Raw genomic sequence first — 72,089 nt, 5'->3', positions numbered from 1 at the left:
TTGATGCATGCATTCATAATCATTATGTGGCTGATCCTTGACGATGGTGGATCAGTGGTAGCTAATTCCCATTGTGTGGAATTAGTGAGTGGGTGTTACCGTATCCTTGACGATGGTGGGTCGGTGAGTTGGGTTATCCCAGATTTTGGTACCACATGCATGTAGTTGCATTGCATTAGGTTGTTTTGCTATTATAACATGAATGGAAGATTGTCCAATGTTATAATATGTGTTAATTTGGTTGTTTGCTTACTGATTGTATGGTTTGAATCTGATCATAACTGTGATTGGGTGAATGGCATGTGAAATGATATTTTATTATCTATATCTTATAACATTAGTTAAATGTGAATGAGACTCACCCTTACTGTTGTTATTTTTCAGATTGAGGAGTAGCTCTCGTACTTGGTGAGGATTAGCTCGTCAAGTAGTTCGTTAGAGTCAGTTGGGTCCGTGTCATGCTCTGGTCGTGTAACACTGGGGGCGTCGTTTAGAGTTACTTGTTAAACTCTTTTTATTTAGGGTGGATTTCCTATGTTGGTGTTTTAAGTCTGTGACTTGGCTGTTTGTTATTCAGATGTTAAAGATAATTCCGCTGTGTTAAACATGATGATCTGAATAAATTTGGTTGACGTTCTCTTTTATGGCATGACATGAGTATTATTGTTTAATTATTTGGAAGTTGTAATGCCCTTTTCATGTTTACTCTGATTATTGTTTATTATTTATGCGGGGTATTAGAAGGGTGTTACACTTGAGAGGTGTAATGATGAGACATACACTAGGCCATGTGCATGTTGAAGAATCTTAGAACGAGTCGTCCATTAGGCTATATTAAAGATTACCATTCATTATACTGTATTAGAATGAGCAATCCATTAGGTTGTATTAGAGCGAGCCATCCATTAGGCTATAACAAAGTGAGCCATCCATCAGGCTATGTTAGAGAGTGAGCCATCCATTAGACTATAACAAAGTGAGTCATACATTAGGCTATATCTTAAGGGACCATACATTAGGCGAGCCATACATTAGGCTATATTAGACGAGGCCGTACATTAGGCGAGTCGTACATTAGACTATATTGGGAGAGGCCATACATTAGACGAGCCATTCATTAGGCTATATTAGAAGACACCATACATTAGGCGAGCCATACATTAGGCTATATTAGAATAGGCCGTACATTAGGCGAGCCATACATTAGACCATATATGAAGGAGCGAGTCGTACATTAGACCCTATGAATGTCAGGACGGGTCATACATTAGACTGTGTCTACACCGTTCGTGATGATAGAATTAGATCTTTGAATGTTGATCGTGTCAGCACCGTTCGAGGTGGAAGAGTTAGATCTTTGAATTTTGATCGTGTCAGCACTGTTCGTAGTAACTGAATTAGACCTTGGAAGGATGATCGTGTCTACACCGTTCATGATGATAGAATTAGATCTTTGAATGTTGATCGTGTCAGCACCGTTTGTAGTAACTGAATTAGACCTTGGAAAGATTATCGTGTCTACACCGTTCGTGATGATAGAATTAGATCTTTAAATGTTGATCGTGTCAGCACCGTTCATAGTAACTGAATTAGATCTTGGAAAGATGACCGTGTCTACATCGTTCGTAGTAACTGAATTAGATCTTTGAAGGATGATCGTGTATACACCGTTCGTGATGATAGAATTATATCTTGGAATATTGACCGTGTCAGCACCGTTTGTAGTAACTGAATTAGATCTTGGAAAGATGACCGTGTCTACACCGTTCGTGATGATAGAATTAGATCTTTGAAGGATGGTCGTCTCTACACCGTTCGTGATGATAGAATTAGATCTTGGAAAGATGATCGTGTCTACCCCATTCGTGATGATAGAATTAGATCTTTGAATGTCTCTTGATTATCTCTTAATCATCTCTGGAGAATACCCGGAACTGAGTATCAGAACTAAATCATTTTCTTGATTATCTCTGAACCATCTCTGGAGAATACCCGGAACTAAGTATCAGAACTAATTCATTGTCTTGATTATGTCTAAACTATCTTTGGAGAATACCAAGAACTAAGTATCAGAACTAAATCATTGTCTTGATTATATCTAAACTATCTCTGGAGAATACCCGGAACTAAGTATCACGACTAAATCATTGTCTTGATTATCTCTGAACTATCTCTGGAGAATACCCGGAACTAAGTATCAGAACTAAATCATTGTCTTGATTATCACTGAACTATCTCTAGTGAATACCCGGAACTAAGTATCAGAACTAAATCATTGTCTTGATTATCTCTAAAATATCTCTGGAAGATATCCAAAATTAAGTATCAGAACTAAATCTCTGTCTTGATTATCTCTGAACTATCTCTGGAAGATATCCAAAATTAAGTCTCAGAACTAAATCTCTGTCTTGATTATTTCTGAACCATCTCTGGAAGACATCCCAAATTAAGTATTAGAACTAAATCTCCATCTAGAATGAATGTCAGAATTAAATCGTTGACTTGATTATCTCTGCCCTATATCTAGAAGATAATGTTCATTTGATTGTAGAAATAGACTAAAAAAGAAACATTAGTTTTATGCAATGGTGTGGTGCATGTATTGTAATATTTTTTTTTTAAATGAATGAGAGTGTTATGCATATGCCATGGGGTACATGATGTATGAATGCATGAAAATGATTTGTCCTTCCTGGAGTATATTAGTATTTTCTTCTTGATTGAGAAAATAAATCTCTGTGACATTGTGACTCTGATGTCTGGTCTTGTCTTGAAGATATACAGCTGGGAATTTATGATTTCTGCTTGGGGATGAAATCAATTTGAATGATTGATCCTTGATGCACCCTGACTGGGGATAAGAGAGATGAATAGACCCTATTAGAGGAGGGATTGAAGATAGCTATTTGAGGAATACTCTATGGAGATAGGATCTTGTGAAACCGGCTCCGTGGGAAGACATGGGTGCCTTGAACATTGCCCCTAGTGTTTTTAGTGACTGCCATTCCTGGGCTTGTGTTGATTGGGATACACCAATAAGTATTGATCAAAGTGTCAAACAGACCTTGCCTAGCTTTGCCCCTGCCAGTAGGGACTCTAGAGAGATTCTCCTTGTGAGGACCTTCTGAGATATATACTATGGGTGACCTGCCCCTAGTAATCATAAACTGAGGATGATGCCCCTGACTGATCGAGAGGTAGCTTCAGACCCACTTGGGTGCATGCCCCTGATTGTTTGGCATTCTTGAGAGATTCTTGGAATCTTGACTTAATTGCCCCAGATTGATTGGACAAAGCATGTCATGCCCATTGTATACATTGCTTCTGGAGTGATCTTGTCTGTCGGGATAACTGTTAGTCATTAGTCGTACCCTGTGCAGATTCTTCTTGTTGCTAACATTTGAAATTATGTAGCAGAATATGTTTAATAATGAATTCATGAGATGTAATGCATATATCTGTCTTAGGTTTTTGAAAAACATTAAAACAGGAGATGTAAAAGCGTGATATTTGTAAAAACGTGATGTTTGTAAAAATGAAATATCAACTCAGCATTTTTGGTAAACCTTAAGGAGTCAGGATACCTTTTTGGTGACAATATGCTTTTGAACTAACCATGCTTCAGTTAGGACTTTCAAGGATTGTAACGTGGCTTGGTTCATGGTTTTAAGAAACAAAGGATAATGGCTCAAAGTTTATTTGCACCCATCCCAATCTTCGTGATATTCTTCGATCCTATGCTCAGTTAACTTTGCATTTAAGTTCTAGCAGGTCTTGAAGTCATACCACTGACATTTGATGATGGTTAAGGCGTTGTAAGTTTATTTGGACAGGGATTCATCCTTTTTTTGTAATATTTTTTTTGTCGAGGATTTATAACAACCTCTTTTGGTTTTTTGACTTTATTATCCCTAACTTTTGCCTGAACTGTTTATTTTGAGATTAAAGTCAGCGAGATGTTTTGATTTTTGATAAGTCTCCTTCATAGGTTTTGACTTAACATCTTTTTCTTTTTGGTGGATATTGACTGCCTGACTTAATGGTTACGGGGACCCATCATTATTTTTATAAACAACGGCTAGTATAATTGAGTTAACTGAGTAACTACCCTGCCCCAGGTTATGATTAAAGGGTTTCAATTTGCACGTGAAAGAAAACTCCTACACCTTAGGCTCAAAGGGGTTGACGAGGGATTAACATCCTTATATCTCCACTTTTTAGGAATTGAAACAATTCCTGTACATCGTCAGCATAGTCTGTTCGAAAGCATATTGTATGAGGTTGCGGTATCATTTTCGTCATCCTCTCTCAAAAGGCATACAACTTTGCAGGAGTTGAATATCACAAAACAAAGACAAAGTAAAGACACAGTTTAAATGAGTGACATCGAAATAATTTATTCAAGACAAACATATGCAATGCACTGATGATGATTATTAAAACAGATAATGTCTATCATGAGCCGAATGTTTAAACAAGCAGGAAAGAAAATTACAAATGAAAGCAAAGCTAATGGCCCAACAATCCATCCTTCTAGACATTAATCAGTCTTGTCATGATTAGGCATAAGAGCAATGATCACCATATGGATCTTAGGAGGGTTGAATTTAATTTCCCCATCATCGATCATGTCTTGAATCGTATTCTACAACGTCCAACAATTGTTAGCGTCATGTCCATGACTGTTGGAATGGTACGCGCACCTCGCATTGGGTTTATAGTGTAACACCCGTATAATTTTAATATTAATTTAATTGGAATATTGAATTAATAATTAGAATTATTGAGGATTTTGTGAAAAATAATGGTTTATGGCATTTGGACCATGTGAGGAAATAGTAAAAGAAGGGGGTGTAATATAGTAATCATTTTACTAATTTTATTATTATTTTTCATAAAACAATTGGATTTGGGAAACAAAGAAAGAACGTGAAAGAACAGAGGTTTGGGAACGAAGAACGTGAAGGAGAACTGAAGAGGGAGAGATCAAAGATCAAGAAATCTCGTCTAAGGTAAGGGGAGACTCTCCATTTAATCTTTATTATCGTATTATGGATGATAGTGTGGATTAGGAGTATTGTTTGGGTAATTGATTCTATATTCTGGATTTTTTGTTTGTGTTCATCATTTAGATTGAATCTATAACTGTTAAATCCCTAATAACTGAGTAGATTTAGGATATGATGAATGAAATTGATTACAGAATCATATACTGTGATTGTTGGATGAATTCGTATGCTGTTAGGATGTGAGATTTTTGGTTTTTAGACCCAAATCGCAGACTGTGCAGGTGAAATCGCGAGGAAGACAAATGGGTAAGTTGCAGATTTTGTGAACTGTTGCCCATTTGCGTATGATACGCGTACGGTACGCGTATGGAGGGGATGATACGCGTATGATACGCTCCCCAACTGTGCATCAAGTTGCACCTTCTGCTCATACGCGTATGGTACGCGTATGGTGTCTAGCAGATACGCGTATGGCATGTTGGTACGCGTATGCATGTGTTTTGCATGGATTTCTGATTCTGCCCATACGCGTATGATACGCGTATGGTGTGTATGTTTTGTCTGAAAATGTGGTTCTGCTCATACGCGTATGGTGCGTGTGTTGTGAATTTTTGGCTCTGCTAGTACGCGTATGGTACGCGTATGGCCAGCGTGACTTGCAGATTTTTGCTGTTTTGTGATTTTGAAGGTTAATGGCGTGTAACTTTCGAACTGATGAATCTGTATGATTTATTGTTATATGATTTTATTGAATGATGCAATTGTGTATATATATGAACATACTTGTTAATGATGATGATGATGAATGATGATGTATGAGTATAGATGATACTACTCATAGTGAGATGATGATGTTGGTATGTTATATATATATATATGTGTTTGCATGCATTCATAATCATTGTTGAGGGCTGTATCCTAAAGATGATAGGATTCAGTGAAGGGCAAGATTCCCATTGTGTGGAATCTGTGCTGGCAGGGCCGTATCTGGATGATGATAGATCAGTCGGTGGGTTTTCCCATTGATGATGTTGGTACCACATGCATTGTGTCAGTTGCATACATATGCATAATTTTTATAACATGATTTATGTATGTTATGTGATGATATGACGTTTGTGGATGTGTGATGACGATTTGTCTGAATATGAAACAATTGGGTGAATGGTACAACTATGATATGTTATTACTTATGATGCAATAATATTGGTTAACTGTGATGAGACTCACCCTTACTTGTTGTCATTTTCAGATTGAGGATAGCGGCGCGACTTGGTGAGGATTAGCTCATAAGTCGGTTTTTAGTTATTGTGTCGGTGTCATGCTCTGGTAGATGTAACACTAGGAACGCGATTGTTTTGAGTTTCGATTATAACTCTATTGTTGTGTTGTGTGAGTCTGATACACTAATGATGAATGTTGACTCGATGATTTAATTCCGCTGTGTAAACACGATTTTAATTGATGAGTTATAATTCCGGACGTTTTCAGTGAATGCATGACATGTGCCGAAATGTGGTTTTATTTTATTTTTGAATTGTGACGCCTCTTTACGTGTTACTCTGATTATTATTTGTTTTATTGCCGCGGGTTATTAGAGGGGTGTTACAATAGTGGTATCAGAGCATAGTCGGTCGTTGTGACCAGAGTCTTAGTGTCAGTCTTTCCTGTGTATGCGACTAATACGAGTTATTTGTCGATACTTTGTTCTGACTGGATTGTTTGTTTTAAGCAGAACAATGGCAGGAAGGGGAGGAAGAAACGATGATGCTATCTCTAAGGCTCTGGGCATGATTGCTGGTGTGCTTGGAGGGAATGCTGTAGGGGCGGGGATTGGTGCTGAAAGGCAATTGGGGAATTTTCAGAGGAACAATCCTCCATTGTTCGAAGGCACGCATTGTAACATCCCTATATTTATATCTTTAAGTGTGAGAGATATATTGTAATTGAAAGTATTTTAAGAGAAGTAATTGGATTTAGTTGGAAACTAATGAAATTGTTAAGAATGAACATAATGGCATTGTTGAGAATAAAGATTAGTTGAAGGGGCAAATTGGGCAATAAACATCACTTGCATGAGAACTTAAGGCATTGTTTGGTGTTGGACTTGCAAAATCAGAATTTGTGGAGAAAGAAAGAAAGAACAACTTAAGAGCAATAAGAGAAAGAAGTGCATATCTCCATTTTCGCAACTCTTGAACAGCCCTCACAAAACAGGTCATATCTCTCTGCTCGTAACTCCGTTTGTAACGATTCTGGTCTCGTCGGAAAGCTAACGAAATTCTCTTCGATTTGATCTACTAAATCGCATTCATAGCTTCTGTTTTGAAGGAGAAAACCGAGCTTGAAGTTGTGTCAGTTATGCTGAATGTGTGAATGGAGGGATACGGGTTTGATGAGTTTGGAGTTGGAGTTTTGGTCAAGTTAGGAGCTCAATTGCAGCATGTTCATCATCCAAAGCTCCATTGATGAAAGGTGAGTCCTTAGATAGTGACTTGGGGAATTTGCATGCAAGGGTTAGAATTGGGGTTTGAGTGATAATCTATAACTGCATGTGATCAACTTGTTAATTGATAATGTTATGGGATGTTGTATTGCTTTAATCCTTTGCATGCTGATGATTCTGTATATATGCATGTTGGAAATTCGTTTGGGATCAATTGTGATACTTAGAATTAATTGGATAGGTTTGGCACTGGTTTAGAACTCTTAAAATGCAGAATTTTTGGGTCTGTCAGCGATGTAACCGGTTACATGGTTGATGTAACCGGTTACATGTGTGAAAAAGGGTGAAAAACGCAGTTTTACAGTGATGTAACCGGTTACATGATTCATGTAACCCGTTACATTGCTGTTTGGGCAGATTTTCCAAAACTTCGAAAATTCATAACTTTGCGTCGTAAGTCCGTTTCGCGCAAACTTTATACCGTTAGAAAGCTAATAAAGTATACTATCTAGGAAAATTAGCCTTGTTGCTTAAATAATATTTTTTTGATGTATCTGACGTACCTTCAGTTAAAGTGCGACACTGATAACATGTGAATTGTGTATAGTTAGACTGAATTAACTTCATTATTTCTAACTGCTATGTTATGCTGAAATAAGAATGCTATATTGTGATGAAATATGAACATTCTATTAATGCCCGTTGTTTCGGTTAAACAATTGGGGTTGTGTGCTTGCGTGTTTTGGCGCTTGATATGTGTGTTTGCTGAATCGAAGTAGACCACGTACTAAGTTACGATTCGGACCGTGGGTCCTTGAGTTGTCCGTGGGACTGCTCTGATCATGGATCCTAGAGGCACATACCTAAACTACCGTTGCAGTGTGCTTGTGAGTGCCGTACGGGGCTTTTTACTCACTTGCTGTGTACACACTCGCGTGCTCGGTATGATGGCGTTATGCGGCTAAGTAAGCCTACGCATAACAGGTAAACCATCTCTAGTGATGCCATGTAGGCTACATCATTAGGTTCCTACCCGGATGGGCTCATGCGTCGAGACGGCGTGTTGCACTTGCCGTTAACACCATGTGCGTATAGATGGTTAATGGGACGGTGTCGCCTCTTAGGCAAGGTCATCTCGCAGCCATGTAGGCTTGTGCGAACCCATTTAACCACTCTTGCAGGGTGCTTGTGCAAGTCTCTTGACAAATAGGCATGGGTGAACCCACCGAGGGTGTGTTAGTAACTTAGTAGTGGTATTAACGTACTTCTGGATTCCCCGTATATGGATGCGGGTTTTGCATACTGGGTTGCTTATACAATTATATATCTTCATTAATCGTCCATGGTGGATGATTCCTTGTTTTCTCCGTACTTGTACCGGATGTGAGGATAAACCCGGATCAATGGTGGATTCGGCTTTGTTGATGCATGTACCCTATAGAACCGAGTGGACCCATAGGATAGGAGGACTCAGTGAGATTTAGTAATTTCACCCCAATCAACTTATATTTTTTCAGGTGAAGTTTAGTAGCGTTTGGTCAGTAGCAGGTTTGGACTGAAGACTTGGAAGTGATGACGGCTCAGAGACCTCGTCTGATCTCATCTTTCCGCTGTGCAGATCCATTGAAGACACATGTTTTGTAATTCTTAATAGGATTTCATGTTGTATTTTATATGGATCTTTCTATAACTATGGCTTTTGTATGTACTCAATATCAATTTTAACGTTTCATGCATAATATACTAGTCAGTTATGTATGGGGTGTTACAGTTGGTATCAGAGCAGGTCGATTCTCGGCCGAGCCATGAGACATCACTAGCAATTCTTTTTCCTCCTCTCAAGTGTGCGTTGCCAGCCTGATTTTACTGATATCTCATTCAGTTGTTGAACTTGATCAACTCATCGACTGAGTGTGAGACAGTAGGATTACGGCAGAGCCGCCACGAGGACTCGTAAACCTGTAGTGTCGTGAACCCAAGTAGAAAGGATCGGTTGGGTGGTGGATTGTATATGGAAGCTGGATTTATTGGACGACGTGAGTAGAAGGAATATTGGAGTTGTCAGGATTAAGAGGAGCGTTTGACGCAAAGAAGTAATACCCGAACTACCAAGGTGTGAATTGAGACAGATAGAACCCCCGGGATTTTGATTGGACGAAGTGAAATTTCTCTAAGTCTTGGTAATAGCAAGGAAAATCCAAATAGGATTTAGTAGGAGCCTTGTAAGTGAGATTCTCCGAAGGTGTTGAGCTGGGAATTAGTAGGATTCAGTACTGATGATGCTGCCGGTGTTAAGTATGACGGGTGAGCTGATAGGACAGAATGACCTCTGGAAATGCGGATAGAAGAGTTAGACCTTTCTGATTGCGCTGGTACGGACAGTAGTTGGATGGACGAAGTATTAGATCCTGATCCAACTTGAAGCACCCTAAGCGAGAGTAGTTTCCTAGTAAGGGTTGATGGAATGTACGAGCGTGGTAGCTTACGATTGGGTGAGGCTTGAATACCCGGTCGATAGAAAAGGATGTGTATTTCTGTTCTCATCATTTATATTTAAGTTCTAGAACTATGCTAGATGGAATATGAAATGATGTAGAAGCGTGAAATGCAGTGACCTAAGTTCTTGTTAGTTGTTGTTCGTCTGACCCCGAGTGAAGCCATAGAACTACGCTTGGCATTGGGCGTTCAGGCGAGTAAGAACTAAGATCTATCTGGAACGTCAGTAGGATGATCGCAGTTGAGTTGGTTGTTAGGAACCATAGTATTCCTATCTGGACTGAATTATCCTTGGAATCTCATGCATGCGTGGGACGAGTGGGTACGCGCACTGCATGGTAATCCGAAGTTGAACTTCAAATCTTCGTGCTTGGCATTTTGGCTTTCCGAGTAAGTAACCTTGATGTGTAGCACTCTTAGGTTTTAGCATCCTGAGGAGTGTGATTCGAAAGACTTGAGGAACGATGAAGCTATTGGAGGTCTGTTCAGACACTTGTCGGTTGTGACTTTAGGATACGCGTGGATATCGTTATACGCCACAGAGGTAGGTTACCTGAATACATGGTCTCAGAGTTGGACCACCATGTTGGTACTACCAGACGGGTATAATGCCACAGTATCGCTATCGTGCACAAGATGCGTGAGTCATCCTTTTTCCGACGTGTGTGGGACAAGGGTGATCCGAAGCTCAAGGTAGAATTCTGATGTGATACTCATGAGACGCAGATCCAGACTCTCATAAGGTATGTGGGATGAGGATCCATATGTCGCGCTCGATAGTAGAGGAATAACTAGGCAGACGATGGTGAAATGGATCAAGATCTAATACTATACTTATGGAGACTCTGAGTGATCGTGATCGCGTGAGTTAGTATCAGATTATACCTTGGGGACGTTCTCGTTTCGTGAAGTGTTAAGTTGGCAATTTTGCATGAGTGTCTAGAGTGGGACTCATGTGTGGTCATGATATCCTGGTCAGCATGGTGAGTGGCTATCATGTACCGTTGGCGACCGGTGATGGAATATTTAAATTGTATCTTGGATCGGCTCGATGTGTGATGTGTCTGGTAAGGTATTGCTAGATACTCTGAGTGGAGAAGTGTTAATCTTGGTAAAGCATGGACATTTTGGTTTGAGAACTGCTAAGGAGTTTATAAGAGAGATGTTCGAAGTGCAAAGTGCAATTTCTTGCATTATGGCTACACTCTGAATGTTAGAAGCACTGCAATGAAGGATGCAGCCGCCGAGGAAGTCAGTTTAGTTCAGAGGTGGAACAAACATTAGATGACTGTGTGAATGGAGTGTGGCTATGGGAGTATTGTTATATCAGTAAGTCGCACGAGTTATCAGAGGTGATACTACGCTAAGAGAATGAAGGTGTATGGTTGGGTAAAAGTTGTGTAGAACTGCTAGAGTTATCATGAGCTGCAGTACATCGTGAAGGGTTCGATATACCGGTTGAGCAACAAGATTTGTTGGAATGACAGACATAACGGTTATACACTATGAGAATCAGTAACGAAGGACGATTTCTAAGTCAATGAGAATTTGGTTTTCAATGTCCTGAAAAATAAACGTGTGCCTAAGTTGTGGTAGATGAACTATATGGAATGGCAGAGTAAGTAGAGACTTGATTTCGGGGAGTACTCAACCTCGAGTGGTAGTTGGCGACAAATGTGCCTGACGTCTTATCATGCGGTGTGTTGCATGAATCTTGAGGAATGACTATTGTTATTCGAGGATTGGATAAAGATTAGTGAAGTATTGAAACTAAGTGGATTATGGATATAACGTGACTCAAAGGATTTCAAGGTGTGTGAATTGTTGGAATCAGAGTAGCGCAACGGATCGAGGAAGAATCAGATAAGTCTGAGGTAGGAACGAACGGACTATTTGTAGGATTTTATGTTGGGATGAAAGTATCTTCCTAAGGGAAATTGTCGAAGCAGCGTTTCGTTCGTTCTAGTCTCTCAAGGATCACCATAACTTGAGAGGTGTTGTCAATGGACCAGCTTGGGAATACATTTTTGTGGATGGCATGCGGTCCGATGTTCGTAGGTCATCAGTTTAGCTTGCAAGTCACAAGGGTTGGACTGAGTATCAGACCGTCGAAATGCTGAAGGCTAGAGAGGACATTCAGTTGGCGCAAGTTCTTTGTGGTTATGCCTTGTGTACTATGATTGTACAGGAAGACTGGTACAATGGTTACAGGTCAGTTGTTGAATTTCGGGTCTTATCAGTAGAATCTTGTTCGAAGTTATCGAATGTCAAGGCTATAGTTGCAAGATGATTACACCTTCGCGGTTTACGGTGACAGTTGTTATGTCTAAACTGGAGTAAGGGTTAAAGTAAGGAGATTCAATTGTATAAGTAAAGGTAAATTTGGGACAATCATCCTAAGACTTTGGGAACCAGAGGTTAAGACCAAGGAATTTGGAGATCACCTAATGACATTGTATGGACTCGAGTGGAAAATAACTTGAAGTGTTATCGCAGAAGCGACGTTGTGGCGGTAATTCTCAAGTGGGAGGTAATTCAAGGAGCTAAGTGAATCAATAATGTTTGTTGAACGAGGGTGAACGCACCAGAGAGTGAAACGAAGGATATCGACATAAGTGGAAGAATCTTTTCCGGGGTATGTTAAGACGAAGTATCTGCAGAGATGGGTTGCGTGAGGATTAGAGTTTCTGATCATGTATAGTGGGACGCAAGTAATTTGACAGATTATGTTTCTTCGTACCGAATGATCCTCGGACAGAGTAGTGAGATTATCTAAGGACGAAGGTGAGTAACATTCTTTCCCTTGATTGGATAGATATGAAGGGTTGGTTTTCGTGGTGATCGAAAGGAAATCGAGGACGAATTCTATCTAAGGGGGGAGAGTGTAACATCCTATATTTATATCTTTAAGCGTGAGAGATATATTGTAATTGAAAATATTTTAAGAGAAGTAATTGGATTTAGTTGGAAACTAATGAAATTGTTAAGAATGAACATAATGACATTGTTGTGAATAAAGATTAGTTGAATGGGCAAATTGGGCAATAAACATCACTTGTATGAGAACTTAAGGCATTGTTTGGTGTTGGACTTGCAAAATCAGAATTTGTGGAGAAAGAAAGAAAGAAAGAACAACTTAAGAGCAATAAGAGAAAGAAGTGCATATCTCCATTTTCGCAACTCTTGAACAGCCCTCACAAAACAGGTCATATCTCTCTGCTCGTAACTCCGTTTGTAACGATTCTGGTCTCGTCGGAAAGCTAACAAAATTCTCTTCGATTTGATGTACTAAATCACATTCATAGCTTCTGTTTTGAAGGAGAAAACCGAGCTTGAAGTTGTGTCAGTTATGCTGAATGTGTGAATGGAGGGATACGGGTTTGATGAGTTTGGAGTTGGAGTTTTGGTCAAGTTAGGAGCTCAATTGCAGCATGTTCATCATCCAAAGCTCCATTGATGAAAGGTGAGTCCTTAGATAGTGACTTGGGGAATTTGCATGCAAGGGTTAGAATTGGGGTTTGAGTGATAATCTATAATTGCATGTGATCAACTTGTTAATTGATAATGTTATGGGATGTTGTATTGCTTTAATCCTTTGCATGCTGATGATTCAGTATATATGCATGTTGGAAATTCGTTTGGGATCAATTGTGATACTTAGAATTAATTGGATAGGTTTGGCACTGGTTTAGAACTCTTAAAATGCAAAATTTTTGGGTCTGTCAGCGATGTAACCGGTTACATGGTTGATGTAGCCGGTTACATGTGTGAAAAAGGATGAAAAACGCAGTTTTACAGTGATGTAACCGGTTACATGATTCATGTAACCCGTTACATTGCTATTTGGGCAGATTTTCCAAAACTTCGAAAATTCATAACTTTTGCGTCGTAAGTCCGTTTCGCGCAAACTTTATACCGTTAGAAAGCTAATAAAGTATACTATCTAGGAAAATTAGCCTTGTTGCATAAATAATATTTTTTTGATGTATCTGACGTACCTTCAGTTAAAGTGCGACACTGATAACATGTGAATTGTGTATAGTTAGACTGAATTAACTTCATTATTTCTAACTGCTATGTTATGCTGAAATAAGAATGCTATATTGTGATGAAATATAAACATTCTATTAATGCCCGTTGTTTCGGTTAAACAATTGGGGTTGTGTGCTTGCGTGTTTTGGCGCTTGATATGTGTGTGTGCTGAATCGAAGTAGACCAGGTACTAAGTTACGATTCGGACCGTGGGTCCTTGAGTTGTCCGTGGGACTGCTTCGATCATGGATCCTAGAGGCACATACCTGAACTACCGTTGCAGTGTGCTTGTGAGTGCCGTACGGGGCTTTTTACTCACTTGCTGTGTACACACTCGCGTGCTCGGTATGATGGCGTTATGCGGCTAAGTAAGCCTACGCATAACAGGTAAACCATCTCTAGTGATGTCATGTAGGCTACATCATTAGGTTCCTACCCGGATGGGCTCATGCGTCGAGACGGCGTGTTGCACTTGCCGTTAACACCATGTGCGTATAGATGGTTAATGGGACGGTGTCGCCTCTTAGGCAAGGTCATCTCGCAGCCATGTAGGCTTGTGCGAACCCATTTAACCACTCTTGCAGGGTGCTTGTGCAAGTCTCTTGACAAATAGGCATGGGTGAACCCACCGAGGGTGTGTTAGTAACTTAGTAGTGGTATTAACGTACTTCTGGATTCCCCGTATATGGATGCGGGTTTTGCATACTGGGTTGCTTATACAATTATATATCTTCATTAATCGTCCATGGTGGATGATTCCTTGTTTTCTCCGTACTTGTACCGGATGTGAGGATAAACCCGGATCAATGGTGGATTCGGCTTTGTTGATGCATGTACCCTATAGAACCGAGTGGACCCATAGGATAGGAGGACTCAGTGAGATTTAGTAATTTCACCCCAATCAACTTATATTTTTTTTAGGTGAAGTTTAGTAGCGTTTGGTCAGTAGCAGGTTTGGACTGAAGACTTGGAAGTGATGACGGCTCAGAGACCTCGTCTGATCTCATCTTTCCGCTGTGCAGATCCATTGAAGACACATGTTTTGTAATTCTTAATAGGATTTCATGTTGTATTTTATATGGATCTTTCTATAACTATGGCTTTTGTATGTACTCAATATCAATTTTAACGTTTCATGCATAATATACTAGTCAGTTATGTATGGGGTGTTACAGTTGGTATCAGAGCAGGTCGATTCTCGGCCGAGCCATGAGACATCACTAGCAATTCTTTTTCCTCCTCTCAAGTGTGCGTTGCCAGCCTGATTTTACTGATATCTCATTCAGTTGTTGAACTTGATCAACTCATCGACTGAGTGTGAGACAGTAGGATTACGGCAGAGCCGCCACGAGGACTCGTAAACCTGTAGTGTCGTGAACCCAAGTAGAAAGGATCGGTTGGGTGGTGGATTGTATATGGAAGCTGGATTTATTGGACGACGTGAGTAGAAGGAATATTGGAGTTGTCAGGATTAAGAGGAGCGTTTGACGCAAAGAAGTAATACCCGAACTACCAAGGTGTGAATTGAGACAGATAGAACCCCCGGGATTTTGATTGGACGAAGTGAAATTTCTCTAAGTCTTGGTAATAGCAAGGAAAATCCAAATAGGATTTAGTAGGAGCCTTGTAAGTGAGATTCTCCGAAGGTGTTGAGCTGGGAATTAGTAGGATTCAGTACTGATGATGCTGCCGGTGTTAAGTATGACGGGTGAGCTGATAGGACAGAATGACCTCTGGAAATGCGGATAGAAGAGTTAGACCTTTCTGATTGCGCTGGTACGGACAGTAGTTGGATGGACGAAGTATTAGATCCTGATCCAACTTGAAGCACCCTAAGCGAGAGTAGTTTCCTAGTAAGGGTTGATGGAATGTACGAGCGTGGTAGCTTACGATTGGGTGAGGCTTGAATACCCGGTCGATAGAAAAGGATGTGTATTTCTGTTCTCATCATTTATATTTAAGTTCTAGAACTACGCTAGATGGAATATGAAATGATGTAGAAGCGTGAAATGCAGTGACCTAAGTTCTTGTTAGTTGTTGTTCGTCTGACCCCGAGTGAAGCCATAGAACTACGCTTGGCATTGGGCGTTCAGGCGAGTAAGAACTAAGATCTATCTGGAACGTCAGTAGGATGATCGCAGTTGAGTTGGTTGTTAGGAACCATAGTATTCCTATCTGGACTGAATTATCCTTGGAATCTCATGCATGCGTGGGACGAGTGGGTACGCGCACTGCATGGTAATCCAAAGTTGAACTTCAAATCTTCGTGCTTGGCATTTTGGCTTTCCGAGTAAGTAACCTTGATGTGTAGCACTCTTAGGTTTTAGCATCCTGAGGAGTGTGATTCGAAAGACTTGAGGAACGATGAAGCTATTGGAGGTCTGTTCAGACACTTGTCGGTTGTGACTTTAGGATACGCGTGGATATCGTTATACGCCACAGAGGTAGGTTACCTGAATACATGGTCTCAGAGTTGGACCACCATGTTGGTACTACCAGACGGGTATAATGCCACAGTATCGCTATCGTGCACAAGATGCGTGAGTCATCCTTTTTCCGACGTGTGTGGGACAAGGGTGATCCGAAGCTCAAGGTAGAATTCTGATGTGATACTCATGAGACGCAGATCCAGACTCTCATAAGGTATGTGGGATGAGGATCCATATGTCGCGCTCGATAGTAGAGGAATAACTAGGCAGACGATGGTGAAATGGATCAAGATCTAATACTATACTTATGGAGACTCTGAGTGATCGTGATCGCGTGAGTTAGTATCAGATTATACCTTGGGGACGTTCTCGTTTCGTGAAGTGTTAAGTTGGCAATTTTGCATGAGTGTCTAGAGTGGGACTCATGTGCGGTCATGATATCCTGGTCAGCATGGTGAGTGGCTAGCATGTACCGTTGGCGACCGGTGATGGAATATTTGAATTGTATCTTGGATCGGCTCGATGTGTGATGTGTCTGGTAAGGTATTGCTAGATACTCTGAGTGGAGAAGTGTTAATCTTGGTAAAGCATGGACATTTTGGTTTGAGAACTGCTAAGGAGTTTATAAGAGAGATGTTCGAAGTGCAAAGTGCAATTTCTTGCATTATGGCTACACTCTGAATGTTAGAAGCACCGCAATGAAGGATGCAGCCGCCGAGGAAGTCAGTTTAGTTCAGAGGTGGAACAAACATTAGATGACTGTGTGAATGGAGTGTGGCTATGGGAGTATTGTTATATCAGTAAGTCGCACGAGTTATCAGAGGTGATACTACGCTAAGAGAATGAAGGTGTATGGTTGGGTAAAAGTTGTGTAGAACTGCTAGAGTTATCATGAGCTGCAGTACATCATGAAGGGTTCGATATACCGGTTGAGCAACAAGATTTATTGGAATGACAGACATAACGGTTATACACTATGAGAATCAGTAACGAAGGACTATTTCTAAGTCAATGAGAATTTGGTTTTCAATGTCTTGAAAAATAAACGTGTGCCTAAGTTGTGGTAGATGAACTATATGGAATGGCAGAGTAAGTAGAGACTTGATTTCGGGGAGTACTCAACCTCGAGTGGTAGTTGGCGACAAATGTGCCTGACGTCTTATCATGCGGTGTGTTGCATGAATCTTGAGGAATGACTATTGTTATTCGAGGATTGGATAAAGATTAGTGAAGTATTGAAACTAAGTGGATTATGGATATAACGTGACTCAGAGGATTTCAAGGTGTGTGAATTGTTGGAATCAGAGTAGCGCAACGGATCGAGGAAGAATCAGATAAGTCTGAGGTAGGAACGAACGGACTATTTGTAGGATTTTATGTTGGGATGAAAGTATCTTCCTAAGGGAAATTGTCGAAGCAGCGTTTCGTTCGTTCTAGTCTCTCAAGGATCACCATAACTTGAGAGGTGTTGTCAATGGACCAGCTTGGGAATACATTTTTGTGGATGGCATGCGGTCCGATGTTCGTAGGTCATCAGTTTAGCTTGCAAGTCACAAGGGTTGGACTGAGTATCAGACCGTCGAAATGCTGAAGGCTAGAGAGGACATTCAGTTGGCGCAAGTTCTTTGTGGTTATGCCTTGTGTACTATGATTGTACAGGAAGACTGGTACAATGGTTACAGGTCAGTTGTTGAATTTCGGGTCTTATCAGTAGAATCTTGTTCGAAGTTATCGAATGTCAAGGCTATAGTTGCAAGATGATTACACCTTCGCGGTTTACGGTGACAGTTGTTATGTCTAAACTGGAGTAAGGGTTAAAGTAAGGAGATTCAATTGTATAAGTAAAGGTAAATTTGGGACAATCATCCTAAGACTTTGGGAACCAGAGGTTAAGACCAAGGAATTTGGAGATCACCTAATGACATTGTATGGACTCGAGTGGAAAATAACTTGAAGTGTTATCGCAGAAGCGACGTTGTGGCGATAATTCTCAAGTGGGAGGTAATTCAAGGAGCTAAGTGAATCAATAATGTTTGTTGAACGAGGGTGAACGCACCAGAGAGTGAAACGAAGGATATCGACATAAGTGGAAGAATCTTTTCCGGGGTATGTTAAGACGAAGTATCTGCAGAGATGGGTTGCGTGAGGATTAGAGTTTCTGATCATGTATAGTGGGACGCAAGTAATTTGACAGATTATGTTTCTTCGTATCGAATGATCCTCGGATAGAGTAGTGAGATTATCTAAGGACGAAGGTGAGTAACATTCTTTCCCTTGATTGGATAGATATGAAGGGTTGGTTTTCGTGGTGATCGAAAGGAATTCGAGGACGAATTCTATCTAAGGGGGGAGAGTGTAACATCCCTATATTTATATCTTTAAGTGTGAGAGATATATTGTAATTGAAAATATTTTAAGAGAAGTAATTGGATTTAGTTGGAAACTAATGAAATTGTTAAGAATGAACATAATGACATTGTTGTGAATAAAGATTAGTTGAAGGGGCAAATTGGGCAATAAACATCACTTGCATGAGAACTTAAGGCATTGTTTGGTGTTGGACTTGCAAAATCAGAATTTGTGAAGAAAGAAAGAAATAAAGAACAACTTAAGAACAATAAGAGAAAGAAGTGCATATCTCCATTTTCGCAACTCTTGAACAGCCCTCACAAAACAGGTCATATCTCTCTGCTCGTAACTCCGTTTGTAACGATTCTGGTCTCGTCGGAAAGCTAACGAAATTCTCTTCGATTTGATGTAAAAAATTGCATTCATAGCTTCTGTTTTGAAGGAGAAAACCGAGCTTGAAGTTGTGTCAGTTATGCTGAATGTGTGAATGGAGGGATACGGGTTTGATGAGTTTGGAGTTGGAGTTTTGGTCAAGTTAGGAGCTCAATTGCAACATGTTCATCATCCAAAGCTCCATTGATGAAAGGTGAGTCCTTAGATAGTGAATTGGGGAATTTGCATGCAAGGGTTAGAATTGGGGTTTGAGTGATAATCTATAATTGCATGTGATCAACTTGTTAATTGATAATGTTATGGGATGTTGTATTGCTTTAATCCTTTGCATGCTGATGATTCTGTATATATGCATGTTGGAAATTCGTTTGGGATCAATTGTGATACTTAGAATTAATTGGATAGGTTTGGCACTGGTTTAGAACTCTTAAAATGCAGAATTTTTGGGTCTGTCAGCGATGTAACCGGTTACATGGTTGATGTAACCGGTTACATGTGTGAAAAAGGATGAAAAACGCAGTTTTACAGTGATGTAACCGGTTACATGATTCATGTAACCCGTTACATTGCTGCTTGGGCAGATTTTCCAAAACTTCGAAAATTCATAACTTTTGCGTCGTAAGTCCGTTTCGCGCAAACTTTATACCGTTAGAAAGCTAATAAAGTATACTATCTAGGAAAATTAGCCTTGTTGCTTAAATAATATTTTTTTGATGTATCTGACGTACCTTCAGTTAAAGTGCGACACTGATAACATGTGAATTGTGTATAGTTAGACTGAATTAACTTCATTATTTCTAACTGCTATGTTATGCTGAAATAAGAATGCTATATTGTGATGAAATATGAACATTCTATTAATGCCCGTTGTTTCGGTTAAACAATTGGGGTTGTGTGCTTGCGTGTTTTGGCGCTTGATATGTGTGTGTGCTGAATCGAAGTAGACCAGGTACTAAGTTACGATTCGGACCGTGGGTCCTTGAGTTGTCCGTGGGACTGCCCTGATCATGGATCCTAGAGGCACATACCTGAACTACCGTTGCAGTGTGCTTGTGAGTGCCGTACGGGGCTTTTTACTCACTTGCTGTGTACACACTCGCGTGCTCGTTATGATGGCGTTATGCGGCTAAGTAAGCCTACGCATAACAGGTAAACCATCTCTAGTGATGCCATGTAGGCTACATCATTAGGTTCCTACCCGGATGGGCTCATGCGTCGAGACGGCGTGTTGCACTTGCCGTTAACACCATGTGCGTATAGATGGTTAATGGGACGGTGTCGCCTCTTAGGCAAGGTCATCTCGCAGCCATGTAGGCTTGTGCGAACCCATTTAACCACTCTTGCAGGGTGCTTGTGCAAGTCTCTTGACAAATAGGCATGGGTGAACCCACCGAGGGTGTGTTAGTAACTTAGTAGTGGTATTAACGTACTTCTGGATTCCCCGTATATGGATGCGGGTTTTGCATACTTGGTTGCTTATACAATTATATATCTGCATTAATCGTCCATGGTGGATGATTCCTTGTTTTCTCCGTACTTGTACCGGATGTGAGGATAAACCCGGATCAATGGTGTATTCGGCTTTGTTGATGCATGTACCCTGTAGAACCGAGTGGACCCATAGGATAGGAGGACTCACTGAGATTTAGTAATCTCACCCCCAATCAACTTATATTTTTTCAGGTGCAGTTTAGTAGCGTTTGGTCAGTAGCAGGTTTGGACTGAAGACTTGGAAGTGATGACGGCTCGGAGACCTCGTCTGATCTCATCTTTCCGCTGCGCAGATCCATTGAAGACACATGTTTTGTAATTCTTAATAGGATTTCATGTTGTATTTTATATGGATCTTTCTATAACTATGGCTTTTGTATGTACTCAATATCAATTTTAACGTTTCATGCATAATATACTAGTCAGTTATGTATGGGGTGTTACACGCATGATCCTGAAGGCGCTCAGAAATGGCTTAAGGAGATCGAGAGGATTTTCAGAGTCATTGACTGTGCTGAGAATCTCAAGGTGAGGTATGGCACTCACATGTTATCTGAGGAGGCTGATGACTGGTGGATGTCAACCAGAGCTGAACTGAATGCTGATGGTATAGCAATTACTTGGGCTATATTTAAAAGGGAATTTCTGAGGAGGTATTTTCCTGAGGATGTTAGGGGCAGAAAGGAAGTTGAATTTCTGGAACTGGTTCAAGGTAGTATGACGGTACCAGTGTATGCTGCCATGTTTGTGGAACTGGCAAAGTACTATGTGCACTACAATAATGATGAAGCCAGTGAGTTCTCAAAATGTGTCAAGTTTGAGAATGGTCTTCGTGATGAGATCAAGCAGGGTATTAGGTACCAGAGGATTCAAAGGTTTGTTGACCTGGTGGATTGTAGCAGGATTTTCAAAGAAGATAACATCAAGCTGAAGTCATCTCACTCTCGCAAGTTGGTTGACAGAAAAGGGAAGAAACATATGGATAGAGGTAAGCCATATGGTAGACGTAAACCTGCTGATTGGAAGAAACCCGGTGGGGGAGATTCCAGTGCTCGTATCAGATGTTATAATTGTGGAGAGATGGGACATCGTAGGAACGAGTGCAAGCTTGAGCAGAAAAAGTGTTACAAATGTGACCAAGTGGGTCATATTGCTGCTGACTGCAAGAAGAGGGTTGTGACTTGTTACAACTGTGGTGAAGAGGGTCACATCAGTCCGAATTGTCCTAAGCCAAAGAAGAACCAATCAGGAGGAAAGGTTTTTGCTTTGACCGGGTCAGAGACTACTCCAGAGGACAGGTTGATTAAAGGTACGTGTTTCATTCATGGCACACCTTTAGTTGCAATTATTGATACTGGAGCAACTCACTCTTTTATTTCTTTGGATTGTGCTGAGAGGTTAAATCTTGAGATATCTGACATAAATGGAAGTATGGTTATTGACACTCCTGCGTCGGGTTCAGTAAATACTTCGTCCGCATGCTTGAATTATCCAGTTGACATTTTTGGTAGAGAATTCGGGATGGACTTAGTGTGCCTTCCGTTGAAACAACTCGATGTAATCCTGGGAATGAACTGGTTGGAATTCAACCGTGTTCATATCAACTGTTTTGCAAAGACGGTAATTTTTCCTGAAGAGGTTAGTACTGATGATCTGGAAATGACAGCTAGACAGGTGAATGAAGCTATCGGAGATGGTGCAACAGTGTTTATGTTGTTCGCATTGATGAATTTGAACGAAAAAGTGGCGAGTGGCGAGTTACCTGTGGTATGTGAATTTCCAGAAGTTTTTCCAGAAGATGTGAATGAATTACCACCGGAAAGAGAGGTGGAGTTTTCTATTGATTTGGTTCCGGGAACTAGTCCAGTGTCGATGGCACCGTATCGTATGTCTCCGTCTGAATTGGCTGAACTGAAGAAGCAGTTAGAAGAATTGCTTGAGAATAAATTTATTCGTCCTAGTGTTTCGCCGTGGGGTGCGCATGTGTTGCTGGTAAAGAAGAAAGAGGGTTCAATGAGGCTGTGTGTAGATTACAGACAATAGAACAAGGTTACTATCAAGAATCGGTATCCATTGCCGAGGATTGATGATTTGATGGATAAGTTGGTTGGAGCGCGTGTGTTTAGTAATATTAATCTGAGGTCTAGGTATCATCAGATACGTGTGAAAGATGACGATATTCAAAAGACTGCTTTTAGAACGAGGTATGGACATTACGAGTATTCTGTAATGCCATTTGAAGTTACTAATGCACCTGGTGTTTTTATGGAATATATGAATAGGATCTTTCATCCTTATCTCGATAAGTTCGTGGTGGTATTTATAGATGATATCCTGATATATTCTAAGAATGAGAAGGAACATGCGGAACATCTTAGAACTGTGTTAGAGCTGTTGAAAGAGAAACAACTTTTCGCCAAACTGTCGAAGTGTGAATTCTGGTTGGAAGAAGTCAGTTTTCTTTTACACGTGATCTCTAAGAATAGTATTGTTGTTGACCTTACAAAGATAGAAGCTGTATCCCAGTGGGAAGCTCCGAAGTCAGTGTCAGAGATTCGTAGTTTTCTTGGTCTTGCAGGTTACTACAGAAAGTTCATTGAAGGATTTTCAAAGTTAGCATTGTCGTTAACTAAACTAACCAGGAAGGGACAAGCTTTTATTTAGGATGCAAAGTGTGAAGAAGGATTCCAAGAGCTGAAGAGGAGGTTGACTAGTGCTCCTATCTTGATTTTCCCGAATCCGACAGAATCGTTTGTGGTCTATTGTGATGCATCGTTGAAGGGTTTAGGTGGTGTATTGATGCAGAATCAACAAGTAGTCGCTTACGCGTCGAGACAACTCAAAGTGCATGAAAGGAATTATCCGACTCATGATTTGGAGTTGGCGGCTGTGGTTTTTTTTTTTAAAATTATGGCGACACTATTTGTATGGTTCGAGATTTGAAGTGTTCAGTGATCATAAGAGTCTGAAGTATCTCTTTGATCAGAAAGAGCTGAATATGAGGTGTCATACCCCAAAATTTGCCCATACTATTTCTCTTATTCAAATTCAAATCAATACACAAAGCTTCTAGACACACTCTCCTATGCAAGGCTCTGAAACTAGGGTTTGGTTTATTCAAAGGAAAATCAGTGAATCAATGGCTCCAAGGCATCTCATATGATTCAATATATCTCACATAATCTCAATGACAAATATCAAGTCTCATCTCAAAGAATTGGTTACTCAATTGTTCAGGAAGTCAACAGTCGACTAAGTTAACCTAAAAGTCAACTGTGGTCAAAGTAAGGTCAAAACTCCTGATTTTTTGTCAAGATCCTCATATTGAAGTATCATTCACCATTTGATCAAGAATTGATCATGGTTTATCAAGGAAAGATCAAAAATCAACAAAACAAAAGGTTTCTAAATTAGGGTTTTGTATAGGAAAAGTCAACTGAACTTTGACCAGCCATAACTCTCACATGGAACATCCAAAATTTTCCATCCAAAGCTCATTTTGAAGGAAATTTGATTCTCTACAAATTTGTCTCTCACATGCCAAGTCTAGAAATGCTTCATTTGAGAGACATGGACTAAAACATTATAGGTCCCTTTCAAAAGTCAACAAAAAGTCATTTTTTTCAAAAGGACGCACAAGGAGAATGGAAAATCATTTTGATATGAGACCAAAGACACTGGTTAGAGGACTCTCTAAGGTTTCTAAAAAGTACTAGAGCACCTCCATATCCCAAAAATTGAGAGAGATAGGCCTTGTCAAAGTTGGGTTATTTTGGAGGGAAAAATGTGAAAGAACTTGGATTTTTTGCAAATGGGCCCAAGATCTTTTGATTCAACCTTGATCCACAAGTCATCCAAAGCCTAGGAATCAATCTCCACGAATTTACTTGATTTATTTAATTTATTATGATTTTTTATTCAATTAAAAAGAATTAAAATCATATAAATTAAAAGAAAATCAAATATTTTATAAAAGATGTAATTTGGATCTATTTTAATCATCAAATATATTCCAAAATCAATCCAAATTCGTGCAAATAATATACTTGAAGAAATTGGATTAAAATTAAGCAAATATAGAAAGCTTTCATGAGAAATTTCAATCAAATCTCCATAACATACAAATCAAAGATTATAGAGGATTTGATTCAGTTTTGTTGCCCTAAACATTCCTCTATAAGTACATGACTGATTCAAAGTGCAAGGGTTCACGAATTTTGGTGCAAGAACCCTAAAACCGAGTTCATAATATTCAAGAAAATTGAAATTTGTTCTTGAAGTTTGAGATCGGTTAAAGCAGATTTGAAGGCTCAAGCGCATTCCTGGAAGACTCCTGAGCGATTCACGATCTCTACCAAGTCCAGAAACGGCCAGATACACGTTCAAATAAGCCACGGTTTGCTGGTTTTCTCTCTGCTTCAATGACGATTCCTCATGCATTATAAATCGACTTCGATTGCATATTTGTTTTTCCCATGATGTTTATGATCTTTTGGTGCAATTAATTTGATTTTGGTTGTGTTTTAAGAGTTATGCCATGATTAGGGTTCGTATGCTCTGAATTAGGGGCTCCGGTTACAGCCAAAATTCGATGAAACTAAGGGTACCTTTAGACTCAGGGATCGATTCCCAATCGGTCTGTACCTTAAGATTGAGTTTATTGCTGGTATTGTCGTGTTTTGATGATTGCAGGTCTAAGGCAACGTTTTGGGACTGTAGCCAAAAGCGTGGCCTTTTCCAGGATTGTCCCAACGAAGAAGACGACTCAAACGCGCGCTTCTGAAATTCAAATGTTTATTTTCCCTTATTTTGATTTCGCTTGCATTCATTCCCAACTAACATCTGCAGCGCGTTTGGCAAAGGTTGTTAGCCTATCACACTCCAAGCGTGGGTTCGATACCCTGTGCTTGCATTATTTTTAGGATTAATTCCTTGCAAGAGAATCTAGCGTGCTCACCTGCATCAGGATCACGGTACACCCTCGCGAGTCCACCGTCAGATCTTCAGTAAGCTCAGATCTAACGTACGCCATGAGAAAGGCTTACCATACACCTTCAGAGACACCACACCAGATTATTGCGCTAAGTCCTCTTTTCCTTCTTATTTTTTTATTTATTTTATTCCTCTAATTTATTTCTTATCTACTATTTTAATTTTCTTTTTCAATTATAAAACCTTTTATAAAACTTTTATTCTTCTTCATTGTTTTTTTTATATAGTAAAACTTTTTATTTTATTTTATTTTTAATAAAACTTTTTATTTTATTTATTTAATTATGTGTTTTAAAATTGTTTATTTAATTCATATAATTTCATAAAAGATCATATATAATTTCTTTAAATAATGAAATTATGAGAACATTTTTGTCTGATTAAATTTTCTTTTCCTCGATTTAATTAGTTAGGTTGCTAAATCGATAATTAATTAAATCTGATTTTCTCTCATTAATTTTATTTAACGCCCGAATCAGGGTTTACAAGAACACTGCCCTATCCTAAAATATTGTTTTTTCTTGTGTATCCTTTTCAGGGTTACTTCTCAAATGCCTTCCGACTACGCGCCTGGTCAAGATTCAAAGCTAAGTATTCTATTTAGTTTCTATTTTAAAGTCTATTTTATTTCCTTTTTAAATCAGGGTTTGTCTCTCTTACATTCAATCTTCTGCCTTTGCCTTGTCATTGTCAGGTTTAACCCTGAGGCTTCCTCCGACTGCCACCCATGTCAGATCAAATTCAAATGCAAAGCTAAGTGCCTTTTTATTTATTTATTATTAATTTCTTTATATTTATTTTTTATTAGGGTTAGCAATGTCCGCCTCTGAACCGATAATGCACTCACCCCGTTTTTTGTTTGCCATTTTTTCCACCTTTTCAGGGTTTGTCAATTGCCAAAGCGTCGAGTATCGGTAACCCTAAACCCTAATCTCAATTATATTATTACTTGTTTCAAACCTATTTGTTTTATTTTATCCCGCTGGTTTCAATTCCCCTCTCCTCCGCTGGTTGCAATTTCCCTTCCCCCATTATCACTGTTAATATTAATTGTTGTGGTTAGTAATTCTAGGGAGTGCAACTTGTTAACTGAATTAGCATCACTTAAATTTACAAGATAATATAACTGAACATAATCACGTGATTGGTGCACACACGCACACTTTTGGGTATCCTCTGGTTGCCTACGAAAAGGCTATTCTGGTTCTTCCCTTAGACTACCTGCCTCCCTATGGCATGGGATAGTCTTATGGCGAACGAACTCTCGACGACCCTTCAACCTCCAAATGAAAGGCTTCCTGCCCTCTTATGGCATGGATAGACCCTTTCACCCTGAAAGGCTAAAGGAATCTTTTTTATCAACTATCAAGGTAATTTGCCCTTAATTGCATGCGAAGGGTGCCTTACACCTTCCCTTTGCATAATTACCCCCCGAACCCTATTTTATTTAAAAGGTTTTTCCTGTTCTTTTAGCCTTTCCGATATTTGGATAAAATAAAAGTCGGTGGCGACTCTTGCTTAACTGCGACATTTTCGATTATAAAAGTCAGTTCACCGTATTACATGAGGCAGAGAAGGTGGTTAGAATTTCTGAAGGATTATGATTTTAGTTTGAATTACTATTCGGGTAAAGCAAACGTGGTTGCTGATGCATTGAATAGGAAGACTTTGCATATGTCTATGCTAATGGTGAAGGAATTGGATTTGATTGAACAATTCAGAGACTTGAGTTTAGTGTGTGAAGGTACTCCTACTAGTGTTAAATTGGGTATGCTGAAGCTGACTAGTGGTATTCTTGAAGAGATCAGAGAGGGTCAAAAAGCTGATGTCGAATTGATTGATAAGTTAACTTTGATTAATCAAGGCAAGAATGGTGAATTCAGAGTTGACGAGAATGGTATACTGAGGTTTGGTGACCGAGTTTGTGTTCCTGATATTGATGAACTCCGAAAGCGTATTTTGGAAGAAGGACACCGTAGTGGGTTGAGTATTCATCCTGGTGCTACCAAGATGTATCATGATTTGAAAAAGTTGTTTTGGTGGCCGGGAATGAAGAAAGAAATTGCTGAGTTTGTATATTCTTTTTTGACTTGCCAGAAGTCAAAGATTGAGCATCAGAAATCATCTGGGTTTATGCAACCGATGTTTATTCTTGAGTGGAAGTGGGATAGCATATCAATGGATTTTGTCTCGGGTTTGCCGAGAACTGTCAGAAATTGTGAAGCTATCTGGGTCGTGGTGGACAGGTTGACGAAGTCTGCACATTTTATACCGGTGAGAATGGATTATCCGATGGAGAAGCTAGCTCAATTGTATATTGAGAAGATAGTTAGTCTGCATGGTATTCCTTCAAGTATCGTGTCAGACAGAGATCCGAGGTTTACGTCTAAGTTCTGGGAAGGTTTGCAGAAAGCTTTAGGTACTAAGCTGAGATTGAGTTCTGCTTATCATCCGCAGACTGATGGACAGACTAAGAGGACGATTCAGTCGTTAGAGGATTTGTTGCGGGCTTGTGTGTTGGAAAAAGGAGGTACTTGGGATAGTTATCTGCCTTTGATTGAGTTTACCTACAACAATAGTTTTCATTCGAGTATCGGTATGGCTCTGTTTGAGGCGTTGTAGGGTAGGAGGTGTAGGACGCCGTTGTGTTGGTACGAATCTGGTGAGAGTGCTGTGATTGGTCCGGAAATTGTACAACAGACTACAGAGAAGATTAAGATGATTCAAGAGAAGATGAAAGCTTCTCAGAGTCGTCAAAAGAGTTATCATGGCAAGAGGAGGAAAACACTTGAGTTTCAAGAGGGGGATCATGTGTTTATGAGAGTTACTCCTATGACAGGAATTGGTCGAGCATTGAAGTCAAAGAAGTTGACTCCATGTTTTATTGGACCATTCCAAATTTCTGAAAGAGTGGGAGAAGTGGCTTATCGTATCGCTTTACCACCGATGCTTGCGAATTTGCATGATGTATTTCATGTGTCTCAGTTGAGGAAATACATTTCAGATCCGTCCCATGTGATCCAAGTAGATGATGTGCAGGTGAAAGACAACTTAACAGTTGAGAATTTACCTGTGAGGATTGAAGATTGAAGGCTGAAGCAATTGCGTGGCAAGGAAATAGCTTTAGTCAGAGTAGCTTGGGGAGGACCTGCTGAGAGAAATGTTACTTGGGAGCTAGAGAGTCAGATGAAGGACTCTTATCCAAAACTTTTCACTTGAGGTATGTTTTCGAGGACGAAAACTCTTTTAGTGGGGGAGAGTTGTAACACCCGTATAATTTTAATATTAATTTAATTGGAATATTAAATTAATAATTAGAATTATTGAGGATTTTGTGAAAAATAATGGTTTATGGCATTTGGGCCATGTGAGGAAATAGTAAAAGAAGGGAGTGTAATATAGTAATCATTTTACGAATTTTATTATTATTTTTCATAAAACAATTGGATTTGAGAAACAAAGAAAGAACGTGAAAGAACAAAGGTTTGGGAACGAAGAACGTGAAGGAGAACTGAAGAGGGAGAGATCAAAGATCAAGAAATCTCGTCTAAGGTAAGGGGAGACTCTCCATTTAATCTTTATTATCGTATTATGGATGATAGTGTGGATTAGGAGTATTGTTTGGGTAATTGATTCTATATTCTGGATTTTTCTGTTTGTGTTCATCATTTAGATTGAATCTATAACTGTTAAATCCCTAATAACTGTGTAGATTTAGGATATGATGAATGAAATTGATTATAGAATCATATACTGTGATTGTTGGATGAATTCGTATGCTGTTAGGATGTGAATTTTCTGGTTTTTAGACCCAAATCGCAGACTGTGCAGGTGAAATCGCGAGGAAGACGAATGGGTAAGTTGCAGATTCTGTGAACTGCTGCCCATTTGCGTATGATACGCGTACGGTACGCGTATGGAGGGGATGATACACGTATGATACGCTCCCCAAGTGTGCATCAGGTTTCACCTTCTGCTCATACGCGTATGGTACGCGTATGGTGTCTAGCAGATACGCGTATGGCATGTTGGTACGCGTATGCATGTGTTTTGCGTGGATTTCTGATTCTGCCCATACGCGTATGATACACGTATGGTGTGTATGTTTTGTCTGAAAATGTGGTTCTGCTCATACGCGTATGGTACGGTATGGTGCGTGTGTTGTGAATTTTTGGCTCTGTTGGTGCGCGTATGTTACGCGTATGGCCAGCGTGACTTGCAGATTTTTGCTGTTTTGTGATTTTGAAGGTTAATGGCATGTAACTTTCGAACTGACAAATCTGTATGATTTATTGTTATATGATTTTATTGAATGATGCAATTGTGTATATACATGAACATACTTGTTAATGATGATGATGATGAATGATGATGTATGAGTATAGATGATGCTACTCATAGTGAGATGATGATGTTGGTATGTTATATATATATATATATATATATATATATATATGTGTGTGTGTGTGTGTGTGTGTGTGTGTGTGTGTGTGTTTGCATGCATTCATAATCATTGTTGAGGGTTGTATCCTAAAGATAAGAGGATTCAGTGAAGGGCAAGATTCCCATTGTGTGGAATCTGTGCTGGCAGGGCCGTATCTGGATGATGATAGATCGGTCGGTGGGTTTTCCCATTGATGATGTTGGTACCACATGCATTGTGTCAGTTGCATACATATGCATAATTTTTATAACATGATTTATGTATGTTATGTGATGATATGACGTTTGTGGATGTGTGATGACGATTTGTCTGAATATCAAACAATTGGGTGAATGGTACAACTATGATATGCTATTATTTATGATGCAATAACATTGGTTAACTGTGATGAGACTCACCCTTACTTGTTGTCATTTTCAGATTGAGGATAGCGGCGCGACTTGGTGAGGATTAGCTCATAAGTCGATTTTTAGTTATTGTGTCGGTGTCATGCTCTGGTAGATGTAACACTGGGAACTCAATTGTTTTGAGTTTCGATTATAACTCTAATGTTGTGTTGTGTGAGTCTGATACACTAATGATGAATGTTGACTCGATGATTTAATTCCGCTGTGTAAACAAGATTTTAATTGATGAGTTATAATTCCGGACATTTTCAGTGAATGCATGACATGTGCCGAAATGTGGTTTTCTTTTATTTTTGAATTGTGACGCCTCTTTACGTGTTACTCTGATTGTTATTTGTTTTATTGTCGCGGGTTATTAGAGGGGTGTTACATATAGCCAGGAGCGGAGGTGTTAGGATTCTTAAGAGGATCCCTGAATATTCAATTCTATCTTCAACAGATGTTGTAATGCTTGAGCCGGTGACATATTGATCTTGGTGAATTTACGCTTAGGTACGTCTGGCTTTCGTCGTTATTATAGTGCCGGTGTAAAGATCAAAACTTCCCCAATAGATTGGTTGCGTTTATTACGACCTTTCTGGTTGTGTGCAACATCAGTCATATGAGGCTCCTCAGGTGAGTTGAAGTCAATGATCTTATCGTCAATTAAGTCTTGAATCCTATGCTTCAATGGTCCACAATCTTCAGCATCATGACCAGGAGTGTTCGAATGATAATCACATCTTGCATTATACTTCTACCCAGGAGCAGGATTGGCAGGAACTAAATATGGAGGCAATAGGGTTATCAAGTTCTGATTAAGCAGATGTTGCAGAACTTGAGACAGCAACATGTGTGTAACTCGGTGAACTGACTTTTATTTTTATATATGCAACAATGTTGCGGTGAGCATGAGTCGCCACCGACTTTTATTTTGTCCAATGTTAGGAAAGGTAAAAAGTACAGAAAAAGACCTTTTTGAAAGAAAACGGGCTCGGGGGGTAAGTTATGAAAAGGGAAGGTGCAAGCACCCTTTTCATCCGTAGTCATCTACGGGCTCTTAATTTGCTTAGCTCATGTTTGTTTGTTTTGAGTTGAAAAGAGGCATAAGGACTTTAGCGTGAATGCGTAGCCTTAGTTTTTCGAAAGAGTGTTTGAAAAGATATTTTTGTTGAGCTAGGCAGATTAAGAACACTACCCTAACTAATTGGTCCTTTTCTATACTTTTTACGGTTCCTAGGATTATCCATACTATATAGAAGTAGGAAATCCTTGTTTATATTGGACGTACGGGTCATCGAAGGGTCATCGTGTGGTCGTTGAAGGCAACAAGTAGAGGTACCTTTAGCAATATTTGAAGTGACAAATCATCTTTTTCGTAGGCAACAGTTCAAGGGATGAGATCATGTATTCGTAGGCAACATCGGGGTCATCGAGGGACTTATGATCTTTGTGATGATTTTTTGAATCGTAGGGACTTTTGCTAATGGTACCTCTATATTCGAGGGACACGACCATTATATCGAAGGCAACAGAGAGGGGCGTACCCTAGGGGTGAGTGAGTGCAAAGTGTGTTAATTTCAAATATGTTATCTTGAATTAAAGTTCACTAACGTTCAGTTGATTAGTCTTGCCATACACGCCTAATTACTAACAGTTAATAATTTACAGAAAGTTAAAGTGCAGAAATGTAAAGTCCTAAGATATTACATGGCTTTGGGAGAGATACATAAGAGGAGGTGCAGAAAATAAAAGTCCTAGTTAAAACTATTACAACCCTTAGCAGTTACATTATTTATAAAGATGCGAATAAATAGTAAAGGTACAAAATTAAGTAACTTGCGAGAGTCCACGAGGCATACTAAATATCCTCAAAGATGGTACCTCACAATCAACAAAAAGGATGTTAGTACGAATATATAAAAAATGATATATGAGAAACAATAAAAAAAAAAAAAAAAAATTAACAATTAATAAAAAAATAACAAAAAAATATATATAAAAGAGAAAATAAACTAAGATTTTTTTAGTATTTTTTATATAAGAAATAAAATCTAACTAATTTAACTAGACAAAATACTTTGTATTTAATTTTTTATTAGTGATTTATGTAAATGTGCAATGTGAATTATATACAAGGGTGAGATTTATTTACAAGTAAAACCAAATGATTCATATAAAAATTGTATACACAAGTCTCGTTAAAATATTCACAAATTAATTAAATAATTTAATTAAATAATAACCTAACTAAACTAATTAAATTAAAGAACGTGTTATTTTTGTATTAAGTTAAAATTGGGGTTTACTTAGTAAAATGATAGAACCATTAAACCCATAATTAAACTAAGCAATTAAAAAATAAAAAAAATAAAAGGGGTGATGTTATAAGGCGCAGCCCTTGTTTTCCTGTTTCTCTCACATCAACATAACAAAAAGCAGAAGCATACATATTTTTATAAAAAATGCTTAGATCCTGTTCTTCAAAACACAACCCATCTCATAACTTAAATCAATTTCCTGCAAAAAGATATAAACACTAACATCTTAAAAATCTAAGAAGGGAACTTAATCCAACCTCTATGCGATGATGGTGGTGGCGTTGGCGGATCAGCGAGGTGGTCAGAGGAGGTCGGATCCGCTTGTTGGTATTGCCTTCGCGGTGGTGCGGATCAACGGCGGATCAGGGATGCTCGTGCTTTCCGACGAGATTTGTAGCGGCACACTCATGGCCACCGGGGCGGGATCACGGCTGAGCAGCGGCGGCCAGCCGTTTGCAGGCGAGTGGCCGACTGAGAGTGATTCTGCAGAGCGTCGAGGCTTCGGCAGTGTTGTGGTCTTCGTCGGAGGGCTTCAACCTGTTTCGGCTTCGTTAATCTTCTTTCTTTGTTGCTTTATTGTTGCTGTACCTGAAAAAAAAAAAATAAATAAATAAATAATTGCAATTGCAGGTTATTTCGATGTCGATTGGTGTCTCGTGGTTGAAACCGTGAGTTTTGCGGTTGTTTATAGTTTGGTCTATGGTGGCAGTGATATTCACACAGTGATGATGAAAACGAGGCGATAGTATTTGTTGTTGGATTTATCGAAAATATAAAGTTGAGGGTTAGTGTTGAAAAAGGTTTGAGATTGAGATTTGATATATAATTTAGTAAACGATAAATATGTACATGAACATTGTAGAGATTAGGATTGGTGGCTGATTATTATGTGAGGGAGAATGGGGTAAAGAAAAATAAGGGTTAGTTGTTTTTTACAGGTTTTGGAACCGTGAATGTTAAGGTTAGGGTGGATGGAAATTGTTGGCCCCCCCTTGTAGGTTAGAAAAGATGTCAATTTATAGAGTGGATGAGTGAACATTCATGGCAAGAAAACATGCTTTTGATGACCATGAAGATTGATGATTCTTTCCTTGTAATTTTTAAAAAAAATTCCAAGTTTATGAAAACATGTTTCTTATGGTTATTAAAGCTTTGAAAAAAATGGATTTGGTTTCTAATGGGCGGCCAATTATTTTGTTTTGTTTTATTTTAAATTTTGAATGAAGAATTGCATGAATTAAAATAAATATATAAAAATGTAATAATAGAAAAAACAATTTTTGTGATTTTGAAAATAATTTTAAAAAAATAGAAATAAAGTTATTTACAAATAGAAGGAAAAATGTTAGGAGTAGGATTTGAACTCAAGATCTTATACTTGCAAACCTTACCAATTGTGCTATATTACTTATTCGAAATAAAAGCCAATTGAAAGTTTAAGAAGCATCAATCAATATTTTGCTATTTAAAATATAACAATTTAAGAGTAAACTATTATATTTTAAAATAGATTTTAAATCGAATATTTATAAAATTCAGGATATCAATGTAAATGAAACCTAGATTTTATAAAAACCCAATTTTTGAAATAGTTTTGAATTTTTGAAAAGCGTGGGCAAATTTTGGGGTATGACAATGTGCAACGGAGTAAATGATCGCTTAGGTTTGGATTTCCGATTACGTTTACTCTTCTCCTTCTTGATCAGAAGTGCCTTCAATTCTTCTTGCCCCTTGGCCAAGTTAAGGATCATCTCTTGGAACTGGTTATTCTGGGCATGAAGATTTCTGACAGATTGCTCGAGATTCATGATGCCGAAATAAATAGCGAGAGAAGATAAGAGGCCTGTTGTGGAAAAATGTTATGCGATGTTATGAATGCAAATGCAATGTTTTCAAGGATCTTTAAGAAATTTAGTTTACGACATTTAAACATTGAATCAGTCGCAGCTTCGTCTGAAGAATCTTGGTTTTCGTCCTTGAATGTCCTTCTTTGAGAATCAAGCTCACCATATCGAGTAGGTCATCGCCTCTAATTCGGGATACTTCTGAATTTGAAGGCGTATGGCTCGAGGAAAATAAACTCTCTTGCCCCTTGATAGGTATAGATTCTTTGATTCGAAAGGCATATGGCTAGAGGAAAATAAATCCTCTTGCCCCTTGATAGGAATTCAGTCCTTGATAGTTAGCCCCTGTAATTGTGCGCCCCGAATTCCTAAGATCCTTTAATGGGTTAGTTAATCATGCTATGTTATGATGTCATGATGTCATGATGTTATGCGAATGCAATGCATCAGGTATGTCGTAAGATAATAAGGACAAACAAATCCTACAAACGAAACCTGCAAGGAAAACAAAGGTTAGTAGCAAACACAAACAAGTCACACAAGTGTCCTTAGGTTTAGAGGCTTGCATGAAGTCCACAGGTAAGTACCCTCCCCACTGAAGTTTAGTTGGTTCAACCTATCCTATATAAAGATCGGGTTCTAGGGAGCTCATATCATTGACCTTTCTCGAAGGCACTATTTCAGTTCAGCAATCGAATCACCGACTGTTATACCCCAAAATTTGCCCGCATCTTTTTCAGAGAGAAGGCAACAGACTTCTGTCTAAAAATTGGGAGTTTCATATAATCTTGGATTTTATTTCATAAATATCCTGATTTTATGAATACTCAGTTTTTTAGAATATTTTTATACGGTATTTTGGTTCGCTGTTGAATTTATTCTTACACAAACACCAAGTACTGTTTATCACTTCACACACGCTGTTTATTTGAGATTTATTTGCAGATAAATAGTACTGACGCAATTGGTACAGAATTAAATTTTTGCAGGCGCAGAGTCCGGGGATTCAGACTGTACTGGTAACAATTAAATTATTATTAGTTTTTGTTTCCCACTAATTTTTGTACTATACTATTGTTTTCAAATCTTTTCCTTTCTTTTCAAATCTCTTTCTTTCAAATCAAATCCTAACTTTATTCCATACATCTTTCTTTTCAAACCCTACCATACACTTCCTTTCAAATCCTACTACCACTCAAATTTTCCTCTTTTGTACGGAATCACTTCATTCCCCAACGTCTCTATCCTTCTTTTCACTCTATATATACCTCTCATTTTTTCCATAAATTCTCACATCAAATTTCACTCATTTCCCAAATTTCTATCTCATAATTATTTTCTCTTCTTCCCCGGCAAAAATCGCAAAGTGGATGGATACATTTTTTCTTATGGTCATCACTGTTTTGGTGGTGATCATGTCCTTTTTCTGTCTACATAGTCCTGAGAAATGCGGACCTGGGATGCTTACACTCCCGTGCATCTATATGTTGTTATTTATAGCATGGGTTTTTAATCGTCATATTTAAAGTTTGTCGTATCTTTCGCTTTCAAATAACGTACCGTTCATTATATTTGTTATACTGTTCGTTATATTATGTAATATTTGTACTGTCAGTATTAAATATTATATTGTCTGTTGTACCGTCGTTTAATTATCGAGATAATATTATGTGTGTTTATTGCTAGATAAATATTTATTTTTCTGTACATTAAATATTTTTCAAGATTATTATCGGTAATTTCGTTCGCGTACGGTATATTTTATTTATTTATTATGTTTGTGTTTTTCTAACAACTCAGATAAATAATTTTCACCATTAACACAACAAAAAACAAAAAGAAAAAAATTAACTTTAACGGTTAAGTTTTCACTTTAACTGTTACGTTAATGCCCGGACAGCCAGTTAATAGTCAAACCCGCTGACAGCACGATTCTCCGTGTTTTGTATCATCATTCAAATCAATCTTTTGCATTTCAAAATTCCAAGATTTTTGTCCTAGAAGTCTTCTGATAATCACATGATCAGCAGAGACTCAACACTGCACAAAAATCAGGTACGCTTAACTGACTCCTACACAAACAGTCCCTAATCATGGGTTTTGTTTTTTTCAGGAAAACAAGTTTTTTGAGACCTCAAATGGATTCCATGGATCTCCATATGTCTCAAAGTACCACCAGACAAATTTTCAAACTTCGATTCGCTCGGACGGACAGTCAGCAGCTCAAACAGTCAACAGACGACCAGTTTGACCGAAAAGTCAACAGACAGTCAAAAATGAAATTTTTTGTCAACATCCATATTTTGTCAAAAGATTCATCATTTGATCAATGATTGATCATAATTCATCAAGAAAAGTTCAGAAATCAACAAAACCCTAAGTTTCAAAATTAGGGTTTTCTCCTAAAAAGTCAACTGAACTTTGACTGGTCATAACTCTCTCCTTGTTCATCCAAAAAATTCCAACCAAAGCTTATTTTGAAGTAAATTTAATTATCTTTCAAATGAAATTGTTCCCATGGTCATTGGATTTACCATTTGGAAAATATGAGCCAAGACATTACTGGTCATTTTCAAAGTCAACAAAAAGTGGTTTTTTGTCAAAGCCCATAACATCAAGATAACTTCTCCAAATGCAAAAAAGCTTTCAAAGTAGCTTGTAGAGGACATCTTGAGGTTTCTAAAAAGTACAAGAACTCCTTCATATGATCAAAATTGAGGGAGTTATGCCTTGTTGGAGTTGGCTATTTTTTGGAAAAATGCATGAAACCAACATTGATAAAAAATGTTTTTTTTCCAAAAGAGGCCAAACATGCATGATCCAAACATGTTTCTAATGATGTTAAAGGGCTCCCATGACCAACATTAGGCCCATGACATTTTTGTTTCTTTTTTAATTTAATTTTATTACATTTAAAATTAAATTAAAAAATAAATGGTTCAAGACAATTATCCAAAGCTTTTGTCCTTAGCTTGAGTCACCAAGATGGCTTAACTTCTGCAGCATAGAGATGTACACAAGGCCTAGAGCAAGAGGGGTGAAGAAAAATGAAGCCATGGCCAAAGAATTCAAAGCTTTTTATATTAAAAAATTCAAAAATTCAAAAGCAATCAATAATTGTTAGCTTAAGTTTGCAGCACTCTTATTGCTCATAAATAGCTTAGAATACTTCAGTAAGAAAGGGGACACGAATTCAGAACCAAACATATGCTTATATCACTCTTGTATCAACTTGAAATTTTCAAAGAAATTTGAATTTCGAATTCTGAGTTTAAGCTAATTTCAATCCAAACTAAACACTCAAACACGATCCATAAGCATCACTGAACCTATCCAAATCAATTTCAAGCTTTGAAACTCACTGAATCGAACACTATAGCTCACGGTTTGTTCAAACCAAAACCTACCAAAATATAATTATACATGCATATTTAACATGATGTAAACATATATTTGAGTTTAGTTTGCCTCTCTGATCATTTCTGGACAGTTAATTAGAGTTTGGTCACGTATTCACGAAGATACCATTTTAGGGTTCTTGAGGTCTATTTTGGGGTTTTTCGTTAGAGGCAAAATTAGACCAAACTAAGGCCATGGTTGTGATCAGTGAAACATTTGCAACGAAACCAAGATCTCGCGCCAAATTTATTTTTAGTCTAACCCCTATTCGTGTTGCACAGGTGTAATAGATATAAGTTTTTTACAACACCCTGTAAACGAGCGGTGTAAAAAGTCCATCTGATGAAGAAGACGAGACGTGTCTCCCTCCTATTGGCTAGAGGGCGCGCGTGTTTAATTTTTAAAATAATATTTGATTTAGTGCTTTGCAGGTCCTATTGTTACCACGCGCCTTCACTCCAATCACCATCAGATCAACTTGCCAGCTCATCCAACGCCCATGACACGCTAGTCCATACTATGGACTCTCCAGCCAACCACACTTGATCACTTATTTTTTATTTTCTATTTTATTTAGTTTTCCTTGTAAAATTAATTTAAAATAGTTTTAAAAATCAAAAAATTATATTAAAAATATTTTTAGGGTGATAAAATGTTTAATTAATTTTTAGAATAATAACTGAAGCGCTAGATCACTAATTTCAAAGACAAAAAATATCTGAAACCAAACACAATCACATTTGCACCTCTTAGGGTAATCCCTCTGTTACTCTTTTCAAAATCAATTCTATTGTTTCAAAGGCGATTCAAATAATTTCTTTTTGTATCCAGTCAAAGAAAATTTTCTAAAAGAAATAAGAAAAGGACCTTACAAACTTAGGGTAGATCTCCTAATTGCTTGCTTAATCAAAGACAACAAAAGCTTTTCACATATCACTGTTTTTCCAAAACAAAATTTTCAAAAAGACAACACTTTGTATAAATCCAAACAAGGATCATTACGAAGTTAAAAAATCTTTTTTTGAACCATCAAAACACCTTTCGAAAGATAAAACACTTTGTATACATCCATACAAGGATCATTACAAAGTTAATTCTTTACAAAAGTATTTAAAACCACATACAAGCATTTCAAAGCAAGACAAACGATTCAAACAAGTGAGCTAAGCAATTAAGAGCCCATGGATAACCATGGATACAAAGGGGTGCTAACACCTTCCCTTTGTATAACCTACCCCCGAACCCAAAATCTCTTTAAGGTCTTTTTCTGTTTCTTTTATAAACCTTTCCTTAATTGGATAAAATAAAAGTTGGTGGCGACTCTCTGATTTTCACAACTCAAAAATAAAAATAAGAGTCAGTTCGTATCCCACGAAAAAAACCGAGGACGACACCGACCAAAAATGTTCTGAAAGTCCAGTCCATATGAGTGTAGCTTCGAGTATCAACCAACTTCGGTCAGAACCAAAGCCAGCCATCTCACTACTTTCTAATAGGCCAAAGTCAAGTTCAACTAAGGTTTTAAGGGCAAATTAGTGCTTAATGACACCACGCAGCAGCCAAGTGTTTCCTCAAGTCGGATCTCAAGGAACACCAGGACAAACCAATGTGTCACACTAACGATGGCCACCATATCAACTGCAGCAGTATACGCCGTGCAGTCTCCTTGGTCTCATGCTATTTACCTAAGGTACTCAGATCCGGGTTAGGATCTTTCACACAAGTAAACCCAAACAGGCCCACAAATATAAAGCAAACAATACAAACAATTGAAAACAATTAAAGTGAATCCTAAACTTTTAAGGTAACCCCTCTTTTTATTCGAAAGTGTCCCCAGCAGAGTTGCCAGTTCTGTAATACGGTGGGAGAACTGACTTTTTTGAAATGTTGTGGATAGCAAGAGTTGCCACCGACTTTTATTTTATCCAATATATAGAAAGGCTAAAAGAACAGTGTAATACGGTGGGAGAACTGACTTTTTTTTGAAATGTTACGGATAGCAAGAGTCGCCACCGGCTTTTATTTTATCCAATTTGGAAAGGCAAAAAGAATAGGAAAGACCTTTGAAAGATTTTGAGTTCGGGGGGTAGGTTATACAAAGGGAAGGTTTAAGCAACCTTTGTATCCATGGTTATCCATGGGCTCTTAATTGCTTAGCTCATTTGTTTGTTTGAATTGTTTGAAAGAGTGTCGTGTGTGAATTGAAAAGATTTGAATAAGGACTTTAGCTTGTAATTAAGCGTAGCCTTTTTTGAATTGATTTGAAAAAGGGGTGTGAAAAGTAATTTGAAAGTTTGAATGTGGAGCAAGCATTTAAGAGCACCTACCCTGAGATTGTCTTTCTTGTTCTTTAAGCTTTTCGTTTGAAAGGGCTATCCATACCATAAGGAGGGTAGGTAGTCTTTTCATTGGATGTATCGGGTCATCGAGAATCATCGTTTGCCATAAGTCTATCCATACCATAAGAATGGTAGGAAGCCTTTAGGAAAGGATGTGAATAGTCATTTGTAGGCAACCAGTAAGGACACCTTAGCATTCGAAGGGACTATCATAATTTATCGAGGCAACATCGAGGGACGAGATCATTTTATTCGTAGGCAACTCAAAGGGACTATGATATTCCGAGGGACTATGATGATTTGAATTCGTAGGTAGCATATGCTAAGGTATCCCTACATCCGAGGGACTTGACTATTTTTGGTCGAAAGGCAGCATAAGAGGAGGTACCCTAAAGGTGAGTGTGTGAGCAGTAAAATGAGTGTGTTAGATTCAGATATTTTATCTTGAAATTAGTGGGCTAACGGTTCAATTAACTGTTGTCACTCCCTGTTTTACTAACCACGCAGTTAATAGCAGTTATAATTTGCAAAAATTAAATCCTACGCTATTACAAGGCTTCGGGGAGGGGGATTACATAACCAAAACCGGGGAAGTGCGGAAAAGTAAAGTGCGGAAATTAAAATCCTACGCTATTACATGGCTTTGGGAGAGATACATAATTATAAACCTTTGCATAAAATAAAATGCGGAAAATAAATCCTAATTACTATTACATCCCATAGGCAGTTACATAATTTGTAAAATATAATGCGAGAAAATTAAAATAGCGGATGAATTGAAAAGTCGAGAAAATATGGAAAGAGAAGGAAAAGATTCAGGGTTAAAAAAAAGATTTACTTGTTAATGTTAATCTAAATCTAATTTAATTAATTAAAATAGATCTAATTATCTAATTATGTATAAATTTAATTTAATTTAATTGAATCTCTAATTGATTTTAATTATTAAATCTAAAAAATCTTGTAATATCCTATTTAATTCTTTTTAGAATAAATGGTAATGACATTAGATGGGATGAAACTAGATGGCATAATGGATATTAAGACTTAGTTGAAGGGCATCTTAGTCTTTGTACCCTTAATTAGACATAAGGAGTTGTTTGGCTTAGGCAAATCTCTCTTCATTGTGAACAAAAACAGATTTTTGTGAGAGAAAAAGGATAGAAACGTGGAAAGGAAGAGAAGAGAAAGAAGACCACTCCAAGAACTCCAGTCCTTGCATGTCCAAGAATCTGTTCCGAAGTTCTGATTTTCGTTCAAATCTCCCTTGCTCCAGCTCTACTTCTTCAATCTAAGGTGAGTCCCTAGATAGAAAATGGGGTTTTGATTCAATTAGGAACTTTTGGGGTTTAAGGGTTTTGAGAGATTATGCCCCAAATTCTTGCTAATAACATGTTTTGATGCTGTTTATTACTTGTTCATACCATGAGCTGGCTGTATATACCTTTAATTCGTGCATGCAGGTGAATTTAAGGGATTAGGGTACCCCAAGACAGAATTGATGAGTTCTGCGTTTTTCTGCATCTGCTATGGTCCGCTGAGCGGACTAAGGCCGCTGAGCGGATGCTGAGCATTTTTCCAGAAATTCGCAATCCCGCTGAGCGGACCCACCCAGGCCGCTAAGCGGAGGATGCTGTTTGAAGAAAATAATAATCGCGACCCCGCTAAGCGACGCGAGGCCGCTAAGCGGAGGAACAATTGAGGTTCTCCACTAGAAAGCCCGCTTACAGCCTGCTAAGCGGCCAGTGCTGAACAGAATTTTATTTTTCCTTCCTTGAGAGCAGTTTTAAGTTCCTAATTGTAACCAAGCTCCTCCTTAACCATTAGTACAATTATGTACGTTTAGTATGTGATGTTTTATGACGCCCATTACTATTATTTCCATTCGATTGCTTACTTGGAATATTATGCGTAATATTGAGTATGTTTATTCTATAACTCTTTCCTATTCATTTGTGATTGAATATGAATACCGCGATGAGACGAAGCATGGAAATGTATTGACATCCAAATGTTTTGGTTGAACATTCGGATTGGTTTGTATTATGATCTTACGCTTGTTGTATGTATGTATGCTCGAATCGAAGTGGTCGGGGGCTAGATTGGGATATACCTCTTACTATGAAGTCAAGGTATTTTCCCGGACCATGGAGTCCGTAGAATAGTCCGATGATGTGATCAAAGGTCGCGCACCTGAGCTACCGTTGCAGTGTGCTCGTGAGTTTCCGTATGGGGTTTTACTCACTTGGCGTCAACACACTCGCGTGCTCGATATGGTGGGATTATGTGGCCACGTAGGCCAATACATTTTCGGTAACTCACCTCTAGTGAAGTCATGTAGACTACCACTAGGCTTTCGCTCGGTGGGGCCATGCGTCAAGATGGCGGTTCGGTACTTGATGTGAACACACGAGCGTACATGTAGTTACCGGGACAATGACGCCATTTAGGCTAATGTCATCTCGCGGCCAAATAGGCTTGTGCGAACCCGCTTAACTACTCTTGCAGTGTGCTTGTACGAGTCTCTTGACAATAGGCATGGGTGGACTCATCGAGGGTGCGTTCATTCTACAATCTAGCCAAGGTTCATGACACTTCTGGATTCCCCGTACATGGGTATGGGTTTTGGCATACTTGTTTGTTGTTATACTGGTGTATTTGTATAAGATGAGTCCAACGGTGGATGAATCACTTGTTTACTCCGTACTTGTACCGGATGTGAGGAAACCCTGAATCAATGGTGGATTCGGTTTTGATGCATGTACCCTGTAGAACCGAGTGGACCAATAGGATAGGTGGACTTACTGAGATTTAGTAATCTCATCCCATTCCAATTCTATCTTTTTCAGGTGGTTCGAGGCAAGATCGTGACAAAGGCAAGGCGGATTAGTCCTTTGACGTTGTTGCTAGATGTTATCTTTTGATTTTGTTTCGTGCCTTTTTAAGTACTTTGTTGGGTATTGTACTACTATGGATGTATTATCATTTTGGCCATGATACATTCGGCTTTAGTACCTTGTACTTATGATGTTTTATTATCTTTCAGCTGCGACGTTATGTAATTGTTGTCTTTATGAAACCATATTTAATACTTTATGCATATTATTCTAGACAAATATGTGTGGGGTGTTACAGTTGGTATCAGAGCAGGTCGATCCTCGACTTTGCTAAGACGCATCATAATGCAGTACAATTCTGCCTCATATGTGTATAGCCGGCATGATTCCGTATGTCTTACCTATGGCATTGAGCCTGATCAACTTAATTCCGTGTGTAGGACAGACAGGGAGATGGCTGAGCAACACAGAGGTCCCGGAAGGCCCAGAACTAGGAATGTGGAGCCCGAGCAAGAAGCCGGAGGTGCAGGCGTGCCTTAGCAACAGATAGTGCAACAGATGCAGCAGCAGAATCAGATGGTGATGCAGATGATGCAGGGTATGCAAGGACAACAACCTCCTGCTCCAGTTCCCGTTCCACAAGCTCCAACAGGGCAAGATTTTCGTGCTTTCTTCAGAATGGATCCTCCAGAGTTTGCAGGTGGCTTAGACCCGGTGGTAGCTCATGATTGGTTGGCTAGTATGGAAATAATATTCCAGGCAATCCAGTGTAATGAAGAAGAGAAAGTGATCTTTGCTACGCAAAAGATGAAAGGACCGGCTCTTAGGTGGTGGAATACCGCATCTACCTATTTCACTACCCAGGAGATCCCTATGTAACGCCCGGAAAATAAGTATATGCTTGATTTGGACGTTTGTGACATCTATTGGAATTTTACCGTTTTTGGAGTCTTTTCAGTCGGTATTAGTTCGGGATGGCGGACTAATATTTAATTGAAGGTTTTCATATTTTTGGTACTAGAAATATTAGTAAGGTAATATTCCGCGTTTTGGGGCGTTTGAACGATATTTGAGCGTAGGGGCATTTTGGTCATTTCCGCGGGATAGATATTTTCTTTATAAGAAAGAAATATTGTGAGAAGGGAAAGGGATGGAAAGAGAAAGAAGAGAAAGAAAGAGAAGAGAGGAAGAAGAAGTGCAAAGAGAAAAAACAAGAGAAAGTGGAGGATTCTCAACCGAATCGATTGCCGATCGTCACAATAGCAAGGTAAGGGGGTGAATCTAATTTATCTTGGATGTATGATTCTTATAGTCTTGTTCTTGTTCTTGTTCTTGTTCTTGTTCTTCTTGTTCCAATTTCCACAATTTTCTTGTGTGGTCTTTATTTGATTTAAGTTTGTTTGAGAATGATTGTATGATGATTAAATGATATCCTTGTTGTGTTATGGTGATTGATCATGTTTGTTTTCCTTTTCCATGGCTTGATTGAGTTTGAATAAAAAGTTAGGTTTTGAGATAGATTGATGAATCAACCATGGAAAGTTTGATGTTAGGTTGTTTCTATGGTTTGTATGTGTTGTATTGGTGTTATAATGATGTTTTGGAGTGGTTTTGGTGGGTATAAGAGGGTTAAAACTGTTCTGGTTCGTTCTGGTTTTTTCTGGGTTTACGCAGGTCCGCTGAGCGGAGGTGGGTCCACTGAGCGGAGGTTCTGTTGCAGAAAATTCTCTGCGAAGGTCCGCTGAGCGGAGCTGAAGCGGACAACAGCATTTTCTGTTTTTCCAAAACTTTGAAACTTCGTAACTCTTGAACCGTAACTCCGATTTTGTCGCCGTTCGAAGCGTTGGAAAGCTAACGCAATGAACTATATTATTATCTAATTAAATGATTCATAGGATGTAGTATCCCATTATTTTTATTAGGATCAAGTGATGAGATGCGTAGTATGTTCAATTATCCAAACTTTAAAACCTTGTAACTTTTGATTCGTAGCTCCGTTTCGTACGCCGTTCGAAGTGTTAGGAAGCTAGTTGGATGTTCTATATGATAGTATAGGCTTGGTTAGCTTGTTATTAATTAGTTATGAGGTGTTGTTGATGAAAAACACATAATTGTTTATATGCGCGATATGATTGGTAAATAATCATAGTGCTTGGTGGTAATTGTTAATGATGTAGGATGTAGTAGTGGTTGGTTGATTTTCATAAATGGTTTTGTGAACTAGTGCATGATAAATCATGATGATGTGTTGTGTGAATGTTATCGTATTGGTACGAGGTATGTGATTAGTTGTCGATAACATGAGATCATGTTCATATGTGTTATGTATTAATGAATGTTCATTCTTGATATGTGACGATGTTTGGTTGTTTGTTATTAACATGATGTGTGGCCTTATGGCAAGTAATTGTTGTTATGAAAACGATGTATTATCATTGTTGAAATGTTGTTATTACAACTTGTTGATGATGTATTGATGGAGTTGTGGGTAGGGGTGGAAATAGGCTAGGCTAGGCTAGGCTTTAGAAGGCCTGAGCCTGGCCTACGATAAACTTAAAAGGCCTAAGCCTGGCCTTCGGCCTATCATAGGCTCAGTTTTTTGGCCTGGCCTGGCCTTTTTAAAAGCCTGGCCTGAAAGCCTATTTAAAAAGCCTGTCTCTCATTAAAGTTTTCAATTAATCTATATAACTTAAGAAGTCTTGTAGGTCATATATAAGTGAACCTATTTAGCATTTGCTACATATATATATATATATATATATATATATATATATATATATATATATATATAGGGCAACCTATTTAGTTTTTTTTAATATATATACATACATGAACCAACTTATTTAACATATTTCTAATATATATAAAAATATAGGCCGGCCTATAAGGCTTCATAGGCTTTTATAATAGCCTAAGCCTGGCCTATTTAATAAAATAGGCTTTTAAAAATGCCTAAGCCTGGTCTCTTTATTAAATAGGCTTGGCCTGGCCTAGGCCTATGTAGGCTAGGCCGTAGGCCCCTGTAGGCCGGCCTGGCCTATTCCCACCCCTAGTTGTGGGCCAATGGCCAATATTAATTGATGTGATGCAATTATGCGATCATTTATGTCGATGTGGCTAGTATGTTTTGACGGTGAATGTGTGATGTGTGCTTATTAATGCCTGTGTGTAATTATGGTGTGATATAATTGATAACAATGTTATTAATTGGTGATGTATCCTTTTGGATAGAATATAAACGGTGTAACGTGAGTATGTGACCGTGTTATATTGTTGATGATGTTGTTGTCGTGTAATAGAGTCATATATTTGCACAGCATAACATTTCATTACGTTAATGGCAGAATGCTATTAACAGGTGGCCTGAATTGGCAATTATTACCAGTGGGGGCTTAATGCTCGGTAAAAAGGTGTATTTGCCCGAGTGGCAAGAGGTCATCAGTGGGGGCTAAATGCTCGATGACATTTTGTCGTAGCTTACTGCTCGACAAAGGTGTATTTTCCTGAGGGAAAGAAGTCCCAGCATAATGCTCGGCAAAGGTGTATTTGTCATAATGACAAGGAGGAGTTTTACTCCGGATTTGGTACCACATGCATATGCATAGTCGAGTCTCATTCATCATTGTCTGTCTGTATAATTTTATGTTATCATTCATGTGTCACATTACTTATATATTGATTGTGGTTGAATGAGTGGATTACTTTGTTGTATGATTCTTGATGATACTTGTTGGCATTACTATAATTGTCATGCTTTCATTATGAATTATATTCTCACCCTTCTGCTGTTTTGATGCTTGAGTGGCATCCTGCAGATTAGCCGCTTTGGGAGTCTTTTGGAAGAGGTAGTTCTCCAGTTGGTCTTGTCGGTCGCTCTGATATGTAACACTGGGTAGTCGGGAGTCTGTTGTTATTTATTTGTATATGACTCTTTTGAACATGTATATGTGATAACGTGCCATTGTATATTGTAAACACTTTATTTTGGAAAACTCCTCTTTGAGAGTGAGAGCTATACGTATATATATATATATATATATATATGTATATATATATATATATGTTCATATCTTCTGTGTGTTATGTATCATTTTATTGGCAGGTGTGTATGCTTTTGGCATCGTTGATGTCCGTTTGTTTTCTAGGTGTTTGTTTGGTTACTTAGTGTAACATCCTAATTGTGTTGTATGAAATTTTAATACTCTGATATTTTCTTGCCTAAATGCTTTGGGTAGAATTGGGGTGTTACACCCTAAGGACTGGCATCATTTCAAGGCGGCATTTCTGGAGAAGTACTTTCCTAACAGCGTTCGGACCCAAAGGGAAAGAGAGTTCCAGAACTTTAAGCAAGGCAACTTGTCAGTTTCTGAGTATGCTGAGAAGTTTGAAGATATGGCTGATTACTCACGACAGGCTGTTTACGCTCCTGATGAGTTATGGAAGATTGATCAATTCTTGATGGGTTTGAGGGCCGACATTGCTCATAGTGTGTCCCAGAGAGAGTTCACTACTTATGCTGAATGTTTGAGGCAGTGCTATGTTGCCAAAAACAGCTTGAAGAGAGTTCAAGAAGAGAGGAACCAAAACAGGATTAACTTTAGAGACCAAGGAAGATCTACTCAACACTTGAAGCCCCGCAATCCTCCATCAAAGAAGAAACAAGGCCCTGGTGACCAATCCTCTCGACCTCCTTTTTGTGACAAGTGTAGGAGGAGGCATACCGGAGATTGCAGATTCGCTCCAGTTACTTGTTTCGAATGCGGCGAGCAGGGTCACATCTCTCCGCGTTGTCCTAGAAAGAAGAAGGCTCCTGAGACGACTACAGGACGTGTGTACACCTTAGATGCGAGGAAGGCTAAGGGGAACAACAATCTCATTGCGGGTACGTGTTATGTAAACAACCAACCTTTATGTGTTTTAGTTGATTGTGGAGCTACTCATTCCTTTATCTCAACCGAATGTGTTTGCCGACTTGGTTTGGAAGTTACTCCATTACCCTATCCTATGGCCATTTCTTCGGCGACCGATGATACGGTGGAAGCCCGACTGATTTGTAAGGATTGTTCAGTGTCTTTTAATGGTCGTGACTTTCCGATTGATCTAATTTGTTTACCCCTCAAGAGACTTGACGTCATTCTTGGAATGGATTGGTTATCTCTTAATTCGGTGTATATTGGTTGTAAGGAAAAGGCCATATTCATTCCGGCAGAAGAGACTTCTTCCGATGATGCAATCACTAAGTTGATAGAAGGTACGATCAGCGCGGTTAACTATCTCTTTTCCCAAGAAAGATCTTTTCTTTTAGTTCTTTCCAAGGAACCTTCTGTAAGAATGGTAATGTCAGAGATTCCAGTGGTGTGCAAATTTCCTGATGTGTTTCCTGAGGATATCACTTCTCTTCCTCCGGAAAGGGAAGCGGAATTCTCAATTGATCTTGTCCCTGGTACTGCCCTAGTTTCCGTCACTCCATATAGGATGTCTCCTATCGAACTCAGAGAACTGAAGAGCCAGTTAGAAGAGCTTTTAGCTAAGCATTTTATTCAGCCCAGTGTTTCTCCATGGGGAGCTCCTGTTCTTTTGGTAAAGAAGAAAGACGGAAGTATGCGCTTGTGCATCGATTATCGTCAGCTGAATAAAGTTACCATAAAGAACAAATACCCCTTACCACGGATTGATGACCTCCTAGATCAATTGAAAGGAGCCAGTGTGTTCTCGAAGATTGTAACACCCATATATAATTACATGCATCAAATCATATAAATATACATGAATCCAAGTATTTGGTACTGAAATACCAATAAGTTCCTAGTCAACACATTATACATATTAATGTCCTAATACAAAAGTTCTACACAATGGCATAATACATACAAGATGTTCAAAATAAAATACTAAGAACTAGATCAAACAATGATCACAAAATGTAATCCACAACGGAAGCTTCGCCATACCAAAAGAACATAAGGAATAAGGAATCAATTTGCTTTCTCCTTACCCTTCGCGGAACCTGTAGCACCTGAAATCAATATATAATGGGGTGAGATACAAAATCTCAGTGAGTTCCCTATCCTATGGATCCTCTCGGCTTTACAAGGTTCTAACCTATAAGTCTCAAGTCATAAAAGGAACTAGACCTTGAGTTCTCATACTAACATTATATGGAATCATACTTAGAGTTCAACAACTCAACACAAGATTATTAATCGGAAACCAATACCAAGGCATCCCCATATTCCCATCCCCTTCTACGTCTAGGAGGTGGCACGAGTCATGGATCCTTTGGAAAAAATCTTGACATACGAAATGGATTCGGACTCATGAGCCTTTCCCCATGAATCGTCACTTCACATGGCCCGTACACCATCACAAGTCTCTACCGTAGGTTCCATTCGTACAGAAAAGCGGGAATCAAACCTGCCAAGATTATTTGTGCCTCTCTGCACAGTGCCTCTATGCACGAGAATGCCTGTTAGCATTCAAAAGAAAAATAAAGAAATAAAGAAATACAATGGTTCCGATTAATACATCATACAATGGTGATCGCTTCCGCAAACCACTAGGCCTGTTAGCCCTTCATACATTGGTGATCGCTCATGCAAATCACTAGGCCTGTTAGCCTTTCCTCATAAGATTCTAAACACGTATGTTCCATATAATGTCTCATCCCAGGTTTTCTTTGTTAAGATACACATACCTAACAAACCCTAGTTTTCCTCACTTATCCCTTATTCACATAACAATGAAGTTATTCAACCCTCATGATATAAACATATATAACAAGGTATACTAATCCACCTGCAATAGAACTCAACCAACAATTATAGAGTACACAAGCATCATACCAAAAGCATAACGTTCTCATGATTCCGAACGAAAACCAACCCAAGTAATCAAGCAATTCCCGACTCTCGATTAAATAAATTCTCCTTTGTTCCCAAAACCTACACTACTAGAAAGTACACGCTTCTAGCTTACTACTGCTTCGAACGGCGATTAAAACAGAGTTACAGTTCAAAAGTTACGATCGGAACAATTTACCTCAATAAACTAAAATTAGTTAAGAAGGCTTCAGTTCGCACCGCGCAACAGCTAGGTCACGCCGCGAACCCTCTGGCAGTAGCAAACCTCACCAAAATCTCATGGTGTTCGCGCCGCGAACCCTTGTACGCGCTGCGTACTGATGGCAGAAACAAAACCTCTAAAAACCTGCATGGTTCGCGCCGCGCAGCCTCGTTCGCACCGCGAAGCGCGCGAGAACTGAGTTCTCAGCTCTGCTTCACACACAAAACCCATGGTTCAAAACCATCCAAAACCATCCTAACCTGTTCCAGATCATATTATAGCATAGATACAACCTATAGATGATATATTTATGGATTATAAGCACTTATTCATGAACAATGATGAATTTGGTCCAAAACCTAGATTTCCATAAAACCCCAATCCAAACTAAGATTCTCATCCATAAACAAACTATAAGTTTCTAACTAGAACCCACCTCGATTAAGAGTCGTTGATGTCGAAGATGAGTTGAATCGGCGGAGAAATGATGAAGATCCAAGCTTTTTCCTCTTTTCTCCTCTTGCTCTTCCTTCTCTCTACTTCTTCTCTCTATCTTTCTCTTTTTTGTAGAATGAAGAAGAAAAGCAAAAAGGAAAGGATATAAGAAATATCTTTAGTTACACTACTAACTAAATGTCCAAAAGTATCTCTAATGTACCAATTTATAAAACCTCAGTGTCAGCTAATAACATTAGAGCATTTAATTTAATACGGGGTATTACATCCTCCCCCCCCCCCTTAAATAGAAATTCGTCCTCGAATTTAAGAATTACCTGAAAAGGTGAGGGTAAGCATCCCGCATTTCCGATTCAAGTTCCCATGTAGCATCGCCCGGATGCGTCACATCCCACTGAACCTTAACCAGAGGAATCTCCTTGCTTCGTAACACTTTAGTCTCTCTTTCCACGAATCATTCTAATCCTATCTGTGGTCTCTTGAATAATTTCGGGTCCCAGAATTCTATCACCACCAACTTCTGACCAACACAACGGTGTTCTACATTTCCTCCCATACAATGCCTCATAAGGTGCTATACCGATACTCGCGTGATAACTGTTATTGTATGCAAACTCAATCAATGGTAAGAGCTCCTTCCAATTCCCTCTACTTTCAAGCACGCAAGCTCTTAACATATCTTCCAAGGTTTGTATCGTTCGTTCCGTTTGACCATCCGTCTGAGGGTGGTTCGACGTGCTCAACATAATTTAGATCCCATCGCTTGTTGAAAAGCTCTCCAAAACCTCGAAGTGAACTTTGGATCTCTATCCGACACAATACTAGAGGGTACTCCGTGCAACTTCACAATCTCTGCAACAAATAACCGTGCAAGATGACTTGCCTTGTAAGTAGTCTTCACGGCTACGAAAGGTGCAGATTTCGTCAACCGATCTACAATCACCCAAATAGAATCATATCCACCTTGAGAACGAGGTAAACTAACCACAAAATCTATTGAAATACTATCCCACTTCCATATTGGAATCTCTAGTGGTTGTAACAATCCACCTGGTCTTTGATGTTCAATCTTTACTTGTTGGCATACAGCACACTCCGATACGTACACCGCGACATCTCTTTTCATCCCGGACCACCAATAGTCTCCTTTCAAATCTTGATACATTTTTGAAGAACCCGGATGTATAGTGAAAGCACCCTTGTGAGCTTCGTCCAAAATCCTTTTCTTCAATAGCGCATCGTCCGGAACACAAATCCTCTGATTAAACATAATCACTCCATCCGTAGCTCGAGTAAACCCTGGTTGAACCAACACCTCTTGTAACTTAGCATCTGACACTTGTGCTTTGTTGAACGGCATTTCTCAAAATAGAATTTACATTCAAGTCTCCCATCAATACTCCATTTTTGGGTCCAAACAAATTGAAGGTTGAGATCTCGAAATTTTTCCAATAATGCGTACTCTAACATCATCAATTCGGCCCTCTTTAACACCTTCCGACTCAAAGCATCCGCCACTTTATTTGCCTTGCCTGGATGGTACTTCAAGTCAAAATCATACTCCTTCAAGTATTCCATCCACCGCCTCTGACGCATATTCAACTCCTTCTGATCGAAAAGGTACTTTAAACTCTTGTGGTCACTGAACATTTCAAAATGAACTCCATATAAGTAATGACGCCACACCTTTAGGGTAAAAACAACCGCAGCCAATTCTAAATCATGAGTTGGATAATTCTCTTCGTGAACCTTTAACTGTCGAGATGTGTATGCTACCACCTGACCATCCTGCATCAATACCCCTCCTAATCCTTTCTTGGAAGCATCGCAAAATACTTCATAGGACTTATTTGGATCAGGAACGATTAAAACAGGAGCAGTCGTCAATCTTTCCTTCAAGCCCATGAAACTCTGTTCACACCCCGAATCCCAATCGTAAGGACACTCCTTCCGCGTAAGTCTAGTCATTGGTAAAGCCAATTGAGAAAACCCTTTTATAAATCTTCTGTAGTAGCCGGCTAAGCCCAAGAAACTTCGGACTTCTGAGACATTGCTCGGTCTCTCCCAATTAATTAACGCTTCAATTCTTGACGGGTCCACTGCCACACCTCCTTGAGATATGACATGACCAAGAAATCTTACCTCCGTCATCCAAAACTCACACTTGCTTAACTTAGCAAACAATTGATTTTCTAGCAATACCGACAAAACAATCCTCAGGTGTTCTTCGTGCTCTTGTGGAGTACGAGAATAATTAAGAATGTCATCAATAAAGACTACCACAAATTGATCTAGGTAAGGCTGGAATATCCGATTCATATAATCCATGAAAACAGCTGGAGCATTCGTCACACCGAAAGGCATCACCAAGAATTCATAATGGCCATAACGAGTTCTAAATGCAGTCTTGTCATATCTGAGCTCTTCACACTGATTTGGTGATAACCTGACCGCAAAATCAATCTTCGAGAACACACAGGCTCCTTTCAATTGATCTAACAAGTCGTTTATCCTTGGCAAAGGGTATTTGTTCTTGATGGTGGCCTTATTCAACCGACGGTAATCAATACATAGCCTCATCCCACCATCCTTCTTCTTTACTAACAACACTGGAGCTCCCCACGGTGAGACACTAGGTCGCACAAAGTGTGTATCCATCAGCTCCTCTAATTGCCCTTTCAATTCTCTCAATACAAGTGGTGCCGTCCGATACGGAGAAACGGATATCGGAGCCGTTCCCGGTATCAGGTCAATAGAGAATTCCAATTCCCTTTCCGGAGGAAGAGAAGTGACATCCTCGGGAAAAACATCAGGAAAACTCTAACAACAGCAATTTGCGAAACCTCTAACTTGTCACCCGTCTCCTCAGTGAGAACCAACAGAACAGACTTCTCTTTCTCAAATAAGAAATTAATCATGCCTACCGTACCTTCTAGTATAGTAGTCAACACATCCTTCGGAGTAGCTTCTTCAGATGGAATAATGATTAACTTCTCTTCACACCCAGTGAAAACCGAATTAACAGAAAGCCAATCCATTCCCAAAAAAACATCTACCTTCCTAAGTGGTAAGCAAACAAGATCAATCTGGAAATTCCTACCACCCACAGATAACACACAATTTCACACACCAACGGTGTCTCGACCATCTCATCCATAGCAGTAGTAACCGTCATAGGAGGAAATAAAGGAGTAGCTTGCAACCCAAGTCGCTTCATACGTTGTAATGACATAAAAGAGTGTGTTGCTCCAAAATCAAATAGAACAAAACAAGAATGCCCACTAATGAAACACGTACCCGCAATCAAAGAGTTATCACTCTTGGTCTTCTTAGCATCCAAGGTGTAAACTCTACCAGTACCTCTTCCTTGTACTTGATTCCTATTCTGAGGACAATTCCTCACCACATGCCTTTCTTGTCAATAATAAAAACATTTCACCCCTTTTAAGGTTACACCTTCCAAGGTGATTCTTACCACAACCACGACACACCGGAGGTGCACTAAACCGAGAACCTTACACTTGTTTCCCTTAGAAAACTTGTGACCTAGGCCGAAACTGTTGGCTTGGCCTTCCTCTCTCATTCTGATTCTTCTTCAAATCTTCCTCAGCTTGAACTTTCTTTAAACTGGTCTCAGCCACATAACATTGTCACAACAACTCCGTATAGGTAGTGAACTCCCTCTAGGACACACTGTGCGAAATCTCAGCCCTTAAACCAAACAGAAACTGGTCCACCTTCCAACTCTCATCAGGAGCATACCCGGCCTGCCTAGAATAAGCAGCCAGAATTCCAAACTTCTCAGTATAAGTAGCCAGCGACATATTCTCCTGCCTTAACTGTTGGAATTCCAATTCCTCTTTAGTCCTCTGGGAACTAGGAAAATATTTCTCCATAAAAGTGGTCTTGAAATTAACCCACTCCTTATGTACTTCTTGAATAGTCATCAATGCAGAAGCACTCCTCCATCATCTCATAGCTGGACCTTTTAGCGAATGAGAAGCAACACCACCTTGTCCTCTTCACTACAATGCACGATCTCAAAGATCCCTTCCACATCGGCCACCCACTCGTGTTCCTTAATAGGATCTAATCCGCCATGAAATTCCGGACGATTCATGCGAATGAAATCCTTATAAGTCGCACCTGCAGCTTCGGGTACCACCACTGGAACATTATGACCGCCATTCATCTGTTGCATCATCTGCAACATGAACTGATTCTGCTGCTGTTGCATCTGTTGCATGAACTGGGGCCACGGAATATTCTCACCGCCATTCGGTTGATTCACTTGTGGGGGTTGAGTGTGAGGGTCAACCACGAGTCCTGCGTCCGTCCACCATGTTCCTGGAGGTCATGAAAATGGGATTAAGTTGATCAGGCTTAATACCATAGTCATAACACAACAAAAATCATGGGAACACAACACATCTTGGACAGAAAGAAACACTTATAATATCTCATGGCTAGGTCGAGGATACGACCTGCTCTGATACCAACTGTAACACCCATATATAATTACATGCATCAAATCATATAAATATACATGAATCCAAGTATTTGGTACTGAAATACCAATAAGATCCTAGTCAACACATTATACATATTAATGCCCTAATACAAAAGTTCTACACAATGGCATAATACATACAAGATGTTCAAAATAAAATACTAAGAACTAGATCAAACAATGATCACAAAATGTAATCCACAACGGAAGCTTCGCCATACCAAAAGAACATAAGGAATAAGGAATCAATTTGCTTTCTCCTTACCCTTCGCGGAACCTGTAGCACCTGAAATCAATATATAATGGGGTGAGATACAAAATCTCAGTGAGTTCCCTATCCTATGGATCCTCTCGGCTTTACAAGGTTCTAACCTATAAGTCTCAAGTCATAAAAGGAACTAGACCTTGAGTTCTCATACTAACATTATATGGAATCATACTTAGAGTTCAACAACTCAACACAAGATTATTAATCGGAAACCAATACCAAGGCATCCCCATATTCCCGTCCCCTTCTACGTCTAGGAGGTGGCACGAGTCATGGATCCTTTGGAAAAAATCTTGACATACGAAATGGATTCGGACTCATATGCCTTTCCCCATGAATCGTCACTTCACATGGCCCGTACACCATCACAAGTCTCTACCCGTAGGTTCCATTCGTACACAAAAGCGGGAATCAAACCTGCCAAGATTATTTGTGCCTCTCTGCACAGTGCCTCTCTGCACGAGAATGCCTGTTAGCATTCAAAAGAAAAATAAAGAAATACAACGGTTACGATTAATACATCATACAATGGTGATCGCTTCCGCAAACCACTAGGCCTGTTAGCCCTTCATACATTGGTGATCTCTCACGCAAATCACTAGGCCTGTTAGCCTTTCCTCATAAGATTCTAAACACGTATGTTCCATATAATGTCTCATCCTAGGTTTTCTTTGTTAAGATACACATACCTAACAAACCCTAGTTTTCCTCACTTATCCCTTATTCACATAACAATGAAGTTATTCAACCCTCTTGATATAAACATATATAACAAGGTATACTAATCCACCTGCAATAGAACTCAACCAACAATTATAGAGTACACAAGCATCATACCAAAAGCATAACGTTCTCATGATTCCGACGAAAACCAACCCAAGTAATCAAGCAATTCCCGACTCTCGATTAAATAAATTCTCCTTTGTTCCCAAAACCTACACTACTAGAAAGTACACGCTTCTAGCTTACTACTGCTTCGAACGGCGATTAAAACAGAGTTACGGTTCAAAAGTTACGATCGGAACAATTTACCTCAATAAACTAAAATTAGTTAAGAAGGCTTCAGTTCGCGCCGCGCAACAGCTAGGTCGCGCCGCGAACCCTCTGGCAGTAGCAAACCTCACCAAAATCTCATGGTGTTCACGCCGCGAACCCTTGTACGCGCCGCGTACTGATGGCAGAAACAAAACCTCTAAAAACCCGCATGGTTCGCGCCGCGCAGCCTCGTTCGCACCGCGAAGCGCGCGAGAACTGAGTTCTCAGCTCTGCTTCACACACAAAACCCATGGTTCAAAACCATCCAAAACCATCCTAACCTGTTCCAGATCATATTATAGCATAGATACAACCTATAGATGATATATTTATGGATTATAAGCACTTATTCATGAACAATGATGAATTTGGTCCAAAACCTAGATTTCCATAAAACCCCAATCCAAACTAAGATTCTCATCCATAAACAAACTATAAGTTTCTAACTAGAACCCACCTCGATTAAGAGTCGTTGATGTCGAAGATGAGTTGAATCGGCGGAGAAATGATGAAGATCCAAGCTTTTTCCTCTTTTCTCCTCTTGCTCTTCCTTCTCTCTACTTCTTCTCTCTATCTTTCTCTTTTTTGTAGAATGAAGAAGAAAAGCAAAAAGGAAAGGATATAGGAAATATCTTTAGTTACACTACTAACTAAATGTCCAAAAGTATCTCTAATGTACCAATTTATAAAACCTCAGTGTCAGCTAATAACATTAGAGCATTTAATTTAATACGGGGTATTACAAAGATTGATCTCAGGTCGGGCTATCATCAGATTCGGGTAAAGAGCTCAGATGTGCCTAAGACTGCATTCAGGACTCGGTATGGTCATTACGAGTTTTTAGTTATGCCTTTTGGTGTGACTAATGCTCCGGCAGTTTTCATGGATTACATGAATCGAATTTTTCAACCGTACCTGGATCAGTTTGTTGTGATATTCATTGATGACATTTTGGTGTATTCTCGTTCTCCCGAAGAACACGAAGAGCATTTGCGAATTGTGTTGTCTACTCTTCGAGAGAAATAATTGTACGCAAAATTCAGTAAGTGTGAATTTTGGCTATCCGAAGTAAGTTTCCTTGGTCACGTCATCTATGGGGGAGGCGTGGCAGTGGATCCTTCTAAAGTAGAAGCGGTGGTGAATTGGGATCGACCAAAGAGTGTGACAGAGGTCAGAAGCTTCCTAGGGTTGGCAGGTTACTATCGGAGATTTATCATGGGATTTGCTAAGTTAGCACTACCATTGACAAAACTTACTCGAAAGGAAGTTACTTTTGAATGGGATTCCGAATGTGAACAGAGTTTCCAGAAGTTTAAGAGGAAGTTGACTACTGCACCCGTGTTAGTAATTCCAGACCCAAACCGATCTTATGAAGTATTCTGTGATGCTTCTAAGTGTAGCAACCTGTCTAAAAATTTAATGTTTAGAGTCGCCACCTATTCTACCAAGGCGAATAGGAAACCTATGCAATTAAGAGATTTAGGGTAAGATACTATATTCGGGTTAAGGGAAGGTGTAAGGCACCCAAAACCCTTTCCTAAAGGTTAACATTGCAAAGATGAAGGTTTGTGGCAAAAGATAAAGAAAGATGACAGACAGTAAATAGAGTTAAAAGGCTAATTATTTGAACATGATTAGAGTTTGGAAGAGGGGGACTCGCCTTGTTGCCAAGTGCCTACGTATCTCCTTATGGAGAATCAGAGTCAACGTAGTTCGGGGACAGGGTTGTACGCCTTTGAATTTGATTTGTTATGTTTGAACGCTTTTTGAATGGCCTATCTTAGTTTGAATTTGATTTGAAAGGCATTTTGAATTGCCTTGTCGAGAAGGATGAAAATCCGTAGTGTCGTGGTTTAGTGTGTTTTAGGTTTGGGCGTACAACCCTGATTTAATTTGTACTATTAATCGCAATGATCAATAGTTTTGATCACCATAATTAACAGATTTATAAAGGCATTGCTAATTATTCTAATCGATTGATTCGATTATCACCGTTAGCAAATTGATTGTATTTTAATTATTGATTTATTAATTTATCGTTATCCCTCATAATCAATAGCTTTGATTAAAAATAATAACGAATTTTTAAAGCGAAATATGCTAATCATCGTAACCAATAAGATGGTTAAAACCTTTTAGCAAAATAAAATGTATTTTTATTTTAATTAATTAAATAATTGACTATTAACCATCGCGACCGATTAATTCAGTCGAAACGAATAATAAATGAAAAATCCTAATACTGTGGCCAAGTGGCCAGTGGGATTGGGAAAACCCTAATGTTTGGATCGATGCTCTAAGGTTTTTTTTATGATTAAAGTTGATTAAATAGATTAAATCGAATAATCGAAATAATAAAAAAAAGTCATAATATTAATTATCCTATTAGTGTAATAAACAAGATCAAATTACATAACTAGTTAAGTTTACGTAAATAATTTAACAAATAATAAGAAACAAATAAACAAATAATAAATAAATAAAAAAACAAATAAAAACCAAAAACCTGGGGCCTGATCGCACGTAGGTGTGTCCTGAATGCTCATGGTGGTCGTGCATGTTCTTGGGACGTTAGATCCAATGATGAGCTAATCCAATGGCTGAGATTCAAGGGCGCATCGTAGGCCCCATTGCAAGAGAAGCCCTGGATTCGTTAGCAACCAATTTATCAAAAATAATATGGGACGCTGGGGATCGAGCCCAGGTCCCTTGGGTTATCCACAAGGTACGCTTGCCTTTGAACCACGCTGTGTTTGTTGTCACTGAAACGAAACACGATTATAATATATAAAAAATAAAAGGTTGAAATTTTAAATTCCAGAACACGCGTGTCCGCTGTTCTTCTTCTTCGTTTTTTCTGAAAAAATATACAGACCTATACCTACGGTTTTCTTGCCGTAGCTAGAAGACCTGCACCTTAAATATCACAATAAAGGCCATATAAATCCGATACAATACTATAGATAGACCGAAATCGATGCTCTGAATTCGATAGTGCCCTTGGTTCGTCCTAATTTTGTCCCAAATGCAAAGCCCTAAATCAGAGCTCAATAACCCTAACAATGGTGTAATATGGTACCTGCACTTAAAGTTCAAATAAACAATCCAGAAAGTATCAATACATCATCATAAACATGAATATTCGGTCAAATCACGTTAAAAGGGCGAGTATGTATGCAATCGAATCCGGAAAAAATAGAGGAAACCGTGACTTGTATGGGCAATCTTCAGCGTGTTTTGACTGATGATGAAGGTTGGGTTTTGCTCAGGAAACCCCAGGGAATCAATTGGGATCCTTTGTTTGGCCTAAATCCTCTTGAAAATCTGAAATCGAATTTGATTGTTCTTGAATTTTCTTGAATCCCTTTTTACGATTTTCAGGCTGCTCCTCCCCAAAAAAAGACCCCTAATGCCTTGCTCTTCTTTTGTATATATAATAGGATCAATTAGGTTTAACAATTATAGATTAAATCTTTGTTAATTGGAGATTTGATTTTGTTCTAAAAATGATTTTGGAAAGATTATATTTGGTGTAATTTGTGAAGATTTGAAAGAGATGAACTGAAAAATTGAAGGGTGAGATGGTGATATCGTGTGACTTGGTCCCTTTTGATTTTTTTTTATTTATATTAATGACAATGGTGACAACAATAATACACCATATATGATTCAAATAATACTATAATTCTAAAAAATAAAATCTACTTAATAGTAATAAAAGAGTTATAAGAATCCTTAATAATAATACCTAAAAATAGAAGAATAAATGACATTTCTTTATTTAATTTTAATTTTTTAATTTTTTTTAAATAAACTAAAAGAAATAAATTACTATTAAATTAGATGTTAGTAAAAAACGTAAAAAGAATTAACTGTTAGAAATAATGCGGACAAATTTGGGGTATGACAGCTGCCCCTGTTCAATCTTCTTAAACCTGAAGAGGTAGAAGATGATTGGACACTGAAATGCCCTGAAATTTGCTTGCATAGGGAAGGAGTTTCGCGGGAGATGGGCTTATAGATGCCACCCATCTACCTGGCAGGATATTTGTCTAAAGCATATGCTTTTCATACCCGGATCATTTGATTGTATTTGAGGAGATACGGAGTAATGTCTTACATAAGACTACCTGAAGAGGGTGTATCGAAGGTTGATGCGAAGAAGCTTAGACTTTGAACAATACTTAGGAAGAATGTCTTGGAGAAGACTAACCGAGGAGTTCTTTTAAAAGAACTAAGTGTGTCTTAGAAAAGAATGGATAAACATTTTAAGAAGGCTACCTAGAAAGGCCTGATATGTCTTAAATAAGACTCACCTAGAAAGGCTCCTAAAAAGATATGAAATATCTTAAATAGGACTACCTAGACAGGTTACGGTACGTCTTACACAAGACTAACCTAGAAAAGTTTTTGGAACGCATGTGATACGTCTTACACAAGACTCACCTGGAAAGGCTCTTAGACAGGATACGATACGTTTTAAACAAAACTATCTAGAAAGATTCCTATAGAGGGCACAATATGTTTTAAACAAAACTACCTAGGCAGGTTCCTATAAAGGATGCGATATATTTTTTAAACAAAACTACCTAGACAGGTTCCTATAAAGGACGCGATATGTTTTAAACAAAACTACCTAGACAGGTTCCTATAAAGGACGCGATATGTTTTAAACAAAACTACCTAGACAGGTTCCTATAAAGGACGCGATATGTTTTAAACAAAACTAACTCGAAAGTTTCCTACAAAGGTCGTGAGACGTTTTAAACAAAACTACCTAGAAAGGTTCCTATAAAGGTCGTGAGACGTTTTGAACAAAACTACCTAGAAAGGTTCCTATAAAGGCTATGAAATATTTTAAACAAAACTACCTAGAAAGGTTCCTACAAAGGACATGTAATGTTTTAAACAAAACTACCTAGAAAGGTTCCTACAAAGGACATGTAACGTTTTAAACAAAACTACCTAGAAAGGTTCCTATAAAGGCCATGAAATGTTTTAAACAAAACTACCTAGAAAGGTCAGGATACGTCTTACACAAGACTGCTTGGAAAGGTTAGGATAACTGTCTTGAACAAGACTACCTGGAGAGGTGAGAAATTCTTTGGTTGCTTCTGGATTGCCTTTAAAGAAAGACTTGGAATGAAGTATTTGGAATTGTATCTGTGAGCGTTAAGATTGAATCGTTGATACGATCGTATTTGTGCTGTAATTGGATGATAACATCCTTTTGAATTATGAAGTGACCTGAAAAGGCAGCGTTAGTTTTATGCGATGTCATGATGCATGTGTCATGTAATGAAATTCTCAAAATAAATGAGAATTATGCATGTATGTCGATCCCACACTGCGGGGCGTAAATAGTACAGGCGTGGGAAGATCAATTACGCAACAATGCTCCTTGTGTGATACTAGTGTGATTTCCCCATTATCAGAAACTTTGAGAGATGCCCCTTTATCTGAAGGAGGGACCTTTAGAGAGAACTCGAGTTTCACCATGTCTTGCCTGATATGCATTGCTTAGTGTTTGAATTCTTGAAAGATATGCCCCTAGTTCATAGGATCCTTGATTGTAAGTATTGATTTGAATGTGAAGCGGATGCTTTTCAGAGTGAGTCATGCATTTCGGTCGCGTCCTGACGGATAGCGATTTGCTGAGTACTCAGAATGAGACGATGTCTTTTATAAGATTACCTGAAGAGGTCCTTGGAAAGAAACGGGAACTTGTCTTAAATAAGACCGAGCTTTAAACAAATGCTCGAAGGGATGTGTTGTGCAAAGGGTCAGAAATATTCCTATAGAGGATAAAGACTGTTTTTAGGAACGCGAGGTTTTAAACAAAACTCAGGGAAAACATCTTGAAGAAGACTACTCTAGAAAGAATGGTGAACTGTCTTAGAAAAGACTCTGTACTTTAAACAAAGTTTGACAAGGTTTTTTGAAAGCGTAAGAGAAGTTTGAATATGTCTTAAAAGACTAACTGAAAAAGTTAAGAGATGTCTTACAGAAGACTACCTAGTAAAGGTTCGTAGAAAGGCAACTGTCTTAGAGAAGACTGTCTGAAAGGGTTTGAAAATAGAAAGGATAAGAAGATGGGTCTTTAAAAGACTGTCTGAAAAAGGTTCCTAGAAAGGGTAAGGAGTGTTTGAACATGTCTTAAAGAAGACTGCATGGATAGAATGAGAAATATCCTATAAAGGTTCCTGGAAAGGATGTGAGAGTGGTATTGACACCATCTGATACTGAGTGATCTTTGCAACATGCCCCCAGGTAATGGGCTATTCAGCGTCTTCGAGAGATTCTATGGATCTTGATTTGATTGCCCCATGTAAATGGGATAATGACGAGTTATGCCCCGTGTGCACCTCAGCTATCTCAGTCATGTGTAAGAGATGTTTTTTCTTTTGATAAGCTTCTTTTTTTTGGAGGCTATTTCATCCGTCGGTAGGATTTTTAGTCATTAGTCATGCTCCATGCAACTTCTCCCTGATGTTAACATTTAAATCCACATAGACACGTGTACTTTGTAATGAAATTCATAAGATGCGAATGCATATGTCTGTCTTGAAAGTTTAAAAACATTTTATTGAGTAAAACAAAGTTTTTTTTTGTAAGAAAGTGATATCAACTCAAGAGTTATAATAGACCTTAAGGAGTCGGGATACCTTTAGTAACGATATGCTTTCGAACTAACCATGCTTCAGTTAGGACTTTTAAGGGTTGTAACGTGGCCTGGTTCATGGTTTAAAGAAACAAAAGATAGAGGCTCAAAGTTTATTTGTACCCATCCCAATCTTCGTGATGTTCTCCAGTCCTATGCTCAGTTAGCCATGCATTTAGTCTCCAAAAGAATTTGGGAATTATGACATTGACATGATGGTTCAAAAACCAAAGGTTTATCTGCAAAGGCAGTCATTCTCCTTTTTTTTGTAATATTTTCTCTTGTGAGGGTATGTAATGACCTCTTTTCGACTTTGTTATCCCTAACTTTTGCCTGAACTGTTCGTTTTAAAACTACAGTCAGCGAGATGCCCCAATTTTGCCTAAGTTTCCTTAATAGGTTTTGACTTAGCAGGTCTTTGCATTGCTTTCTTTTTCTTTGCGGATATTGACTGCCGGACTTAATGATGACGGGGAACCATCGGTGATTATGTTCAAAGGAACAACTTGGAATAATTAAGTTAACTGAGCAACTACCCTACCCCAGGTTATGTATCAAGGGTTTTATTTTATACGAAGGAAAACTCCTACTTCTTTAGGCTCAAAGGGGTTGACAAGGGATTAACATCCTTATATCTCCGTTATTTAGGAATTGAAACAATGCCTGTACATCGTCAACACGGTCTGTTCGAAAGCGTAGTGTATGAAATTGTGGTATCGTTTTCGTCATTCTCCCTCAAAAGGTGTACGACTTTAATCGAGAGTTGAATATCACAAAGAAGAAAACCGAGTAAAAACACAGTTTTAAATATAGTGAGAACACTAGGAATGAATCAAGACAAACGTAAGCAATGCATTAATGATTGTTGTAAAGTACATAGCATATGTCATAAGACTAATGTTTAAACAAACGGAAAGAAATTGCGAATGAAAACAAAACTAATGATCTAAGAAATCCTTCTTCTAGCCACCTTGATTTGTTCACTGTCCTTGGAGTGTTCCCCAGAGTTAGGGATAGACTGTTATGTCTGAGGTGTTTGGTCTGTGTTGTCCACCTCTTGCACTCCGTGTTGTAGATCCAGGTAATCATCATCCCTAGGGACATTGCTAGCAGGAATGCGAACTATGCGGGTTGTCCCTTTCATTTGTGGAGTGGGGACAAATCCTTCTTGGGAGGTCTCTCCTTTCTCTTGGAACTGAATAGCTCTCCTGACAGATCGGGCCTGAGATTTATCCTTAGCTGAGCCAAAGCCTGAAACAAATCCTAGCAGCGGGTTTTCGTCGTTAGGGATCTCATCCTGAACTAGGGTATCCCCAGACTGAACCTCTTTTGCTTTTTCTTGTTTATCCAGGAGGGCCTTCATGAATCCTAGCATCTGAGTCATACCTCCTTTAACTTCTTCCATACTAAACTCCAGTTGATCCACCTCCTCACGAAGAGCGGCTTGATTCTGTTCCAGCTGATCCATTGATCTCTTTTGCTGAAACCTTGTTTGATAAGATGGTCGGGATGTTAGGTTATCCTTCCCAATGGTCCCTTGTTCTAGAGATAGAAGAGAAATCTTCTCTTAATGCCATGAAAATGATGCGTATGCCATGCATGATATGTATGATATCCTTTTTTCTTTCTTTTTTTTTTGAATAAAATATGATGCAAGAATGCCCCTGATGTATGATGAATGGAAAAAGAAATAATAAAAAAAAATGATCAACACATATATATACATATAGCACATAATCACATAAGTTCATAGGTTCGACGTAGCGGCTCTTGGGAGCCAACCTTTTTATAGGGGGGGTTCTAGAAGGTCTCATGGGGTCGTTCGTAACCTCCGAGACTTTTTGTCTCTTCGGATTTTAGAACAACTCATTTTATCCATGAGGTTCGAATTTTTGGGGTAGGTTCTCGGAGAGATCAGCCAAGTATCCAGTCCTGCCCTCAACAAAGTCAAGCCTCGTTTTGGACATTTCTGAATACTCAACCCACTCCGAGTGGAGTTATCAATGAGACTCGTAGGCGATTCATACTCCCCTATTGATCTCAAAGTTAACTCCCACACTTAGGGTTTTAACATTACATAATATGTCAGCAGTGCATATAAAAATATGACAATTAGGCACTTAAATATAAATATATTAACATAAACAATTAAATATAAACATATTATAAACAATTAAACATTTTTTAGATAAAAAATAAATAAATAATTTTTTTTTAAAAATAATTACAAACCCTAAAAAAAAGCGAATTAGCCAAACCCTAAAAAGTTGTCAAACCTAAACCCTGCCAAAACCTAAGACCTATAGGAGCATAGTATTCACCATTTAAGTTCTCCCCAGCAGAGTCGCCAGCTGTAGCAACCTGTCTAAAAATTTAATGTTTAGAGTCGCCACCTATTCTACCAAGGCGAATAGGAAACCTATGCAATTAAGAGATTTAGGGTAAGATACTATATTCGGGTTAAGGGAAGGTGTAAGGCACCCAAAACCCTTTCCTAAAGGTTAACATTGCAAAGATGAAGGTTTGTGGCAAAAGATAAAGAAAGATGACAGACAGTAAATAGAGTTAAAAGGCTAATTATTTGAACATGATTAGAGTTTGGAAGAGGGGGACTCGCCTTGTTGCCAAGTGCCTACGTATCTCCTTATGGAGAATCAGAGTCAACGTAGTTCGGGGACAGGGTTGTACGCCTTTGAATTTGATTTGTTATGTTTGAACGCTTTTTGAATGGCCTATCTTAGTTTGAATTTGATTTGAAAGGCATTTTGAATTGCCTTGTCGAGAAGGATGAAAATCCGTAGTGTCGTGGTTTAGTGTGTTTTAGGTTTGGGCGTACAACCCTGATTTAATTTGTACTATTAATCGCAATGATCAATAGTTTTGATCACCATAATTAACAGATTTATAAAGGCATTGCTAATTATTCTAATCGATTGATTCGATTATCACCGTTAGCAAATTGATTGTATTTTAATTATTGATTTATTAATTTATCGTTATCCCTCATAATCAATAGCTTTGATTAAAAATAATAACGAATTTTTAAAGCGAAATATGCTAATCATCGTAACCAATAAGATGGTTAAAACCTTTTAGCAAAATAAAATGTATTTTTATTTTAATTAATTAAATAATTGACTATTAACCATCGCGACCGATTAATTCAGTCGAAACGAATAATAAATGAAAAATCCTAATACTGTGGCCAAGTGGCCAGTGGGATTGGGAAAACCCTAATGTTTGGATCGATGCTCTAAGGTTTTTTTTATGATTAAAGTTGATTAAATAGATTAAATCGAATAATCGAAATAATAAAAAAAAGTCATAATATTAATTATCCTATTAGTGTAATAAACAAGATCAAATTACATAACTAGTTAAGTTTACGTAAATAATTTAACAAATAATAAGAAACAAATAAACAAATAATAAATAAATAAAAAAACAAATAAAAACCAAAAACCTGGGGCCTGATCGCACGTAGGTGTGTCCTGAATGCTCATGGTGGTCGTGCATGTTCTTGGGACGTTAGATCCAATGATGAGCTAATCCAATGGCTGAGATTCAAGGGCGCATCGTAGGCCCCATTGCAAGAGAAGCCCTGGATTCGTTAGCAACCAATTTATCAAAAATAATATGGGACGCTGGGGATCGAGCCCAGGTCCCTTGGGTTATCCACAAGGTACGCTTGCCTTTGAACCACGCTGTGTTTGTTGTCACTGAAACGAAACACGATTATAATATATAAAAAATAAAAGGTTGAAATTTTAAATTCCAGAACACGCGTGTCCGCTGTTCTTCTTCTTCGTTTTTTCTGAAAAAATATACAGACCTATACCTACGGTTTTCTTGCCGTAGCTAGAAGACCTGCACCTTAAATATCACAATAAAGGCCATATAAATCCGATACAATACTATAGATAGACCGAAATCGATGCTCTGAATTCGATAGTGCCCTTGGTTCGTCCTAATTTTGTCCCAAATGCAAAGCCCTAAATCAGAGCTCAATAACCCTAACAATGGTGTAATATGGTACCTGCACTTAAAGTTCAAATAAACAATCCAGAAAGTATCAATACATCATCATAAACATGAATATTCGGTCAAATCACGTTAAAAGGGCGAGTATGTATGCAATCGAATCCGGAAAAAATAGAGGAAACCGTGACTTGTATGGGCAATCTTCAGCGTGTTTTGACTGATGATGAAGGTTGGGTTTTGCTCAGGAAACCCCAGGGAATCAATTGGGATCCTTTGTTTGGCCTAAATCCTCTTGAAAATCTGAAATCGAATTTGATTGTTCTTGAATTTTCTTGAATCCCTTTTTACGATTTTCAGGCTGCTCCTCCCCAAAAAAAGACCCCTAATGCCTTGCTCTTCTTTTGTATATATAATAGGATCAATTAGGTTTAACAATTATAGATTAAATCTTTGTTAATTGGAGATTTGATTTTGTTCTAAAAATGATTTTGGAAAGATTATATTTGGTGTAATTTGTGAAGATTTGAAAGAGATGAACTGAAAAATTGAAGGGTGAGATGGTGATATCGTGTGACTTGGTCCCTTTTGATTTTTTTTTATTTATATTAATGACAATGGTGACAACAATAATACACCATATATGATTCAAATAATACTATAATTCTAAAAAATAAAATCTACTTAATAGTAATAAAAGAGTTATAAGAATCCTTAATAATAATACCTAAAAATAGAAGAATAAATGACATTTCTTTATTTAATTTTAATTTTTTAATTTTTTTTAAATAAACTAAAAGAAATAAATTACTATTAAATTAGATGTTAGTAAAAAACGTAAAAATAATTAACTGTTAGAAATAATGCGGACAAATTTGGGGTATGACACTAAGAAGGGCTTGGGTGGGGTATTGATGCAAGACGGTCAAGTTGTGGCTTATGCATCTCGACAATTGAGACCTCATGAAGAGAACTATCCTACCCATGATCTGGAACTTGCTGCAATAGTCTTTGCACTCAAGGTATGGCGACACTACTTATATGGGGTTCACTTTGAGATGTTCAGTGATCATAAAAGCTTGAAATACCTTTTTGATCAGAAAGAGTTGAACATGCGACAAAGGAGATGGATGGAGTATCTTAAAGATTATGATTTCGAGTTGAAATACCATCCCGGGAAGGCTAATAAAGTAGCTGATGCCTTAAGTAGGAAGGAATTTCGGATTGTAGAGTTGATGATGTTAGAGCATGGATTATTGGAGAAGTTTCGAAACCTCAACCTCCAGTTCGATTGGACACCCAACGGTGTACTGATTAGTAACTTGAGTATTCAGAACGAACTGCGAGAGAGGATTCGAGTGACTCAAGGATATGACGAGCAATTGCAAGCAAGTGAGAACATACCCGACTTCACTAGAGCACCTGACGGAATCCTTTTGTTTAAGAGAAGGATGTGTATACCTAATGATTTAGAACTGAAGCGTTTGATTCTCGATGAAGCCCACAAGAGTAAATTTTCTATTCATCCTGGATCGACCAAAATGTATCAAGATTTGAAGAAAGACTTCTGGTGGCCAGGAATGAAGAGGGAGATTGCAGAATATGTAGCCCAATGTCCTATCTGCCAACAGGTTAAGATTGAACATCAGCGACCAGGCGGGATGTTGCAGCCGTTGGAGATACCTGTGTGGAAGTGGGATTCTATCTCCATGGACTTCATTGTGGGATTACCTCGCGCTCGAGGCGGACATGATTCTATATGGGTAATAGTGGACAGGTTGACTAAGTCTGCTCACTTTTTACCAGTAAAGACGACTCACAAGGTGATCCATCTTGCAAGACTTTTCATAGCGAAGATTGTGCGGTTGCATGGTGTGCCATCCAGTATAGTGTCTGATCGAGATCCAAAGTTCACTTCGAGATTCTGGAAGGCGTTCCATAAGGAAATGGGGACTAGACTGGATATGAGTACCTCTAATCATCCTCAAATTGACGGACAAACGGAAAGGACCATTCAGACGATTGAAGATATGTTAAGAGCTTGTATTCTGGAAGAAGGTGGGAGTTGGAAGGATCATTTACCCTTAGTAGAGTTTGCATATAATAACAGTTACCATGCTAGTTTAGGTATGGCTCCCTATGAGGCTCTATATAGGAGAAAGTGTCGAGCTCCTGTGTGTTGGGCTGAAGTGGGAGAAAAGAGCATTCTTGGACCGGAGATTATACAAGAGACCACTGAGAAGGTCAAAGTGATTCAAGATAACCTTAAGAAAGCCCAAGACCGACAGAAAAATTATGCGGACAAGCGAAGGAGGCCCTTAGAATTCGATGTCGGAGACCACGTGTATTTGAAGGTCACCCCGAGATTGAGATTGGGAGGACCGTTCAAAACACGTAAGCTTAGTCCGAGATATGTGGGATCGTATCAGATTTTGATTCGGGTAGGCGAAGTGGCTTATCAGTTGGCATTGCCACCTTCACTATCCGGGTTACATGATGTATTCCATGTGTCCCAGCTCCGAAGGTTCGTGCCGGACGCTTTCCATCCTATCCTCCCGGATTCTTTTGAAGTGAAACCAGATCTTTCTTACGATCCACAACCTTGCAGTATTTTGGAGCATGCTAGCAAGTCTCTAAGGAACAAAGAGATACCTCTCGTAAAAGTGTTGTGGGACGAGACGCGTCCTGAGGAAGCTACATGGGAGCTTGAGACAGAGATGCGGGAATCCTACCCTCATTTGTTCTGGTAAGTTTTTGAATTCGAGGGCGAGTTCTAATTAAGGGGGGGGGGGAATGTAATATCCTATTTAATTCTTTTTAGAATAAATGGTAATGACATTAGATAGGATGAAACTAGATGGCATAATGGATATTAAGACTTAGTTGAAGGGCATCTTAGTCTTTGTACCCTTAATTAGACATAAGGAGTTGTTTTGCTTAGGCAAATCTCTCTTCATTGTGAACAAAAACAGATTTTTGTGAGAGAAAAAGGATAGAAACGTGGAAAGGAAGAGAAGAGAAAGAAGACCACTCCAAGAACTCCAGTCCTTGCATGTCCAAGAATCTGTTCCGAAGTTCTGATTTTCGTTTAAATCTCCCTTGTTCCAGCTCTACTTCTTCAATCTAAGGTGAGTCCCTAGATAGAAAATGGGGTTTTGATTCAATTGGGAACTTTTGGGGTTTAAGGGTTTTGAGAGATTATGCCCCAAATTCTTGCTAATAACATGTTTTGATGCTGTTTATTACTTGTTCATACCATGAGCTGGCTGGATATACCTTTAATTCGTGCATGCAGGTGAATTTACGGGATTAGGGTACCCCAGGACAGAACTGATGAGTTCTGCTTTTTTCTGCATCTGCTATGGTCCGCTGAGCGGACTAAGGCCGCTGAGCGGATGCTGAGCATTTTTCCAGAAATTCGCAATCCCGCTGAGCGGACCCACCCAGGCCGCTAAGTGGAGGATGCTGTTTGTAGAAAATAATTATCGCGACCCCGCTAAGCGACGCGAGGCCGCTAAGCAGAGGAACAATTGAGGTTCGCCACTGGAAAGCCCGCTAAGCGGCCAGTGCTGAACAAAATTTTATTTTTCCTTCCCTGAGAGCAGTTTTGGGTTCCTAATTGTAACCAAGCTCCTCCTTAACCATTAGTACAATTATGTACGTTTAGTATGTGATGTTTTATGACGCCCATTACTATTATTTCCATTCGATTTCTTACTTGGAATATTATGCGTAATATTGAGTATGTTTATTCTATAACTCTTTCCTATTCATTTGTGATTGAATATGAATACCGTGATGAGACGAAGCATGGAAATGTATTGACATCCAAATGTTTTGGTTGAACATTCGGATTGGTTTGTATTATGATCTTACGCTTGTTGTATGTATGTATGCTCGAATCGAAGTGGCCGGGGGCTAGATTGGGATATACCTCTTACTATGAAGTCAAGGTATTTTCCCGGACCATGGAGTCCGTAGAATAGTCCGATGATGTGATCAAAGGTCGCGCACCTGAGCTACCATTGCAGTGTGCTCGTGAGTTTCCGTACGGGGTTTTACTCACTTGGCGTCAACACACTCGCGTGCTCGGTATGGTGGGATTATGTGGCCACGTAGGCCAATACATTTTCGGTAACTCACCTCTAGTGAAGTCATGTAGACTACCACTAGGCTTTCGCCCGGTGGACCCATGCGTCAAGATGGCGGTTCGGTACTTGATGTGAACATACGAGCGTACAGGTAGTTACCGGGACAATGACGCCATTTAGGCTAATGTCATCTCGCGGCCAAATAGGCTTGTGCGAACCCGCTTAACTACTCTTGCAGTGTGCTTGTACGAGTCTCTTGACAATAGGCATGGGTGGACTCATCGAGGGTGCGTTCATTCTACAATCTAGCCGAGGTTCATGACACTTCTGGATTCCCCGTACATGGGTATGGGTTTTGGCATACTTGTTTGTTGTTATACTGGTGTATTTGTATAAGATGAGTCCAACGGTGGATGAATCACTTGTTTACTCCGTACTTGTACCGGATGTGAGGAAACCCTGAATCAATGGTGGATTCGGTTTTGATGCATGTATCCTGTAGAACCGAGTGGACCAATAGGATATGTGGACTCACTGAGATTTAGTAATCTCATCCCATTCCAATTCTATCTTTTTCAGGTGGTTCGAGACAAGATCGTGGCAAAGGCAAGGCGGATTAGTCCTTTGACGTTGTTGCTAGATGTTATCTTTTGATTTTGTTTCGTGCCTTTTTAAGTACTTTGTTGGGTATTGTACTACTATGGATGTATTATCATTTTGGCCATGATACATTCGACTTTAGTACCTTGTACTTATGATGTTTTATTATCTTTCATCTGCGACGTTATGTAATTATTGTCTTTATGAAACCATATTTAATA

This window comes from Vicia villosa, unplaced genomic scaffold (assembly GCF_029867415.1).
Source record: "Vicia villosa cultivar HV-30 ecotype Madison, WI unplaced genomic scaffold, Vvil1.0 ctg.001476F_1_1_1, whole genome shotgun sequence".
Taxonomy (NCBI): domain Eukaryota; kingdom Viridiplantae; phylum Streptophyta; class Magnoliopsida; order Fabales; family Fabaceae; genus Vicia; species Vicia villosa.
The sequence above is the reverse complement of the archived record's forward strand: the minus strand, read 5'-3'. Positions refer to the sequence as shown.